This window comes from Setaria italica, chromosome I, assembly GCF_000263155.2.
Source record: "Setaria italica strain Yugu1 chromosome I, Setaria_italica_v2.0, whole genome shotgun sequence".
Classification (NCBI taxonomy): Eukaryota; Viridiplantae; Streptophyta; class Magnoliopsida; order Poales; family Poaceae; genus Setaria; species Setaria italica.
This window is the reverse complement of record NC_028450.1, coordinates 2,033,841-2,104,166: the sequence shown is the minus strand read 5'-3', so window position 1 is coordinate 2,104,166 and position 70,326 is coordinate 2,033,841. Positions and strand designations below refer to the sequence as shown.

At 46.6% G+C, this 70,326-nt stretch overlaps 5 protein-coding genes and 1 pseudogene across 5 annotated transcripts; 3 read left to right on the top strand and 3 right to left on the bottom strand.

The window, feature by feature from the left end:
• Nucleotides 1–25,171: 25,171 nt before the first annotated feature.
• On the top strand, nt 25,172–27,096 carry LOC101760722 (berberine bridge enzyme-like 13). Its single transcript, XM_022827379.1, has one exon. It carries the CDS (start codon nt 25,243–25,245, stop codon nt 26,935–26,937), a length of 1,695 nt encoding a protein of 564 aa, XP_022683114.1. The 5' UTR covers nt 25,172–25,242; the 3' UTR covers nt 26,938–27,096.
• A 184-nt stretch (nt 27,097–27,280) lies between these two features.
• On the top strand, nt 27,281–31,830 carry LOC101760319 (aspartate aminotransferase, mitochondrial). The gene is made up of 10 exons (XM_004951294.4): nt 27,281–27,728; nt 27,841–27,926; nt 28,289–28,495; nt 28,733–28,838; nt 29,175–29,279; nt 29,362–29,534; nt 29,923–30,082; nt 30,193–30,288; nt 31,105–31,199; nt 31,310–31,830. The coding sequence occupies exons 1-10, from the start codon at nt 27,543–27,545 to the stop codon at nt 31,380–31,382; spliced, it is 1,287 nt and encodes a 428-aa protein (XP_004951351.1). The 5' UTR covers nt 27,281–27,542; the 3' UTR covers nt 31,383–31,830.
• Nucleotides 31,831–32,134: 304 nt separating this feature from the next.
• Nucleotides 32,135–37,196, bottom strand: LOC101759899 (probable LRR receptor-like serine/threonine-protein kinase At5g45780). The gene is made up of 11 exons (XM_004951293.4): nt 36,899–37,196; nt 36,637–36,769; nt 36,417–36,488; nt 34,903–35,046; nt 34,756–34,827; nt 34,613–34,672; nt 34,075–34,148; nt 33,846–33,995; nt 33,436–33,771; nt 32,848–33,239; nt 32,135–32,762 (listed from the first exon to the last, which is right to left on the bottom strand). Exons 1-11 carry the CDS (start codon nt 37,038–37,040, stop codon nt 32,445–32,447), a joined length of 1,893 nt encoding a protein of 630 aa, XP_004951350.1. The 5' UTR covers nt 37,041–37,196; the 3' UTR covers nt 32,135–32,444.
• A 2,576-nt stretch (nt 37,197–39,772) lies between these two features.
• LOC101759495 (shaggy-related protein kinase eta) lies at nt 39,773–44,381 on the bottom strand. The gene is made up of 12 exons (XM_004951292.3): nt 44,080–44,381; nt 43,260–43,349; nt 43,101–43,160; nt 42,743–43,015; nt 42,565–42,639; nt 42,424–42,480; nt 41,851–41,991; nt 41,695–41,745; nt 41,502–41,597; nt 41,132–41,215; nt 40,488–40,589; nt 39,773–40,283 (listed from the first exon to the last, which is right to left on the bottom strand). The coding sequence occupies exons 1-12, from the start codon at nt 44,197–44,199 to the stop codon at nt 40,188–40,190; spliced, it is 1,245 nt and encodes a 414-aa protein (XP_004951349.1). The 5' UTR covers nt 44,200–44,381; the 3' UTR covers nt 39,773–40,187.
• A 462-nt stretch (nt 44,382–44,843) lies between these two features.
• Nucleotides 44,844–49,019, top strand: LOC101759087 (annotated as a pseudogene).
• A 15,670-nt stretch (nt 49,020–64,689) lies between these two features.
• Nucleotides 64,690–66,918, bottom strand: LOC101758680 (peroxidase P7). Its single transcript, XM_004951291.2, has 3 exons — nt 66,540–66,918; nt 66,207–66,398; nt 64,690–65,685 (listed from the first exon to the last, which is right to left on the bottom strand). Exons 1-3 carry the CDS (start codon nt 66,762–66,764, stop codon nt 65,125–65,127), a joined length of 978 nt encoding a protein of 325 aa, XP_004951348.1. The 5' UTR covers nt 66,765–66,918; the 3' UTR covers nt 64,690–65,124.
• Nucleotides 66,919–70,326: the final 3,408 nt, after the last annotated feature.

Genomic DNA, 70,326 nt, shown 5'->3' with positions numbered 1-70,326 from the left:
CAGGTGGCCGGCGAGGGTGGAGGCGGGTAGGAGGCTGACGGGGGTAGGGGTAACGGTGGCCAGGAGGACGAGCGGGGGCGACCGGTGCAGAGAAGTATCTAATCTGACTCGATGAAGAACATGATTGATCCAATCCCCACAAGGTATGCGTACATGTATAAGCAAGGGCAGATTGGTCCTTTCCCATGCATGTAAATGGAAAAGTAAATAAAAAAATGAATAAAAAGAGAGCAAATGATAAGGAAAAAGGGGTTGTCAACGATTTAGGTTGTGATTTTGCGGAGTCTATGTTTACTATGGTAATTTTGCGAAGCTCAATATTTGGGATGGTAAAAATCCACATTTCTCCGTTTGGATAAGAGATAGGTTGAAATGGAACTATAGTCCTTGATATACGTTGAAAAGATTCACTTCATTGCAAATCTATAATCTATAAGAAAACAGGAAGAGATAGAAGAAATAGAGGAAGAAGATGGGAAGGGAGAGGAGGAAGCAGAGAAGAGCCCCCAATGGGCCCCTGTCCGTTTGGTAGGCCTTCAACTAGCTTCGGCTCGTCGTAACACTATAATCTATATAGCAGGAAGTCGGAGCTATTTGAAGCTAGCCTTCTCAAACAGGACAGCCTTTTGACATGTACCAGAGGGCAGTGGGTTACGAACGGCGGGACATTCTCCTTTGGCAGGAAAGGACCGGCGACCAAGCATGGGTCATGCGCGTGCCCTCCGTGCCGGATGAGAACCGCGCTACGATTCTCACCCTGTTCGGAGGCCTCAGGACTGATCACCAAGAAAAAGATCTGAAGACGAAATGTGTCCGAATATGCCTCGGCATATGCCACGTACAAAATCGGAACCGATCCGGGGAAGCTCTCTCTCTCTCTCTCAGCCATTCTTGTGCTGCCCTCGCCGTAGAAATTATTACAAGTTCACTCACGTTTGCATGGTCCTCCGTGTTGTCAGTTGCCATGCCCCACGTTTCGCCATTGCATTGCTTTTTTGGTATAAGAACTTTTCGACATTATTTCCGCTGGATCTTTGTGGAACTGCCACTACTGCTTAGATTATATGGTACTTGTAATTCAAAACAGTTCTGCAGATGGCGCCTCGATCACACCTAAATCTTTTTAGCTTGAAACCTTACACCAGATTGATAGAATGTTAAGGTCAGAGTTAAGCCTGCTGTATGTACTTCCTCTCAAACTTTTTTGATGTATGTTTGTACTGAAAGACCAGTGTTGGTTACGGAGAGATGATACCAATGTCACTCAACCATATCACGTCTATTCGAAAAAACTGGCCGAGATCAAAATTTTACCCTCAAGTCTTAGCCTTTTGACTAGAAATGGGTACAAAACTACAGACCATTCTCTAGAAAGAAATTGAAAATTGAGGCAAAGTTCACGATTAGCACTTTTTATTATACTACCCCATCAACCCGTGCTCCCGCATAGGCTAATATTTTTTAAAAATTATTGTATTTGAAAATTATTTAAAAATTAAACTCTTTGGTAATAATCAAAATTGTTTACCTACTACTCTCTCATTCTTTTCAATACTTCAACATAATACTTATATACATGTGTATTTATCTTTATCCGGTCATGATTTATTTTTAATTAGTAATTACTCTATACACCTTTTCATCCACATTCACACTTTTTTGTTTTGTATCACACCTTCATACATTGTGTTTAGCATAAAAATCAATATTTTTCATCATTTCCACATGTATATGTATAAATGGTCTACATGCTAACACTCATCATGCATATATACTTAGTATTTCTATATTAACAATGACATAAACAGGTAATTTAGAATCATATATTATTTTACTTTTGAACATTTATGTATGATGCATATGAAGATAATTAGATTAAGATTTAGGTGTTTACTTTAAATTATTTTTAATAATGAAATACGTGGAAAACTTAGATTCAAATTTAGAATGATATTTTAAGTTATATTTTATTATGATATGCATAATAAATTGGATGAAAATTATAGGGTTACTTTAGATTATTTTTTATAATGGTAGAGCTCAATAATTTAGATATAGGTGTAGAGTTTATTTTAGAATATTTTCATAATGATAGTGGTGGGTAACTTTTTAGAAAATATAATAGACCAATGATTATGATTATTAGAGTTTACAGGATTGATTTTTAATATTTCTGATTTTTGTGAGGATTTCTAAGATTTATCTTTTTTTTTCCTAGCGTGTCTCATGAGAACTAATGCGAATGAGGCCGCATTGCTAGAAAAATTATTACCTTGAGCTACATCTCATTTGTTAAATATTCGAACATAATACTTATATAGATATATACTTATTATCTTCATCCAATTGTGATAGATTTTAGTTAGTAATTACTCTATAATATTTTCATCCACATATATAATCTTTAACTTTTCACTTTAAATCACACGTATGCACTTGAATTTGTTTAATGGACCCTAAGTTTGAGCTATAATTTTAACATAGAAATATATATTCTCATCATTCCTCTATATCTTTATAAATGGTAACACACATCATGCGTATATACCTTAATTATAATATTATATACCAAAGTGTAAGAAATAGACGATTTAGAATTACACATTAGTGTATATTTTTTAATTAAGGTGATTTGGATTCAAATTTAGGTTACCTCATGTTATTTTTAATAATGGCATATGATTTTTCATTCATATCCTGGGAACATTTCCACCCATAAAAATTAATTTAAGTCGATCCAAAAAGGAAAAGAGGTCTGAATTGTAGGTCGAAGAAGCATTCATGTGACTTGGCAGGAAAGTAGTAGCCGTGTAATTCAGTCACTGGGTAATATAGATGAAAAGTTAAGGAGTTACTTTAAGTTATTTTTTAAGTATTAGTGGTGGAAAATTTAGTTGCAAATTTAGGGGTTATTTTAAATTATTTTTATAATGGTATAAGTGGGTAATTTTGATGAAAATTAGAGGGTTACTTTAATTTATTTTATATAATGGTGGAGGTGGGTAATTTAGATATAGATTTAGGGGGTTACTTTAGGCTATTTTCATAATGGCATAGGTGGGTAATTTTTTAGAAAATATATTAAATCCAATGGCTATGATGATTTGAGTTTACCAATTGTGGCCAGATGTTTTGCTTTTTTGTGAGATTTTCTAGGATTTCTCTTTTTTTTTCTGGAGTAGTGTCCACCTAGGAGTGGCTTCACCTGGAGGCTTCAAAAGAAGCCTCCATCAGTAATAGTAAGATGGCACTTGTAACAACATAATTCTGGTGACAGAGCCTCAATTACACCCAAAATCCTTTTCAAAGCTAATAGCAAAAATCAAAGAAGAGTTCCGAGCTGCTACTTGGTGGGCGCCAGAGATTTGAGGGGTTGTTGCCAGGCGTTGATTTTTAGCAGGAGAGCTTGAGATTGAGTTTTCTTTTCCCTTGGTTTTCTTTGCTTTGGGCCTAGACCCCTTTGGGTTGGTCAGAACTTTGCCCTCTTCTTTATTGTTATTAATATATGAAAGGCAGAACCGCAGAAGTCCTGCTTATTCCTTTTTTTAAAAAAAAACTAAATCCTTGTAGCTTGAACCTTACATCAGGTTAACAGAATGTTCAGGTCAGCGTTAAGCTTGCCGTATGTACTTCCTCTCACAATTGTTTGATGGATGTTTACATTGAGAGACCCCCGTGTTGGTTAACCAGAGATGATATGATATCACTTAGCTATATCACGCCTATTTGGAAAACAGGGCGAGAGCAAATCTTAGCCTTTTGATTTGAAATGGCTACAAAACTAAAAACCATTCTCTAAAAAGAACGTGTGCTTCCCTTGTCTACCAAGTCAATGTTAATGCTAAGGACTAAAAAAGAAAGATAAAAACCTAGTGCCAATGCAAAGCTTCCAGCAGCTAGATTGAGGCAACGCCTCTGAGGATACCTACCAGAGGGCTATGAATGGCAGGGCAATTCTCCTTTGGCAAGGAAGGGCCGGTGGCCTAGCCATGTGGCAGGCTTCTCTGCCTTCGTGCCAGAGGAGAACAGCACTGTGATTCTCACCCTCTTCCCACTCCCCACACAGGGACACGCTTGCTCTTCTGGCCATTCTTTGCTCTGTTTGCTTGCTTCTTCTTCTTCTTTCTAGCTCCCTCACCACCTTGCTTTCCAGGCTCCTACCAAAGCTGCCTGTATATATGCTGCAAATACTACAGGAAAGAGCTGAAGACGAAATCTGGATATGCTCAGCATATGCTACCAAATCGGAACAATTCCGGGTCCGGGGTAAGCTTCTCTTTTCAAATGGTTGTTCTGCGCTACATGCATACATGTGCCATTCTCGCTGCCTCACCTTAGAAAAGTGCATGGTTCTCCTCCTCCCCTGCCTCCCCCTTTTTCCGATGTTTCGCCATGATGGCGCCATCGCACGCCATCCAAACGCCACGGCGATCTTCATAAGTATCTTAATTTCAAAAAAGATCTTCATCAGTATCATCCTCAGCTATAGCTTGTTAATTGTTTATTGTATCTTTGTTCGAACTGCCGCCACTGCTTGCCTTAAGATGTGGTACATGCAATTCAACAGAGAGCAGTACAAATGATGCCGTGATCTGACTGGCCGATCAGAGTTGGTATGGTGAAACATACTAGAGTACGTGAGGCTTCTTAGTTTTGCCTCGAGGGAACAAAGTAAGCAGAGAGCAGAGTAGTACAAGTTGTACTTACAGAGACGGAGCACATCGCATCCTGTGGACCATGCGCGGTGAATCGCATCTCGTCAAAGAAAAGGAAACTTGATTGACTCGTGCCTCTCTTCTTTCTTTTTCCAAGTGTGACATTGTGGCTTTGTCCAAGGACATTCGCATGGATCTTCCTCCAGTTTCTCCTTCTCGAAGAACCTTGGAAAGGGCGACGAATTGGCATTGCCAATCCCGTCAGAAGGGTCTGTTGGGTCTCCCAAGGGCCGCCTGATCAGCGCATGCAGCTGAACTACAAAAGACTGAAACAGACAAAATGCTGAAACTCACAAACTCTGTGCAACTGAAATGAGGCTGTGTTTCAAGGATCTTAACTAATTTCTGATTTCAAGCTTATTAGGGACATCTGCAACAATCTATAGAGTACTCTGTTAAGCAACAGTCCATTGCCAAGCTGAAACGATTTTCTTTCTGAATTATCGAAGAGCCAAATTCAAGCCTCTACTCTAAGCTATAGCTTGGCAAGTTGGCAATTTGGTATGGTCCGCTCTTTCGCAATTTGCACTTGTTTATGGCCAGGCTGCTCGTCGCTGAGGAAAACGGACAAAGGCAAGATCAGGTGCCCGCAGCGGCCCTTCGTCGCGTAACAGGCAGGATCTATCTCGAATTCTCGATCGGAATAAAGCGATGGATGCTGGGTGCTGGCTCGCTTTTGTTGGCACATCCTTTCTATTCCCTTCTTTCTCCGGCTCATCACCGGCCTTGCTTCGTCGTCGACGCAGCATGTCCTGCCGGATATGCCGTTTCCGGCATGGCAGTATGCCAGTATAAGTAGGCGCCGCCGCCACCGCTCCTCTCGCCAGCTCCCAAAACGGCATGGCTTCCTTCGGTAGCATCTGAACTGAACCTGAAGCAAAACTTAGGTTCAGCAGCACAGTGTGGGTGGGTGAGCTGGGGAAAAAAGAAAGAGGTTGTGAAATCCTACAGCACAATTTGATAGGAATACTTGAGACGTGTGATTGTGGAGGTCCATTGCAGGGCAACACTCCGTTGGCAGGTACCCTGCCGCCGGCCACCTGCCAAAGGAGATTTGCCCGGCGATGCGCCTGCACTAGCTGCTGCGGGGGCTCCATTGCATCTTCTGCAAGATGGAAGCCATGGAATCTCACAGCCCATCACGGCCCAATTACAAGCAGACAGCAAGGTAGCACACCAGCCGAGTAGCATGCAGGCATAGACACAGTCACACAGCCATGCAACAGCGCGCAGCAGCCAGCAGGTCAGGTTAGTGCTAGTTAAGCTTTTTTTTGTTTCGTTTTTTCAGTCTCTGTCAATGTTTCTTGATTCTTTATGTTTTCTACATATTTATGAACTAGCGTGGTTCAAAATATTAGACCAATATAGTCAACATTTTAATCTATTAAGAGTCAACATTTATGAAAAATCTAGTTCAACCATTCTAATAAACTGGTTCAACATTTGATATTAAATGCTGAATTAGTATATTTAAATAGTTGAACGTACATATTCAAAATGTTGAACTGATATACTCCGAATGTTGATTTTTTTAAAAATATTGAAAAGTAAAAATCTATTCTCATATTGAATCTTGTTTGTTGTTTTTTTGTATAAATTGTAAATAACACGGTAGTTCAAACGGAATCCAAAACACGTTCACCGTCCGAGAGAAAATTGAAACGAAAGTTTCAAAATCCAAAAGAAGGCGATAGGTAGAGCGCGGCGACGTCGATGACCGCGAACGGGCGAGCACCGGCGGCGCAGGGCGGGACCGAGCTGTAGGAGAGGCCCTCATAGTCGTGGTTGCCATTGCGGGCATGGACATTGATCCTGTGGCGCCGGCAGCAGGCGATGCAGGCCTGCGTCTCGGCGACAGTCGCCGGCGAGGCGAAGCGGAGGTTCTGGATTGTGGAGTTGTGGAGAGGAGGGTATGTAGGATGCCTCAGACGGATCGTGGACGACTCGGGACGGGTCGGTGATGGCCGGCGAGAGGCTCGAGACGCAATGGAGAGGAAGCTCTCGTGGAGGGCGCCGGCGCCAACGTGTTCTTGCTCCTGCGGGGAACATGGCACGGCTAGGAGGAAAGCAAAGAGGATGAGAGAGGTGCACGAATCTTGGCTCCTCTGTTCTGAGGCAATTAGTAAGGCTAGCTCCAGCGTTAGCTAAAATCGAACAGAACATATAGTGTGGTTCGACACTTTATATGTCAAATCGCACTCTGCATAGAGGTCGAACTCTGGTGAATAAAAAATCCAACAGCTGCATGTGTTGCTGTTCTGTGTACTGTTTCACACAGACAGAAGGACCAAAATTCTGCTTTACTTTTACCTTTTTCTATTCAACTATAGGCCTTACCAATCGGCTACTATCACTCCAGCAATTGAACCAAACATGCGAATTGTAAAGTCCACTAAATCGAACTGGACACTGGAGAAGCAAGAATGGATTTGTTTTTTTATAAGAAAGCAAGAATTGATTAGTTAGCCGTGGAGCACGTTGACACGGACTTTGGTTGACACGGATTAGTTAGCAGGAAGCAAGAATTGATTAGTTGCTCTTGCACAGCCGCCGTTGCGCCGTCGCTTTCAGGTGCTGCCACTACCACAGAATGGAGATTTCGTGAGGGAGGATTTTCGTGAGAGGTATGAATAAACCCTCATGAAAATTATCTTTTTCACGAAGGCTGCACACGTAACAGCCATAAAAACATACGATAGAAAGGGATTGGGGAATACTCAATGCATTACTGTGATTGATTGTCATACGTATATGTAGGCTTGTGTACAGGCACACTTGCCATATTACGTTCCAACACTTGCCATATTACATTCCAACACTCCCCCGCAGTCTAAACTGGGAGCACCGCGAACATTGAGACTGGACCTAAACTCCGTGAAGACAGACGTCGGCAGACCTTTGGTGAAGATGTCGGCGTACTGGGACGTGGTGGGAACGTGCAGGACGCGGACTTCACCGTGGGCGACTCGCTCTCTAACGAAGTGCAAATCGATCTCAATATGTTTGGTTCGCTGATGCTGAACCGGGTTGGTGGAGAGGTAAACGGCGCTGACATTATCACAGTAGACCACTGTAGTGCGACGGAGAGGGCAGCGAAGCTCTGTCAGGAGCTGGTGCAACCAGCAGGTTTCGGTGACACCGTTCGCAACAGCTCGATATTCCGCCTCTGCACTGGACCGTGACACTATAGGCTGACGCTTAGACGACCAAGAGATGAGATTGTCGCCGAGAAACACCGCATAACCCGAGGTGGATTTGCGTGTGTCGGGACAACCCGCCCAATCTGCATCGGTGTAGACGGTAAGATCAGCTGGAGAGGTCCGGTGTAAGTGCAATCCAAGATCCAGGGTACCCTGAAGGTATCGAAGAATGCGATTCAGAGCACTGAGGTGGGGCTCCCGGGGATCATGCATATATAAGCAGACCTGCTGAACAGCATAGGCAATGTCCGGCCTGGTGAAGGTGAGATACTGAAGAGCCCCAGCAAGACTGCGGTACTGACTAGGATCAGAGACAGAGACACCATCAGCAGGAAGCTTGGAGTGAGTGTCCACAGGAGTGCTGCTCGGCTTGCAGTGACTCATACTAGCTCGCTCCAGAATATCTAGCATGTACTGCCGCTGAGAGAGAAATAAGCTATCATCTCGGCGCTGAACGCTGACACCCAGAAAGTGGTGAAGGGGCCCCATGTCAGTCATCGAGAAAGCCCGACGAAGTGCTGCGATGATCCGGTGAAGGAGGCTCGGAGAAGATGCAGTCAACACAATATCATCAACATACAGTAAGAGAAAAGCCATATCAGCACCTCTGCAGTAGATGAACAACGACGTGTCGGATTTGGCCTCAACAAACCCAAGTGAGGTGATGTGGGAGGCGAAGCGACTGTGCCAGGCGCGAGGAGCTTGCTTCAATCCATAGAGTGACTTGTTCAGGCGGCAGACATGGTTGGGCTTGGAGGAATCAACAAACCTAGTCGGCTGGATGCAGTAGACAGTCTCACTCAGGGTGCCATGGAGAAATGCATTCTTCACATCGAGCTGGTGAATCGGCCAAGAGCGAGACAGTGCCAGAGTGAGGACAACCCTGATGGTAGCTGGTTTGACAATTGGACTGAAAGTCTCATCATAATCAATGCCCGGTCGCTGGGTGAAACCGCGAAGCACCCACCGTGCTTTATAGCGATCAAGAGAGCCATCAGACTTGAACTTATGACGAAAAACCCACTTGCCGGTGACGAGGTTGACGCCAGGGGGACGAGGCACCAACGTCCAGGTGTCGTTGCTCTGGAGAGCGTCGAACTCGGCCTGCATAGCGAGGCGCCATGCCAGGTCCGAGAGAGCAGTACGGACGGACGGCGGCACTGGAGAGGTAGCGGCAACCGTCGTGTGGAGGTTGAGGCGATCCACAGGTTGCCGAAAACCGTCCTTGCCATGGGTGCGCATGCTATGCGCATTGGTGACGGGGACGATTGCCTCTGGAGCCGTCGTGGTGGTGCGGCCGGTGGTCCGTCCGGCGCCGCTGGCAGTAACCTGGGACACCGAGTCCGCAGGGGCAGCAGCACCGTCAGGACCAGTGGACAGCGAGCTGCCGTCGTGGCCGCCGTGGCCAGCCTGATTGCCGGCATGGCCAGCTGCGCGGCTGCTGTGGCCAGCTGCGCTGCTGCTGTGACCAGCAGTGTGCCCGCTGGGGCCGGCGACGCCACTGCCATGGTCGGCAGGGCCGGCTGCGCCACTCCCGTGGCCGGCGGGGTGGCCAAGGGCCCCGGGGGCAGTGTCCATGCTGCCGGGAAGACGAGTACCTGCAGTCACAGCTCTTGGCCAAATTGGCGAAGAGGAATCATCAGCATCATCCAAAAAGTCAAGTGTGAGGGGGTCCTGAGGGGTGGATGACATCTCGGAGAACGGAAACAATGTCTCATCAAACACAACGTGACGAGAGACAATGATCCGATTGGAGTGGAGGTCGAGACATCGATACCCTTTGTGATCAGATGAGTACCCTAGGAAGACACACAAGGTGGAGCGAGGTGATAATTTGTGGGGAGCTGTGGATGTGAGGTTAGGATAGCAGGCACACCCAAAGACTCGAAGGTGAGCGTAGGAGGGCTGTGTGCCTTGGAGAGCGAAAAAGGGGGTGCGGCCGTCTAGTGTTTTAGTTGGGTGACGATTAAGGAGATAAGTGGCGGTGTGGAGTGAGTCAGCCCAATAAACATGAGGAAGACTGGCCTGGAACAGAAGGGACCGCACAATGTTGTTTACGGTGCGAAGAGTGCGTTCAGCACGTCCGTTCTGTTGGGAGGTGTATGGGCACGACATCCGAAAGACGACTCCATGGGTGAGGAAGAACGTGCGGGCCGAGGAGTGGTCAAACTCGCGGCCATTGTCGCACTGAACTGCCTTGATGGTGGAGTCGAACTGCGTGCGGACATATGAAAAGAAGTTAGAAATGACGCCAAAAGTTTCAGATTTGAGGCGTAATGGAAACGTCCAGGTGTAATGAGTGCAATCATCAAGAATGACTAAATAATATTTATAGCCAGACACACTAACAACCGGAGACGTCCAAAGATCACAATGTATTAAATCGAAAGGATGAATAGCACGTGAGTTTGACACACTAAATGGTAGGCGCACGTGGCGACCTAGCTGACAGGCATGACAAACATGATCGGTGTTGTGCTTATTACAGGAAATAACATTGGAACTAATAAGCTGGGATAAAGCCGCGTGTCCGAGATGACCGAGACGACGGTGCCAGAGGGAGGTGGATGACGTGGCAGTGGTGAGGGCAGCAGTGGTGCTGGATGGTGCCGGGAAGAACGGGTAGAGGTCACCCGTGCTATTGCACCTGGCGATCACGCTCCGTGTCTGAAGGTCCTTCACAGAGAGGCCAAATGGGTCAAACTCAATGGAACAATTATTATCAGTAGTGAAACGATGTACGGAAATCAAATTCTTAATAATGTTAGGTGATACTAAAACATTAGAAAGAACAAGAGGACGTCGTGTGGTAGGAAAAGAGTGTGACCCAATAGAAGTAACGGGAAGCGAAGCTCCGTTACCAACGATGATAGATGAAGGACTGGATGACAATGGAGGATGAAGGCTGGAAAGTATACCAGCGTTGTTGACCATATGAGCTCCGGCACCGGAGTCAGCATACCATTCGCCTGACGGAGGAGGTGTCAGCGTCATGCTGTTGAAGTTGCTGAGGAGGGTGGACGGATCCCAGGACATGCCCTGCATGGGCATCCAGGGATGCTGCTGCAGCTGCTGTGGTGGCGGCGGTCCTCCGTAGCTGAACCCTGGAGGAGGCCCAAGGGTGTACGGCTGCTGCACGTACTGCTGCTGGGTGGTGAAGGCGGCCGGCGGAGGACGAAACGGCGTCCCGGAGGCATTTGGCGGGCATGGCCAGAACTGAACGTGGCCCGCCCACGGATTGTAGTACGGCACCTGGTGTTGCGGAGCGCTGATGTTGCCAGTCGGCTGCTGCTGCTGCTGGTTGCGGCCGCGTCCACCACGACGGCAGCCGGTCCACTACTGGCCGGGGCCGGCAGTGCCGCCCTGCCCCTGGCCGTAGTAGCCTCCCTGGCCGGAGGCGTGCCTGCCCTGGCCGTGACCCGCCTGGTTGCCCTGGCCGTGTCCGCCGTGAGGACGGCCAGCAGGAGGGTGTGGAGCGGCGACGAGGGCGGTCGACGTGGAGGAGGCCAGCGGATCGGAGGTCCCAGCAGCCTCGCCGGCGGCGATGTCATCGATGTCGATCTCCTCAAGCAGAAGAAGTGTGCGGGCCTCCTCGAAGGTGGGGAAGGGCTGCCGCATCTTGAGGTTGGAGACCATGGGCCGGAACTTGCCGTTGAGGCCGCGGAGGAGGGTGAGGACTAGGGTCCGATCCCCGATCGGATCGCCAAAGTCGCTGAGGGTCGCTACCATCGTCTCGAGGCGGCGGCAGAAGGCAGTGATCAAGGACGAACCTTGTTTCGCCGTGCGAAACTCCGCCGAGAGCAGCAGGGCGCGCGATTCGCGCTGGCCGAGAAACTCGTTCTCGAGGTAGAGCCACGCGCCGCGCGCGTTCGGCTTGCGGTTCATCGTCGACTGCTGGAGGTCGGCGTGGATCGTGCAGTAGATCCAGGTGAGCACCGTGCAGTCCATCTGCACCCACGCTGGGCGATCGGCGTTGATGACGTCGGAGAGGACGTGGTCGGTGAGGGCGTACTTGCCCAGGACGGTGAGGAACATGGTGCGCCACCGGTTGTAGTTGTCGGCGGCGCGATCCAAAACCGAGGGCACGAGGACCTTGATGTTGAGGATGGCGATGGCGGCGGCATGGACGGCGGCATACTTGGCTTCATACGTGTCGAGGGCCGCGACGCGATCGGCCTCCGCCTGGCGGAGGCGGACCTCCTCGGCGTCGCGTTCGCGCTGCTCGCGCGCCTCGCGGGCCTGGCGCTCGGCGTCGGTTTCGGCCATCGGATCACGCGATCCCGAGGGCAGCCGGGCGTCGTACAGGAAGCAGCGATGTAGATGTACGTGACTGGATGCTGATCACATGGTGTAGACGTACGTGACCTGATCTGGCCTGGCGTCCGATCCTTCACGGCCGCCGCGGTACGTCACGATGGAGGAGCGCGTCGCGCAGGCGCCGTGGGCGCGCGCGGTCGCGGGATGACGCCGGCGATCGAGATCGTAGTGGCGGCAGCGCGGCGCTCGTGAAGAGCAGCGGCGCGGCGCTAATTGCGGAAGCGAGAGGAACGAGGATCGTTACCGTCTCGTGATACCATGATAGAAAGTGATTGGGGAATACTCAATGCATTACTGTGATTGATTGTCATACGTATATGTAGGCTTGTGTACAGGCACACTTGCCATATTACGTTCTAACACTTGCTATATTACATTCCAACAACATATATTCGTGGGAGGTACGAACATACCCTTATGAAAATCCATTATTTTCATGAACGCTGCACACAAACTGCCATGAAAACTTGTAATTAACGTGAAGGTTATTCGCACTCTCATGAAAATTGATATCCCGCCACAAAAATAATGCTACGAACCACGGTCATTTAGCGGTGGTGCCAATTTTTTCAGGTTCGCGTGTCCCTTCTGTATCTTGCGTTTTTTTTCCAAGTCCTTCATCCAAAAGCCACACGCTTCTTTTTCAGGCTCGGCCCACCTCAGCGCCTCTAGCAAAATCCTAACACCCTCTCCCGCCCTCCCCATCCCCAGACCCGCCCGCCACCCCCAGCCCCCTCGTGCCGCACCCTCACCTCCTGCGCGGCGCCTACACCCGATGCCGCGCCTCCACCCCCCGACGTTGCACCCCCCCCTCCACCTGACGCCGCGCCTCCACCCTCGTGGGGTGTAGTAGTCACGAAAATGAAGGTTCCTGGTAGCTTCTGTGCTATTTTCATGAATTTTCATGAGAGTTGTTCGTCACCAGGAAATATTTTCATGCAACAGGAAAATGAATTTTTGTGAGAGCTGTTCACCGCCAGGAAATATTTTCGTGAGAGTTGCTCACCTCCAGGAAAAGGTTTCGTGCAACAGGAAAATGAATTTTCGTGAGAGTTGTTCACCATCACGAACTATTTTTGTGAGAGTTGTCCACCACCACGAATTATTTTCGTGTAGCGTTTCTCTGACGATGAACTGCCATGAATACAAGTTTGAAACCTGATGACGACGGAATTTTCATGGGAGTGACCGTCACAGTTTACTGCCACGAAAATAATTCCCATCGGTTCACCCTCATGAAAATGATATTTCCGTGATGTTTGATTCATGAAGGTTATTTCGTGGCGGTACACCACCACGAATCGTTTTCATGGCGGTAATTGTATTTTTCGTGAGGGTTTTTAACCCTCACAAAATCTCCATTCTGTGGTAGTGTGCTAGCTTTCAAAGGTAGCTCAACTTAGCCGTGGAGCATGTGACACGAACTTTGGCTGATGCCGTTTCTATACCCAGAAAGCGGATTTCCACGCCCCAAATGTTACCAATACTTTTTTTTTAAAAAGAATACAATAATGAACTAATGAGTATAAAAGTACTGTACCTATATAGTGAGATAAACAGGTTACAGGTGTGACTTTGATGAAAATTGCACAAACATAGAAAACGGTGATTTTTTATTTTAGAAAATACAAAATGATTTTTTATAAAAAATGAAACTTTGCACAAGTGTAAATGCATCCATATGCTATGTGCACACAAAATTTTAGATCCAAATTCGTTATCATTAGCGAATTAAGCATAGCTTAGCTGGTTAGGTAACTTGCGGTGGAACCTGCCCACCAGTGTTTGAGTCCTCGATTCGGCACTTGTGCTCGTATTTTTCTGAATTTATTCTAGGATTTAACCGGCGCTATTCTGCCAGTGGTATTTGAGCGTCTGCATTTGTACCGTGTGATTAAAAAAATTGTTATCATTAAAATATTAAAAAATAATATTTTTTTATGCAATAGCACTACATGACAAATTTCTGTGTGTGTATAGAACACGGATGCTTGTACACTACTAGGAACGTCTCAATTCTTCTGAAATCGTTTCATTATTATTGAATTTTCAGTTTTTTTCTTTAGAGTGGATTTGGATAATGGAAAGGGTACGGTACTCGTTGATAGCTCTATTGAGTAAGTTTTTTTTCCTCGAAACATGGATTCGTTAACAACACTGGTATAGGTATTACACTATAGTTAATACTACTGATACGAAGACTATTCCCAAATGCATAGTACTATACTCCAATATCTAAGGTTGCCGCGAACGATGAAGAGTACAAATTCTTAGTTTTTTTTATATATATGATATATGATATAATAGAAATATATTGATTAACTTTAATATAATACTCACTCCGTCCCAAATTATGAGTCATTTTAGCTTTTTTAGATTCATATTTTTTACTATACATCTAGACATTATATATATATATATATATATATATATAAATATATATAAATATAAGTGCATAGCAAAATCTATCAATTTAGAAAAGCTAAAAAGACTTATAATTTAGGATAGAGGGAGTATGAGATAAAATAGATACATATAGCATAGGTTACTGGCTAACTTTGCTGGTTCCCATACTTTTTACCAAATGTGGTCAACCAAGTCATTTCTACGTTGGATACGAGTCGAGTGATCTTTGGACTTTTTCTCAAGTACTTGTTGAAATTAATGACTTGGGTATCATCATGAATGATTTCTGGTGGTTGAACAACGCGATGTGCTTGTACTCTCATTCAAACCAAGATCATCATCAGCATCATCTTTCTCATCTTCAACTACCATGTTATGAAGTATTCTCTCCGTTCCAAAATATAGTTTGTTTTGTCTCTTCTAGATTCATAGATATTATTATATGCATCTAGACATAGAGTAATCTAAGTGCATAACAAAAATCTAAATAAGTCAAAACGACCTATAATTTAGGATGGAGTGAGTATGACGCAAGCCATCATAAACTTAAGCTCCTACAGATGTGCTGGTCGACGAAATACACCAAATGTCTGTTCAATGTCTTTCCTTGCAGATTCTTGCTTTTGTGCATTGTGCAATCAACATGTCCTTGCTAATTGGCATAGATATTTGTAACATGGGATTTTTTTCATGTTTTATCAACACAAAAAAAGCTGGTTATAGGCCCCACTTGTCATTGAGTGACTTGCTAACTTGGAACTTGATTGGCCATACGTACATGTGTTTACAAATCCCAGCTTGATCTTGCCGGCAGCGAAGGGCAGCGACAAGATCGGAAGCACACTAGACCACAAAAGATTTATGGTGGTGATTAAAAGGGTTATGTGCTAGCGGGTTGAGCACCTGCCAGCAAATTTGAGCCAGCACAAATAGCGTCAGTGCTGGCGGGTGTCTGTGCTGGCGGGTGATGTTAGCCACCCGCTAACACAGAAACTTTCTGTGCTGGCGCGTGGTATAACCACCCATCAGGAATATGTATTTTCCCATCCTACATATATTATTTCCCCCGCTAGTTTTTAGCCATCAAATTTAAATATGTATCTGCAACCACATAACAACAAACTTAAATAATAAATAATTCACATTATTAAAAACTGCATCGTACATAATAGATAATTCACATTATTCAACAAACTTGAATAATAAATAATTCACATAATTCAACATTTGAAATAGAGCTATTCTTTGCCACGCTAATATTAAAACTACTTCGTCTGTCTACGAAGATCTTTGCATTTGTCCGCCATCAACATGCCATTTGGATCAAAGAATGTTCATTCCTCGTGACAAATCTCGCATTGGATGAACCTCGCCATGTCCCTGCACTGAGCTAGCGGGTGCTCCCCCGCCGGCCTGAGGAAGTTTTGTGCTGGCGGGTGCCAATCACGCCCGCCAGCACGCTAATTTGCTTGTACCAATACAAATCGTTTCTGACGTAGTGGCAGAAACGAGAAGGCCACCAGGAATGACATAATTACGGGTTAACGGCGGCAGGGAGTTAGGAGCTAGCGGGGATGATTGTTTCAAGATTTGTGCTGCCGCATAGTATTACGATTTGAAGGGGATCCAGTTCGGTAGAGTCATCATAGGCATCGTGGTCTTGTAGGAATTTTCTTTTCCCGGCAACTTGGAATCCGATTCGGCAAGGGCAAGGAATCCAGATTCCGGCGCCCCCGTGAGGCCTATATAATCGAATGCACGGCGCCGCGGTATTATTCACATTGCCCTTATCAGGCATTCAACCTCGCGATCCATTGATCTAGTATTTCACTGGAAAGATCCACGAGTATAGTAATGGCGGCGGCAGGAGGAGGATGGGGCGGTGAGCCGCCGGTGCAGTACCACATATCGGACGACGAGGAGGACAAGGCCTTTTACGCAAGAGCCGACCGGCCACGATCTCCGACCTCGCCGGTATACAGCTACGAGTCCCACCGTCCCCGACGCTGGGGCAGCTGACGATATGGTGGACGACGACGAAGAAGAAGAAGAAGACATGGTAGACGCTGCTGGGTATTATTCGTCGGAGTCGTACGACGAGGCGTGGCCTGAGCCTGGCTGCGTGTACGAGGACGACCCTCCGGACCCCGCCGGAGCGCAGCGCCAGGCGGAGAGATACGCCGAGAGTACGCGCTGCACCACTACAACGCGGACCCGGGCAACGAGGTCAAGTACGAGCTCGTCGAGGCCACCCACAGCAACTGCATCTTCGTCGGCTACGCCCACGTCAACTTCGTCGCTAGGCCGCGCGGCGGCAGCAAGGAGCGCCTGTTCTTCGCCGAGGTGTGCACCATCAGCTGGAGAGGGACACCATGGTCCCGACCTGCCTCCGGTCCCTCGATTCGGAGGACGACCGCGTCGGCGGCCTCGCCGGCGAGCCGTGGGAAGATCATGCCGGCCCTGATGAGGCCCTCTACTGCTTCGCGTGCCACGATGCCCTCAAGCACCCAAAGGACGGGACTTGCTACAAAGCAGGCCACTAGGATATGCACTGGACTAGAAGATAGTGAGAGCCATTTTTTTTCAGTCGAAAAATCTACCATGCGCACCTTTGAATGTATGTTTACATATGTGTATCCCAGTCAACTAAAAATTATTAAATTATGACATGCGCATCTTTGAATCGTTAAATAGAGATTTGACCACACAAGTCATGCCCAAAGGGAGGAAGCCAGGAAGGAGAGGAAGGGGAAACAAGGAGGATGAGGAGGGGAGGGGAAGACGGGGCGGCAATCATTTGGCACCACTCTTGTAAGTGCTTGTGGATTTTATAACACTTCAAAAACATCTAATGGCAACCATTTCAGCTCTGGTGGATTTTAAGCGACCAGATAACATCCAGATTTTGATGGAAGGAAAAGCTAACTAGGACTGCAATATTCACCACAGTTTCAAACTGAGACCAAAAAGGACAAATAATTAAGCACCCAACGACACTAACTATATTAACAAGCACTGGTATAGTTGTAATTGATAATAAAACTTATAATCTGACAGATGGGATTCGGAAAGGCTAATTGAACAAGACCATAGTTACAACAAATTGGTAAGGTTCCTTATGGACTTGTGGTGGAACCTGTGCACATAGGTTTGAGTCCTCGACTCAACAACAGTTCGTGTATTTTCCTGAATTTATTCCAAGAATTAAATAGTGCTATTCTTTAAAGGTCAATTACTCAAAGTCTCTTCTTGTCCCTATTAACATGGAGAATAATGCTGCTCAAGCTCTGGCTCAAGGTTTTGGCTGTGTAGTAGGAACTCTACCTTTCACTTATCTGGGACTGCCCCTTGGACTGACAAAACCTAAGGTAGTTGATTTCCTACCTCTGGTGATCAAATGTGAGAGAACGAAGATTTGTCAGCACTTCACTTTTCTTATCACAAGCAGGTAGATTACGGATCACCAATTTTATCTTCACCTCTCTACCTATGTTTTACATGTGTACTTTTAAAATGCATAAGACAGTCATAGAGCAAGTGGATAAACTGTGTAAGCATTATCTTTGGCGAGCAGCTATTAATGCAAAGTCTCCACCAAAAGTAGCTTGGGAAATGGTATGTTTACCGAAATCTGAAGGAGGCTTGGGTGTTCTGCAGTTGAAGTCACAAAATGAAGCATTGTTGCTGAAAAACCTTCATCATTTTTCAACAGAGCTGATATCCCTTGGGTGCATTTGATCGGGAAAGAATATTATAGGAATGGAAAATTGCCAAATGAGACTATGAAAGGATACTTTTGGTGGAGGGATAACTTAAGGCTTCTGACTGCTTTTAAGGGTATGGCTACTGTTTCTGTAAAGGATGTGTTGACATGTCATCTATGGACAGATCAGTCACGTGGAATGGTTCCTTATCAAGTTTTCCCGAAGCTCTTTTCTTTTGCTAAAAATCAAAGCATCAATATTCATAATGCCAGAGCTGCAAATGAGATCAGTCAACCGTTTCATCTACCATTGTTTGCAGAAGCTTTTGATCAGTTACAATAGTTAGCCCTATGTCTGGAAAATCTACCACAGGACATTGAACAAGATCAATGGTCATATATTTGGGGATCGTTCTTGTACTCATCTCAGAAAGCATACAACCTGATTGGGAAATCCTCTTGTCAGAATAAGCACAAAGTCTTCTTTTAGTTGTTGATTAAAGATAGAATGAGCACAAGAAACATACTTAGAAGAAGGAGCTACAATCCTATAATTGTGTTCTGTGCTCCTTGTCTTGTGAACAAACTCTTGTCCATATCTTCATGCACTGTGAATTTGCTCAGTCCTGTTGGATGCTTTTGAACCTGTCAATTGACACTGATGAGGAACCATATGATGTGCTCTCCAATTTTAGACAGCAACTTCAACAACCTTTCTTCATGGATATTATCATTCTTATGAGTTGGATCGAAATGATCTGATTTTCAAAGGAATTGCACCCGAAGTTAATCTTTGCCGGAGGAGGTTTAAGAAAGAATTTGCTCCGGTTATTCTTCGAGCAAAAACGAGAGTCAGATTGACAATTCAATTATGGCTAGACTCCCTATTGTAACTTTTCTTATCTTTTTTTTGGTCTCTTTTCATGTTTCTTGAGACCTCTTTATACTTCTTGCCCTTTTAAATTAATACATATAATTAGTAGGGGCTTACCCCTCCTGTTTCAAAAAAAAATAAGAGTGACATGTCATCGAAAGAGGTTTGAGTAGATGAATGAAACAGGGTCTCCCAATGCAGAGTTTCATTTTGTGGTTTCATAGGCTGGACATACCATTTAATTGCGAGGCATGTGACTGAACATAATGAGATGAAATGAGACTCTTTAGTACCCGATGCTAGTTTTATCAAGTTTCATAGTCTTGGAAATAGTGTATACAGAGTTTTATCTTGACAAAACTCATTCCCTCTCTCTCTCTTCATAATTAGCATGCCATGTCATTAAAATTGCTGATGTGTTGCATCATTAAATGAGAATGAAACTTCTATGAAATCTTCACTTGGAATAGCTTTATATGAGGATCTTGGTTTGAATAAGACTCGAAGCACATCGGTTGTTCAACCCCCAGAAATCACTCATGTCATGATCATATCCTAGAGCCATTAATTTCAAAAGTAATTGAGAAAAATTCCAAAGTTCAAGATTCAACTCATCACATCCAACAATATTTCTAGAGAAAAATAACTTACTCCCTAGAGCTGCCATGGGTACCCTTTCCATTCTCCAAATCCACTCTCATGCGTTATCTTTGGTGAAAAATAACACAAATATTGGAAATAGTGAAAATTAAAAAAAAGAAATGATTTCAAAAGAGAATTAAAACGTTCCAGTATACATGCATCCATGTTCTACATACACACAAAAGTTTGTCACGTATTGCATCCAAAAATCTTCATTTTTAATATTTAACGGCAATAAGTTTGAATTTGAGATTTGTGTGTATATAGACCACAGATGCATTTACACTTGGCCAAAGTTTTTTCTTAATTTTTTTGTGAGGAGAAAAATCTTTGATATGCTTTTAAATAATGTTACATTTCCAATGTTTATGCAATTTTCATCAATGGTTCACTATTTATAGCTGTTTTGGTAAGTATTGTTATATTCATTAGAGCAACTCCAGCAATAGCCCGCAAAACAAAGCTCTCAAAGGTTTTTTAGGGGCCACAAAAATATCAACTCCAGCAGTAGCCCCCATAGACCCCATAGAGAGCTCCCTAGAAACCCCAAAGAATGGATTGTGGAGGGGGAAATTTGGAGGCCTCCCAAGAATGGGGAGCCTAGTAGAGGGCCTGCTGGAGTGCATTTTTTAATTACTCCCTTCATCCCAAATTGTAGGTCGCTTTAGTATTTCTACATTCATAGATTTACTATGTATCTTGACATAATATATATCTAGGTGCATAGCAAAAATTATATGAACCTAGAAATGACAAAATAACCTACAATTTGAAAAAGAGGGGTAGTCCGATAAACTTGGAGTAGGAGGCTGTTAAGAGGGTATGTTGGAGTTGCTCTTAGTTGTTGGGGGGGGGGGGGAGAGTATCCTTGTTGTTCCATAAAGGATGGTGATTGTGGCAACGTGGTGTGCGAAGATTAAGCTGTTCCTTGCCGAATTCATGTACAACATTTTATTCTTTTTTTAATTTACTCCCTCTATCTTTTTTTGCGAGTACAGGCGCAGACGCTCACATACATGCATGCATCCTCAACCCTATAAATACTCGCACACAATCCTAACCTATGAACACCTCCAAGAGACTAAGCCAGCACATCCTTGAGATACGAAATCACAGACCGAGCCAGCACATTCTCGAGATTGAGGAAGTCACCGTAGGCGCTCGCTGTTGACAGGCACGTCGCTTCTTGGAATAAATCCAGGAAAATACGAGCACACATGCCGTGTCAAGTACTCGAACCCAGGTTGGCAGGTTCCACCACATGAACCTTACTAGATGATCTATGCTCAGTTCATCCCTTTATTTTATATTGATAAATATATTTCACCTTACTACAATGATCAAGAAAAAGGATCCTACATAGGATCCAATTAATCACATCATTATATACTCCTCATTAGTGAAATGATTTTTCACGAGAGCTCTTTGGTATTTACGTCATCATATGTATGCACCAGTTATTCTCATAGAGGAGCTACTCAGGGGGGAAATAATACACTGTTTGCTTTTTTGGTAACGCGGTTGTGCGGCACAAGAGAACTGAGCACACACTTCGGCCAGGCAAGCATCCTCAACTAATAGCATAAAGAAAGGAAATATAATAACATGAAACCAACTATAGTTCCAAACAAATAATTAGTATATTGTAGCATAAAGAAGGGGCATATAATTATATGAGATCTACTATAGTTCCAAACAATTTTCTCATGACGCTTTTGTTCAAAAAGACATGAGTGGGATTTATGTGATGGAATTAAATATGGTGCAATGCCCATAAAGATCACATGTTAAATTTTCAAAAGCTCTTAATTATTAGATGTACATTGTTGCATAAAATATTATCGAAGACAAGTTTGAACTTAAACACATGTACATGATTAGAAAACCAGAAATATGACTTTTAAAAAATCTGAGCAAACATAGATATACCAAGAGAAAAACAAATCAAAATAAAGTTTTCATACATGTAAGAGTAGACATCATATTTTAATAAGCACTAACTAGAATTCTTAAACTAATCAGCGTTCCTATATAGATCGACCTAATCTAAACTATTATAATACAAGCTATAACTATCACAAAGAGATAGGGCAACCATAAACATCTGGCCAAATTTAATACATGTGTACCAATAGTAGTCTGACTGCTAATAAACTTCTATGCTTGCACATATAGAAGTACTCAGCTTTAATATGACTATATCTGTACCTTATAAGAGCATGGCTAAGAGTATCAAATGATTTCTAGATGCTTTCTTTGTGTTTCTCATGGTATTTCCAATTGAACATGGAATTTTTCTTCGAGCTATATCTTTTTTCTGTGATTCTTCTTTCATCAAGGCACAACATCAATTCACGGTATTAGTATGTGTATTTGATCATAGCCCTTCACTTCACATCAACAATACCATATTCATTATGACAATATAGTATCAGGGTTGTTTGGTTCTGAACCTAACCACCTTGCGTGTTCTAGGGTTGGAACGAGTCATCAATCATATTCTCCTGTAGAGACAAGTTAAAGCATTACATTAAAACTTGAAACTAAGAGTAGTGAGACTAGATACTAGACTAATCTTGATGAAAAAAGAGGGACAATATTTTGACTGATGAGCTCTACATAAGGGTTTATTTAATGGACATACATACACACACAAGCAAATACTGATTTACAAAAAGTAGAAACTTGAAACTAAGAGTTCTTTTGAAACTCATGTGGTAGGCCGACATACTACAAGAGATAAAATGACTTGAAGTACTCCAAGTTTCATAACATACAAAAGGTTACACATGAGCAAAGAGAATTAATAAAATATGGATGTTCGGAATTTCTATAGTTTAGTAACTCAATCAATAGTAGAGATGAGTCTAGGTTTGATCTATTTTGGAGTGAGTTTAGATTCATTTAGTTAACATTAAAATAAATTTCTGAAAGAATATGCCTTATTTGTTTGACCTAGATGCTCATATCAATCCTTTGTTGTCATTGCTAACACTATGATGTTCTATATGGTGTTTTTCTTTTTTATTTATTTATTTTATTTTTACTTGAAGGAAAAATTGATTTAGATGCTACTTTCGTGTGCAGAAAAGCTTGTGCACATCCTAAAAAGAAAATACTTATGAGCAAGCTTATGCAAATATATAGTTGAAAGAATGTTAAATTGTATTGCAAGTGTATGTAATTTAATTTAAAACTTTAGATCCTTTGGGTTCTACTTCACAAACTGGGTGGAACTTTGCCAATTTTTTAGTTGAGAAGATGTATTCGTAGCTTGGGGTTTTCAATCAGATGTTTGGGCATTTAGTACCGCTTAGACATGAATATGCTTAGACAGGGAGAATATTGATAAATCATTGAGCACCTATAAAAAAAGTCAATCTCTTAAATGCAAATAGGTGCTTACATAACTTCAGTTACCTATTTTTTAGTCTTTAAACAGCATGTGCAAACTTAAATATCTTATTCTCTTTGGAAGCACCTAGTGTATACCAATAATAAAAGGAGAAAATTCATTCTATGCCATCAAAACTTATACTCATCTCTTACATGCCATCCAAAATATAGTGATCCTTTCCTGCCATTGAATTTTGATTTTTTATCCCTTATACGCCACTAATGTTAGTCTCTGTTAAATTCCACCGTGCATCTGCACGACGTGCCTATTCGATTTGAGTTCAGGCCTCGCGGCCCGCGCCGTGTCCCTTTGTTCTTTTTTTTCTCTTGCAAAATACAGTACAAACACAAACACACACGCACACTCAACTTTTATGAATAAAACACGCAATCCTACCTCTATGAGCATCTCCGAGAGACTGAGCTGGTAGATTCTCGAGATTGACGAAGTAGCCACTGCCGTCTCGCTGTCGACGGGCACGTTGCCTACCACTGAAAGTATATAAGCAATTAGATCCTAAAATAAATCTAGGAAAATACGAGTACACGTGCCAAGTGGAGGATTCAAACACGAGTAGGCAGGTTCACCACATGGAATCTTACCAGTTGAGTTCAAAATCAAAATACAATGGCAATGAAGGAATCGTTATAGTTTGGATGGTACAGAAGGAATGGTTATAAGTTTCATTGGTATATAAGGAATTTTTCAAATAGATTTTTTAGCTAATCACTTAACGCATGGATTGGATGTACCGCGACACGAAGGGGGAGTCGAGAACAACTTCTATGTTACCATCCATTACAGTGTTACCGTGTTACCAAATTCAAAACGCATGTCTATATTGATTGAAAAATTCCAACAAAATATATGAATGGATAGCTCATGTCATCTTCTACCATCATGCAAACTTTGTGATGCAACGGAAACTTGTACAAGATGCAACGGGAAAAAAAAGAAAATTACACATGAACATTGCCGGGTACGAGTCCGTGAAGAATAGTTGCAAGTAGCACTATCCAAGTGCATATTTCACTTTTTTGTTGCATCTTGTACAAGATTCGGTAGCATCTCAAACTTTGCATGGTGGTAAAAGATGACATGAGCTATCCATTCATATTTTTTTGTTGGAATTTTTCAATCAATGCAGACATGCATTTTGAATTTGATAACACTGTAACATCTTAATGGTGTAACATAGGAGTTGTTCTCGGGGTGGGTCAGCAGCGCCCAAACCGTACTAGGCCATGCTATTCATATGGTCGATACTTCGTTCGGTGACATTTGGGGCGTGGAATTCCGCTTTCTTGCTAGAGAAACAGCGTGAACCAAAGTCCGTGCCACGATCAGCTATGGGCTATGCCTGCTCCTCGGCCCCCTGTCGAATCACGGTGAGCTCAGCTGAGCTACCGTTGAAAGCTCGCCGCACCTGAAAGCGACGGCACAACGGCGGCTGAGCTCAGGTAGTAGAAGTGTAGAACTGACCCATCCGGCCATCTCCGTCACCAACTCACCATTTTCCTCGATCGTCCCCACTCCCCATCGTCACTGAACGCAAGCAGGTGTATCGGAAATGGCTCAGCTTTGCAAGAATTTTTTAGCGACATGACAAATTTTGGGTCTGCGTGGCATTGCAACAGATAAAAAGTTCAGCAAGAGATACAAATCAGTCTAGCATGAAGTAAGGCATTTTTCTGCATTAAAAAAAGCCTTATTTTATGTCTACAATGGTACTAGTATGGTACTACACTGCTGCGGAGTACTCGTGTTGCAGCCTTGCAGATCATATAAAACCTTCCTCTGAAGCTATCTGTTTCTCTGTTCTTGTACGTCGTCTTGTTTTCTTTTTTTTTTTCAAAGGCTAAGTTCACATCACCAACATCGTTGAATCCAGTCCCAACTAATCCGTTCTTGCTTAGCCACACCAAGCCCAGTGTCGCTGGAGCCTGGAGGTAGAAGAAGGCAAGGCCAGGATCAAGACGAAGGCGGTGATGCAGCCAAGCTTCGCGCACCTCTGTCTCCTCCTCCTCGTCTTCCTCCTAGTCTGGCCTTGTTCCCCGCAGGAGCAAGAGCACGACGGCGACGGCGCCCTCCACGAGAGCTTCCTCCGCTGCGTCGCGAGCCTCTCGCCGGCCACCACCGACCCGTCCCGGCTCGTCCATGCGCCGTCGGAGGCCTCCTACCCTTCCCTGCTCAACGCCACCATCCAGAACCTCCGCTTCGCCTCGCCGCGTACGCCGCGCCCGGCGCTGCTCCTCACCCCGGCGACCGTCGCCGATGCGCGTGCCTGCGTCGCCTGCTGCCGGCGCCACGGGCTCACGGTCCGCGTCCGAAGCGGCGGCCACGACTACGAGGGCCTCTCCTACCGCTCGGTCCCGCCCCGCGCCGCGGGCGCCCGCCCCTTCGCTGTCGTCGACGTCGCCGCGCTCGGCGGCGTCCGCGTCGATGCGGCGCGGCGCGAGGCGCGTGTCGGCCCGGGCGCCACGCTCGGGGAGCTCTACTACGCCGTGGCGCGCGACAGCGGCGGGTCCCTCGGGTTCCCCGCCGGGATCTGCCCCACGGTCTGCGTCGGGGGACACGTCAGCGGCGGCGGGTTCGGGCCCATGATGCGGAAGCACGGCCTCGCCGCCGACAACGTGGTGGACGCCGAGGTGGTGGACGCCGAGGGTAGGCTCCTGGACCGCGCGGCCATGGGCGAGGGCCTCTTCTGGGCGCTCCGCGGCGGCGGCGGCGGGAGCTTCGGCGTCGTGGTCTCCTGGACGGTGCGGCTCGTCCCCGTGCCGCCCGTCGTGTCCACCTTCAACGTCCGCCGCCTCCTCCGGCGCGGAGACCGGCGGCAAGCCGAATCCACCGTGCGCCTCCTGACCAAATGGCAGCGCGTGGCGCACGCGCTCCCCGACGACCTGTTCGTGAAGGCGGCGATTGAACCCAAGCTCGACGCCCCCGGCGAGCGGCGCCCACTGGTGACCTTCAAGTCGCTGTTCCTCGGCAACTGCAGCAGCATGGTCGCCGAGATGAGCACCCATCTCCCCGAGCTCGGCGTAACGCCCAGCGACTGCCGCGACATGAGCTGGATCCAATCCATGCTCTACTTCTACGGCTACACCGACGGGCAACCCGCCGAGGTGCTCCTCGACCGGACCCTGCAGCCCAAGGAGTACTACAAGGTCAAGCTGGACTACCTGACCTCCCCGATCCCGGCCGCCGGCTTGAGGGGCCTGCTCGCGAGGATCGTCGAGGACGGGGGCGGTTCGATCGACATCGACCCGCAGGGCGGCGCGATGGGCGCGACGCCGGAGTCCGCAACACCGTACGCGCATCGGCGAGGGTACCTGTACAACGTGCAGTACTTCGTCAAGTGGCACGGCGGCGCCGGCGGCGAGGAGGAGGAGGGGCACCTGGGGTGGGTGAGAGGGGTGCACGGGTTCATGGCGCCGTACGTGAGCTCGGGGCCGAGAGCGGCGTACGTGAACTTCAGGGACCTGGACCTGGGAATGAATGTGGAGGGGGAGACGAGCTACGAGAAGGCCAGGGCGTGGGGGGAGGTGTACTTCAGGGGAAACTTCAGGAGGCTGGCCATGGTGAAGGCCGAGGTGGATCCCGAGCAGGTGTTCTGGAGCGAGCAGAGCATCCCTCCCCTGTTTGTGGAGAGGCAGAGTGAGAGTGGGCTTGTTTCGGACACCTGATTGTTCGGATGCATTGAGCTTCTGTTCTTGGATGCTGGATGTACTGTTTTTTAACTAAATACTGTATATAGTGTATTGAATGACATCACATGATGTATCGGCAGGGCAATTTCTGAATTTTGCTCTTTTCCCTCTTGCTTGTTCAGTTATTTCGGATCATTGCTTAGTTTCAGCATTTCAGTGTGGCAATTTCTGTGCAGTGGAGGTTGACAAGGAATGGTGCAGTGGTGCAACAGAGAGTGAGAGACCACCATTTCTGTCACAACAACGAGGAATGTGGGGCAGCCGGACAAGGGGCCAAATGGCTCTCTCGCTTCGAGGTGGCTTTGCCCCGATGGACATGACGTCCTGACCTGTTTGTTTGAGGCAAGTGGCGAGGGGCGGCGGAGCCGAGTGGCCGCCGCCGCAGCGAACCGTCGCAGCATACCAAAGCTGGCTGCGCTTCTTTATTAACCTACTCATTTAGTGCGAAGTAACGGAGCAAAAACCAGCGGCGCAGCGACCACACCCAAAGCCCACAGCTTTCCTCCCCCTCCCCTCCTCCCCGGCGCGGCGGCGCCACCCAGCAAGCCACCAGACTTAGCTCCCACCACCACCGTCCCGGCATGGCGGCGCTGTCCCGCGCGGCCTCCTCCGCGATCCGGCGCCCGCTGCCGAGGCTGCAGCTGCAGGCGAGGGCGATGGCGTCGTCGCTGTTCGGCCACGTCGAGCCGGCGCCCAAGGACCCCATCCTCGGCGTCACCGAGGCCTTCCTCGCCGACCCCTCGCCCGACAAGGTCAACGTCGGCGTCGTAAGTCCTCTCATCCCCTCTCCGCGACCGCGATCGACGAATCTTGCTTTTGCTTGCTTGCTTTGCTTGTCCGAGGTTCCTGATTGAATGGGGCCGGCGCTTTTTGCCGCAGGGCGCCTACCGGGACGACAACGGCCAGCCCGTCGTGCTCGACTGCGTGCGCGAGGCCGAGCGCCGGATCGCCGGCAACCTCAACATGTCAGTGAGATCTCCCCCTCCTCCATCCGCCTGTCTTTCTTCTTGCCTTTTTCCCCCATTTTTTCCGCTATCTCGTGAAAACGACAGTTTTGGAGCTACGCGGCGTGTTTCTTTCCGGACGGACTTTCTCTACGATCCAGCTCATGGCTTAGCATTACCCAGTTTCTTCAAGCTTACTACTAGGACACCGATTTGGCTTTCTCTTAGGAGTTTGGATTCCGGAGCACAACAGTTGCTTCCTTACTACAATCGTGAAATTGATTTGTTCATCCAACACATGTTGCTACCGATTCGTAGCCGAACAGGATGCCATCGGTTCTGATCACTGCCCTGTTATTGATTCAGTTCAATTTTTGAAACAGGGAGTACCTTCCAATGGGAGGTAGTATAAAGATGATCGAAGAATCGCTGAAGCTGGCGTACGGAGAGGACTCTGAGTTCATCAAAGATAAGAGGATCGCTGCAGTGCAGGCGCTTTCGGGCACTGGTGCCTGCCGGCTCTTTGCTGATTTTCAGAAGCGTTTCTTGCCGGATTCGCAGATCTACATACCTACACCAACGTGGTCCAAGTGAGTTGGCATCTTGCTGTGACACCGATTGAAATTTTGTTTACTTCTCAGGAAAAAGGAGTGAAACTGAGCTATGGAGATTAGTGCACTGTATTGCTATTTGTTTGAGAGAGAGTTAGTCTCATTGTAATTCTGGCTGCTGTGGCAGCCATCCTGGATTTTTCACTGAATTACCTTTTGCCTGTCAGTATTATTTATAAATCACTGTAGCTAACTTCAATCTGTGAACTTCTCCAGCCATCACAATATTTGGAGGGATGCTCAAGTGCCACAGAAGACATTCACATACTACCATCCAGAGTCGAGAGGGCTTGATTTTTCAGGATTGATGAATGATATCAAGGTGATTCATTTCTTTAGCATTTTTATATGTTCAATATTGTTTCTTTTGACTCCTTTATTTGCTCCTTCCTTCATCGACCATTTTACAGATTTCATTATTAGATCTCGTGGCTAAGAAGCTACCAACTTAGCTTCTCTTGTTTATTTTGTCGCAGTCTTGCCTCTCTAATTGAGATCTCTTATGTGCATTTATAGTTCTTTTGGCACACAAATACCTAGTCACTTGAAACTTGGAAATTGGAACCCAGAGAGAGAAACTATTTTCTGCCCAGTGGCTCTGGCCTGCTGACAATTTGTCTGAAATTCCATTTGTTTATGTTTTCTCTGTCATATGCAGAATGCTCCAGATGGTTCATTCTTTTTGCTCCATGCATGTGCTCATAACCCTACTGGTGTAGATCCTACAGAGGAACAATGGAGAGAAATATCGCATCAGTTCAAGGTAAGGGGAACGCAAAAGTATCAGACAACAGTATTTCCTGTACTCAGCGACAACTGTCAACTTCAATTTTGTTCCTCTATAGGTGAAGAAACATTTTCCATTCTTTGACATGGCTTACCAAGGGTTTGCCAGCGGTGATCCAGAGAGAGATGCCAAGGCAATCCGAATTTTCCTTGAAGATGGACACCAAATTGGATGTGCTCAGTCATATGCAAAGAACATGGGGCTTTATGGACAGAGAGCAGGATGCCTCAGGTATTCAGTTGACCAATGCCTAGCTATTGTTTTACATATAGCGTTGTCACCTGCATTACTTCGTAGTATTATGACGTGCATGCTTTTGTGAAATGAAGTATGGTCACGGGCCACTTTTGAGAATTTTGTTTTTGAAAGGAAGCTTTTGAGAAAAATAGCTGTTGGTTTTCTCAAGATATAGTGCATTCAGAGAGGGGGGAGGGGGCGTCTGCTTGGATAATATTGAATAAAATTATGTGGTCCATTGTTTAAACTTTTGGTCCAATAGTGACTATAGTCTTATCACTTTTTTTAGACAATGGTAGTATAACTCAGACCTCTGCATCGACTAGGGATGCACGACCAGTTCTGATCAATACAATGATTTGTGTTTGTTAACAATACGCAGTATTTTGTGTGAGGATGAGATGCAAGCAGTTGCTGTCAAGAGCCAGCTGCAACAGATTGCAAGACCAATGTACAGCAACCCACCTGTTCATGGTGCACTGGTTGTTTCTATAATCCTCAATGATCCAGAGCTGAAGAGTTTATGGTTAAAAGAGGTCAAGGTAAACTGTGAAACCTACGCATCTACTTAAGTTCTTGAATGTCTAAATTCTTAAATCTATTGTAAGTAAATAAAGAAAGATTTGCATTAACAAGCAATTTTAATCACCAGGGTATGGCTGATCGTATCATTGGAATGCGGAAGGCACTTAAGGAAAATCTTGAAAACCTAGGTTCACCTTTGTCGTGGGAGCACATTACTAATCAGGTAAATACAATTCTGAATATAGTTGTAGATATTGTTAGAGTAATTCAGTGACAGGTAAAAACAATTCTGAATATAGTTGTAGATATTGTTAGAGTAATTCAGTGACATGTATGCTCTACCAGTTTACGACAGTGACATCTGTATTATTAGAGGTTGTTTGGGTTGTATCTTAATGTTTTTGGAGTACGGTTCAGCACAGGGTTTGGATTAGTAAATCATTTACAAATACTAGGATTGTTGAGCTGGCTCACCTTGGCACAGACAGTTGGGAATGGAGAATGACACAGAACCCCTAACGTTGTGGCTGATATGTTTTTTCCTTTTGCAAAGGCATCAAGTGTCACTAGTTTTGGCTTCTTTTGTAGTTAATTCTTTGAACGTACAGTCTAAAATACACCTTCTCAATCATTGATTTTTTGGTGATATGCTAGCAGGTATTTGTAAGAATCAAATTTCTAGTGACATGCATATTAGTGCTCAAAATTTTATAAATGTTGGGTGCATGCATTCTAGGCAACAAATAAGTAGAATGGAAGGACTGTATCCAAAATTTTGAAGTTGCAAACTAAGAGCCAATGACATCAGCCAATTATAAGTATACAGAGTTACCAACCCAGACCAATCGCCTGTGGTTCTGAATTGCTTATATCGTCAACTGGATAGGAATGCTCAACAACTTAGATCTCTGTCATGTTTTTGTCTGCTACTGCATTTTATTTCAGTGTTGTTTCTTTTGAGGTCAGACTCCACGTGCAATGTTACCTTTAGTTATTTGGTGGATTTGTATGTGGATAAAGGGTATGTATCTTTGTACAGATTGGAATGTTCTGCTACAGTGGGATGACACCTGAACAAGTTGACCGTTTGACAGATGAATATCATATTTATATGACCCGCAATGGGAGGATAAGGTATGACACTTCTCGATTTTTTATAACGTTGATGCAATGCTGTATCTCTTTATACCTTCTGGAGGATGGAGAAAATAAGTTATCTTAATTCATTCGTGTACCTATTTCAGCATGGCTGGTGTGACGACAGGAAATGTTTCGTACTTGGCAAATGCTATTCATGAGGTTACCAAAGCAAATTGAGTATCGTCCTACTACCCTCATCAGCCAACGAAATGAGGCTTCCAAGCAGCTTTTTTGGTTCCTGACATATTAACATTATCATTCTCGAGAATAAGTTGAGCCTGTTGGGGCTGTCCAACGGAGAATTTCACAAGAATGAGAACCATAGAGTTCGATCTGATTTTGTTCATTTCTTTTCCTTTTATCCATCTTCTCATGACAATTCTTAAACTAGCTGCAAATGGCTGTAGCATGATTTAAGGTGTTAATAAAATAAAAGCGGTGGAATTGAGAACTATGGGTTTTCTTTCGTTCAGCTTGATACCATAGGATGGGACCATCCTGTCCCGGTGTTTCAGCTACTTTGGTTGGGGCGTTTCAGCTAGTCAGCTACTTTGGTTGCGAAAGGCTTGCCCTAAGCATTTTTGTAATTTGTATTCTACTCGTAATTGCTATACTAATCAGCTGGTAAATTATATTCTAGCCGATGTTGTGGTGACTTCTGAGCGAGGATTTTGACCCCACCAATTTGATCCATTACAAGTGGTGCTTTTCGTTGCCCTTTTGTGAAAGGGAAAGGTTAATGGCTCGCCCAGAAAGTCTGGATCTCTTATTCAGAGAGCTACAGCAAGCAGCTAATGATCCAGCTCTCTTGTTCAGAGAACTAGAAGCTGCTAATGACCAAATTCTTCGGCTAAAACATTTAAATTAGCTTCGGTTAGGTGCGCCAGGCCCGGCCAGCAATACAGTTATCAGTTATCACGGTAAAAGTGTTGAGAGAGATAAGATCTCCATGAATATTTCGAACAAGTCACGGAAAAAATCGGCGACCAGCATTAGGTGCAGCAGAAGGAAAGCAAAACTAGAGGCTAAATATACAGATTTGAACTGGATGGATCATGCGACAAAATGACCATGATGATCTCCCCAGTTCCAAGTTCAAAATGGTCTCTAAGGTGCAGCAGCCCCCAGCAAACTCTTTCCATTTCTTAAGTAGAACTACATCCAGGATATACATGTTTTGTACAATTTTATCAGTCTTGTATCTTCCTTTTTCTCCCACAAGACCTACAGCAATAGCTGTCATCTGGGGCCAGACAGCTCAATTGGCTCTATTATGAAGGACGACGAGTCATGAGGATCCTCGTGCCTTATGGAGAAACTGTAAGTGCCCCCATAAGGAACAGGTTCCCTATGCAACTCAATGCTGCTCTCAGCCAGAGTGACGTTAGCTTCAAGAGCGTGTAGAACTTCGGACATCTTAGGCCGCAGGATAGGATTTGTCTGCGTACATTGGATGATCACGTCGACCGAACACTCTAGCTCAGCAACATCAAATGAATCCTTGAGATCCCTGTCAACCAGCTTATCCAGTTTCTTTTCCTCCTTCAGTTCTCTAACCTGGAGAGGAACATGGGTGTTAAATCTCTCCCACTTGGGAGCAAAATACAGTAAATTGTACCTAAATATGTGAATCGGAGTTTACCCAATCAAGAATCATGCCCTTCTGAGAGTGGGCATGTCCATTGCTCAAGGTTTTAGGACCAGTAATCAGCTCCAACAGGAGAATACCAAACCCATAAACATCAGTCTTTTCTGAGGACTGTCCAGTTGAGAGGTACTCAGGAGCAATATGCCCAATAGTGCCCCGAACTGCAGTAGTAACATGTGATTCTTGTCGGTCAAGAAGTTTTGCCAGTCCAAAATCCCCAACGATTGCTTCAAAACTTTCATCGAGCAATATGTTTGCAGCTTTGACATCCCTGTGAATGATCTTAGGATTGCATTGTTCATGAAGGTAGAGTAATCCCCTGGCAGCCCCAAGAGCAATCCGCATGCGTTTACTCCAATCAAGAGATGGTTTTCCATTACAGTAATCTGAAAATTGTAACTCGATATTAGAGCGAGAAAAGGCTACATAAGCATATAGGATAATATAACCGTGGCAAAGAACCAACCAAAACAAAGATTAAAAGCAAATATTTACAAGGAATGAGAAAGACTTGCACAGAATGAAAATACTAGACAGAAATAACAAACATTGAAATGTCGTCGACAGCCAGTTAAAAGTTACCTCTCAATCGGTCAGCAACACTGCCATTATGCATATATGGATATACAAGTAATCGTTCATTCGAGGTCATGCAAAACCCATACAAGCGCAAGAGATTCCTGTGCACAGCAAGACCAATCAACTCAACTTCTGTTTGAAATTGAACTTCACCGGTAACATCAGGATCTTTTAGTCTCTTCACTGCCACTAAAGTTTCATTTCTCAGACAGCCCTTATAAACAATACCAAAGCCTCCTTGACCTAATATATTCTTCGAATTAAAATTGTTCGTTGCACTTTGCAGGTCATGAAATGAGAAATGCTTCAGATGACCCAATTCAAACTCTAGATCTTGATCTACACAAACAAAAGAAAAAATTCATCAAATCATGCTTTTTCACCAGTAAGAGTGCATGTGGTTAGATAATTACCAGCAGAAGCAAAAGGCAAGCGCCATCTGCAGCAACTTAGCCAATACACGAACAACAAAACTAATATTGTGGAACAAGTGACGCTTAGAGAAATTGCCAGCGCTAATTGATGATGGTTCTTGGCCTTTTGCACCTGTCTAGACACCGTCCCTGCCATTAGCATTTACAGTTAAGTTCTAGCATCTAAGAGTAGAAATGTTAAAGATAGGGCATCTGGTAAAATAACTACCATTAGTCATTGCTGTAAGATCCGAACAACCATGTATAACGGATGAGTTGCAAAGGAATCGATTTCCTGCAAGACTGAGAAGCAAAGGAAAGAGTAACTTTATATGAAGTATCAAAACTATCAGAAAGAAAAGGTGCACGCTCAGTTTGAGCATAACCAATTGGACTATAATAAGAGAACTATAGTGTCAGAAAGAACATCATTGCAGCTGATCAAAGACTTTGGCTGAGCGAATGGAGCAAAATAGTACCCCCATTCATTTCGAAAACATACAGCCTATAGTTTTGTAATCTTCTTTTCACATACAAGGCACATGTGCAAATTTAATGACCTTTTCTCTCTTCTGCCCTCATTTGCCCTCCCTCCCTTCAATATCTTTTAATAAACAACCACAGTAACTATTCTATTTCCTATTCCTGAGAGATTCAAATCATGGATGCCATGGCCTCCTTAATCTAGGTGCTTGATCGAAATACACTTAAAAATATATTTGAGTAAGAGAATAGAAGCTTATTGTGCATATACTCCCAACACTTACCTGTAGTCATGTGCATAGATTTTTGGAACTGGGCCACTTAAATTGTTGAATGATAAGTCACTGAAACATATTTCCTTGTCAGTTTAAAGCCAATAGTTACAGAGGCGCAAAAGGAGAAACAAACAAGTTGGAAAGAAACATACAGGAATGTGAGGCCTGCAAGCTTTGCAACATCTACAGGGATCTGCCCAGACAAGTTATTCCTATCAAGGCGCCTGACAGATTGACAATGCAATAATCAATACAAAATACATGCTGGAAACTGAAGAAGCATTTTGATATCAACTCACAGATAATTTAGTCGAGTCAACTGCCCCAAAGAACTTGGGATATCACCAACAAACTCGTTGCTAGAAAGGTCAAGAGCATTCAGATTGGTCAGCTTCCCTATCTCTGGAGGAATATCACCTGATATTTTGTTGTTTTGTAGTGACCTGAAATAAATCGGCAAAGAAACTGAGATACTGAGCACAGATACTATCTCATTTTCACAAGGATGGGAGGTGAATTGGAAATCAGTGAAACCCTGCAGCAAGTTAGATACAAGTCCATAATCGATATGAGCAAGTACTGTCAGGTGATCATCAAATAGCTATTAGCTAAATGCCTAGCATTTTACGATAGGTGAACAATCTGGCATAATTTTAGAATTGGATGGCCATCCCACTAACCCAATCAGACAGTTCTGCTCTTGCTGTCTCATTCCAGAGATAATCACCAATCTAAGCAAATAGTGCTGCCAGACATTTTTAGAAACAAAACTTGTGAGGCAAAGGTTCTACATCCAACAGACCAACATTAGGCCGTGTTGCACAAGCACAACTATATACTATAAGCCCACGATGTGTGGTTAAATGGCCATAGTTGAAATTGTCACCCGGGTTGGGTTGGGGGGGGGGGGGGGGGGGGTTATTCAAACTGAATGATATCTTAGCATATTTATCATTCAAGCTAAAGGGGAAAAAACAATAAATCAACTTCTATTATGATATATTCAAAGCCAACTGTAATGTATTATGCGAAACTACACTTTGCAATTGCACAAATGAATCGGTCTGGATTAAGAAAAGTACCACACAGATAGGCAACCTTCTATAGAGTTAGGAGCTATAAGCCTATAAGACATAGCAGCGACGTGTTACACAAATGGTAGTGTGTTGAAGTGTTGAAGAATACATAAAAGGTTGAGGGAACCCAGATGAGAACTCTAGCCATCCTAACATTGTCAATGGTTAGAAAGTGGGCTCTATTTTGTTTCATATGATTCCAAAAAGATCTGATTACACGCAGAGCTACCTTATTGACAATAAAAGGGCAAAGGTGTCATCAGGAAAGGTTGTGGTTGTGGTGTCCATCGTCTCTTGTATAGTGAACTACTGTATCATATTTTATAAGTTGTTGTTGTCCTGGCCTCAGAGGGTTGAGGCCTTGAGGGTTCAGGCTTATAGGCAGTACATAAATCCTATTGTAGGATTTTCATCAACTTAATAATAAGCCAATAGGTTTTTTGTAATGTTCCTTGTATCGCCAATTAACAGCTCTGAAACTGACATGAGAGAGTGACACATCAGTTGCTCTGCTGTAGGACTAACTGACAAAGGAGTTGGGGAAACTTGACACTCTCGTTCCCTACTCACTGTTGCTATCCTATTTTCAACCACACCCATGAACCATGCAATTCTCAATCAAGCTCGGCTCGAAAACATGCCAATTTTACTGTGTCGCAAGATAGGCCGTGTTAGAGACGCTAAATGAAACGAAACAAGGAACAAAACGTGGGAGATAAGGTGAAAAACACCCTTACATTGTCTGCAGGTGGCTGAGGTTCCCGATGCTCGGCGACAGCGTCCCGGACAAGCCGTTGTTGGCCATCTGGCTGCAGCTCCATCGCGAGAGCAAAAAAAGAAGACCGTCACTCCTCCGCAACAAACAGAAGCAGCAATCCAACCCGACAGGAGAAACGGCGGGATCGGAGACGGGGTGGTTGGGGGGAGGGTTACTTCGCGGAGAGAGAGGTCACTCACAGCGAGACGACGAACTTGTCGGGGGAGCAGGCGACCATGGACCAGGTGCAGGGGTCGACGGAGTTGATGTCCCACAGCGCCATGACCCCCTTCTCGTCCCGCAGCCGGCTCTTCACCGCCATCAGCGCCGCCACTGCAGCACACAAGCGGAGACGCAGCATCAGGAACCGAGGAACCTCATCCCATCCCATCCCTCCCTCTAAGGTCAAGCAACCAAACCCTAAACCCCCAAAACCCCACCCCCGCACACACGCGCACGCACCTTCGTAGTTGAGCCCCTTGGGAGAGAGCGGCGGGTCCCCGGCGGCCGCCCAACCCGCAGCGGCCAGCAGCACCCACGCCGCCGCCGCCAGGGCCGCGGCGAAGGGAGTGGGGAGCCGGAGCCGCGGCGACGCCGCCGCCATGGCGAGCGCGGGTGGGGCGAGACTGACTGGGAAAGCGCAGCGCGAGCGGGGAAGGCGGCGGCGAGGGCGTGGCTGGCGTGGGTGGCCATGGTATATTACCCGGCCGTGGGCTGGGGGCTTGGGGGTTGGAAGCGTATCGAGCGCGGTGACGGAGTAGATTAGTGTAGGTTAATTAGGGCGGGGTTTAATTAAGGCGCGCGGGTGTGGGGTAGGGGGTGGGGATTTGGGACGTTGTTAATTAAGAGGGCGATTAGTGAGTGGGGGCACTGTCCGAGAGCGAGAGGGGAGTGGAGACGGGTGGCTGCGGAGGGAGGGTGGGGAATTGTGCCCGGTGTTTGGCGTCCGTCCCGGCCGGCCTCGATTCCCCTTCTTTTTTGTCGCCGCGGTTTTGTTTTTCTTGGGGTGTGCCGAGGAGAAGAGACGACTTGGCTGCAGCTGCAAGACAGATCCTCGAGATGGATGGATCATGGAAGGGGTGGCCAGGGAATTGGCGCTTCCGGTCTGCCAATTACGCCACCTGCTGCTCCTCCACCTGTTTGTTTGTTTGTTCATGCTTGTTTTTTTCCTTTTCTCTCCCCTTCTGAGCCCTGACACAGTTGTTGGTGTTTCTTCCAAATGCTGTTTTTTCTTAATAGGGTTTAGGGTTGGCTTTGGCCTCTATGGTCTGTTTTTCGTCCTTCCCCCTGACACAGGGTTGTAATTTATCTAGCACATTTTCTGTGGTCAATGGTTTGTTTTCTCTGGAAAAATCCAAATGTCTTTTCTTTTCCAAATAGCATGTAGCATGACTACCATTATATTGTAGCACGCCCTAAAATTAGCATAGGCACATAAACCATAGGAGCAATAGGTGCATTGGACAACATGAACCATAAGCACCATCCCGCGTTAGCTGGCTTGTACATCATTGTCATTAGGATTTAAAATTAGGGTTATCTGGCAAAAATTTTACAACCTCCGAACAAATTCTGAAAAATCACTGACGTAAGCTTCTCCCCTAACCCAAAGCTTCTTTCATTCTTTGTATTTGAGTTCACATATCTTTGTAGAAGAAACAATATCCTCAAACAACGTATCAATATCCTACACAACTAAGAGGGTGTTTGGCTCAGGGGAGCTAAACTTTAATCCTATCATATCGGATGTTTAGATTACTAATTAGAAGTATTAAATATAGTCTAATTATAAAACTAATTACACAGATGGAGGCTAATTCGTGAGACGAATCTATTAAGCCTAATTAGTCCATGATTTGATAATGTGGTGCTACAGTAACTATTTGCTAATGATGGATTAATTAAGCTTAATAGATTTATCTTGCAAATTAGCCTAGGGATTTTGCAATTAGTTTTATAATTAGCTCATGTTTAGTCCTCCTAATTCGATGTGATAGGGTTAAAGTTTAGCTCCTGGTATCCGGTCCCTAATTGTTTGCATCAGCAAAACTTGGAGTAGTTGTAGCGGATTAATTGCAGCGAGTAAATCGTCTTTAGAAGCTCGTATGCTTGACGTTTTGAATAAGTGAAGCATATGCTATGGTTCTCATGCATGCACATAATCTGTTCGACAAAACGCCAAGGCACCAACTTTACTTTGCTACGTGGTGGCTTTCCCTGCCCCTTCACGCTCAAAAGTACCATACGCCCAGCGACCAGCATCTTGGTGGGTTCCGGGGGATGCATTTTCCAAAAGATTAATAGAAAGGGGAGATTAAAAGTGCTAAGCCTGGTACGAATCCACAAGCCCCAAATAAGCTTCAGGTTATTTGAGCTTCCTAGCAGCTTATCAGCGTAAAAAGTCAGAAGCTCAAACAAACGGTAAATTTCTCGTACAGCTTTCGAAAAGTTAAAAACTCAAAAAAGTCGAGTTTATATGAAAAGATGAAAAACTCAGTTTTCCAAGTTTTTCGTAGCTTTTTGAGTCTAGAAAGCTAAATACATCTTCTAAAAGCTAGTGTTGATTTTTTAGGAAAAAAAATTCAGCAGCACCTTTTTTTTTAAAAAAGCTCAAAAGCAAAAACAGGCCTTACTCAACTGACGGAATCCATAGCTCCACGCCTCCACCTGCTTCACTTGGAAACCTGTCCTGCAGCACTGTTGATTTTTCAATCGCAACATCTCGTCGTGATAATTGACCATGGAAAGAACACTGAAAATTATGCACGGAGACAACGTATCAGATTCAAGTATCGACCAGTGTGAAATCAATAAACCTTCAAAGAGGAAAACAACTGCCTGCCTTTAGCAACTTGTAGGCTGATGACAGGTCAACTCCAAAAGCCGTTGAGACAGAAAACTGAGCAGGTGTATCACGGTGTCGGCGTCAGCGATAAAGCGAACAAGTGGCGGCTTGCTCAACCACGCTAACGAACAGAATCAATCGCCGGTGGACCACGCCCGTAGCCGACAGAACCCATTCGCCCTCACCTGTGCCTTTTATTCCCCCATTATAGCTTTGTTGGCTCTTCTGCTTTGCACTAGACACATGCCTATTTCATGATCTTTCCAAGACAGTTCATCCAGGGTCAGATCATCCATATCCATGTAACATAGAAAGGATTGGAAATTCATATTTAGGATGGCAATATCTTCTGATAAACCCCATTTGCAGGATGCCAGCGGAAATGATAGCAAACAATTGCACAATCCATGCTCAACCAGATTGAAATTGAAAATGAAACAATTTACGTGATTCCTGTAAAACAGGTTATATGCGAGTGGAGTTGGCGAGGCGAAGGATAAATGACATGATAATTACCATAACACAAGATAATTTTCCCATCAATAACATTTACAGAATTACATTGACTGACACCCAGGGATATGGAACACTTACAGGCGCACTACAACATTAACATTGGAGAAAGTAATACGATAGTAGAGATTGAATTCCTTCAAATGGCTTAACAATACACCTCCCCCTCCCCCTCTCCCACTACTTAGGCTAAATTGGATGAAGCATTAAAACAAGCAACAATGGCTGGCTGCGCGAAAGACACCACCTCCCATTATGCAACACATTGGCGCCAGCTCACGTTTGGCTTTCCAATAATGGTCAGATTCTACACCTTAAATGTGAGAACATGCAGGTTGCCCTTCGGCACATAGAAGCATAGGAAGTGCAAGGTAGAACACCGTACAACCTTCCCTATGGTCCAGTTGCGGGCAAGAAAGTGAGCCCAAGATGCCGCCTAGCATGGTCTGGGATCAACCTGTTGATGAGCTCCGGGGAAGCATTTGCTAGCTGCAAATTAACAGAAAAATGTTGGTATCTTCTATATACAGAAAAGCATCTGTTTTTTATTGTCAGCTAGGCAATTTGTCAACTGCACGCTGAAATTATCACTCCATCAAACACAACTACAATGGCACAACTGGTTTGCCTAGTTTCTCAAATAAAAAGCACATGACAAACATAATAAGGTGTATCAATCTTGAAACTACTTACCTCCTGTTTGAAGTTGAACAGTGGAGGAAATGGCCGTCCGTTTGGCAACCTTGCATGTGGTTCTCTCAACTCATCAAAGAATGGATGTGCACACGCTTCAAGCTGCAAGCATTGCAAGAATTAGCAATAAAATCAGCACAGAGGAGCAGCACGAGTGGTTAGGGATCTCAAACTTGATGCATTAAATCATTGTCCATTTGTCCTCTTAAAAAAACTCAGCATACAGATACCTTTTCAAGTTCAATAATTATCATTTTCTAATCGAAGGGGAGGATGTTCACAGCATAGGATTTAACACTTGGCAGTCAATTCCAATAGGTGAAAAACTCACAGAGAAGTCTTTCATTTTGGATGGTATAAAGTGAAACATTGTCTTCCCACTAAGAAGGTCGGTTCCAAAACTCATGAGATAGTATGGAAAAAAAATTATAAAGGTGACATCATATCCAATCATCAGTACTAGCTTTATACACATAAATTGAGATGATCGGAACATTTAACAGCTAATTAGAAAGTGATGGGACGAACATGACCAACCAACTAGGAAGAAACAATTAATGTCATTACTAATGTTGGCAATCATTGATAGGTAGATGGCTCCTTTAGTTGACTAGAATCAGTCAAGAGGGGGGAGGGGAACTCACAGCAGTGCATCGTAGATTTGGTGAATACTGGAGCAGACGTGAAGCAAGATCTATAGCTTCTGGAGGCATCCGCTTGTGGAAAATCTGAAACAGGAAAGGTATTTCAGTTTTAGTTTTCCAATGGCTAGATAATGTTGTATAATACTCCCTCCGTTCTTTTTTATTTGATGTTGCTTAGCTCAAATTTGAGCTAACCTCATATAAATCAGAACAGAGGGAGTATTACCGTTCCCCATCTCTCTCTTTTCTCTCTGTAAGTACCTCTGAACAACCTGTATATATTGCTTTTATATCTTTTAAATTGAAGCGCTGTGGGGAACTCCCCCACATTTTTTCTTCAGAAAAAATTGACAAACAAATTTTCACATACCTTGTGCCATGGATGAGCTTTGATCTGAGGAAATCTAAATTCAGTGTAGTTCGGATTCATGCATCGGATTTCCTCACGTGTTGGAGTACCAAGAACCTGCCATCAAAGCAAATTCATTCGATGCATGGAATTTTTTTATTAAAAAAAACACTACTGAGTACATTTCTTTAGAACTAATAGAACGACAAAGTACCTTTATTATCTCAACAAGCTGATCCACAGCACTTTCACCAGGGAAGAGAGGCTGATAGAATAATTTTAACAGAAAGATGCTTAGTTCTAAGTTTGCTGCTCAGATGGATACATAACAATAGGCAGATCTGTGGGAAAGCTGGGAACAGGAACTAACCTGGCCAAGCAGCAGCTCAGCGAGAACACATCCAGCTGACCAGATATCAATTGATGTTGTGTACTCAGTCGCCCCAAATATGAGCTCTGGAGCACGGTAATAACGTGAGCATATATATGATATGTTTGCTTCACCTTTGACCTGATCAGATTGTGATTTAAAATATGGAAAATGAGTACAGAATATAGTTGCGTGTATATAGAAGCTTGAAAAACTACAAAATGGCTTGCATTAAATCAGCAGTAAAAGACAAGGCGATTCAGGTGTGAGTGTGATGCTGGATTAATCTCTCATCCCTTAATATGCCACTCAAGCACTTGCTTAAGTTTGAGTCCAGACACATCCTCAAAGGCAAGGATTTCATTATCCAGTAGTTTACAAGGAATTTTCTCTAAAACCTAGCATCCTAAGTTTGAGAATCAATAGAAACTTTCAATAACAAAAGGAAGCTACTTTACCACCAAAAGATGCATGCAAATCAAACTGATGAGTAACATCTTTAAAACAATACAGGATAACTCTGATCTAATTAGCTGTAGAAAAGCTACAAGCCTGCATATTGCATTTGCTTACCAACATTTTGGCGCTCCCAAAATCACATATCTTCACTTGGTGAGTCAGAGGATCAACCTATAAAACCAATGAAGTGAATATCATCTTAATTAAGAATTAAGATGCTGTGAGACCAAATTCAAAAGTATGGAAAGGACATACCAAAAGATTCTGAGGTTTCACATCCCTGTGGCAAACACCTGGTACAGTGTGAATATAGGCTAAACCCCGAAATATCTGCATAAAAAGACCAAGGAAAACTAAAATCACATCCAAACTATTGTAGATTTATCAAGAAAGAGCAGTAAACATTCCAAAAGAATATAGGTGACTTTCTTACCTGGTACGTGTATAACTTGACATATATAAGCGGCATCCTCTGGTTCATATTGCTGTAATGCTTCAACACACGATATAGTGACTCGGGAACGAACTCCATCACCAAGTTAAGGAAAAGTTCATCTCTGCTTGTGGTAGAGAAGAAGCAATGCTTCAAGGAGACAACATTGCAGTGATCCATGGATCGCATGATTTGCAGCTCCCTATTCTTGTAACGCTTGTCCTGTAAAACCTTCTTAATTGCAACAGTCTCACCAGTCTCCAGACATTTAGCCTACCATCCATGCAACAAAAAATGCAATCAGGGCAATTACAAACAACTCAGGAAGCGGTATGCACCAAAGCAACCAGCACTATACCTGGAAGACGATTCCGAATGATCCAGTTCCCACAACTCTCTCTGCCATGTAGCTGATAGTCTAAGAAGCACAAAAGCATACAGCCCAAGTTAGGAAAGAGATCATTGTGTGCATAGAGTTCAATAATGCCCTGTGACTTCTGGGTTTGCTAAAAATTACCCTTTTAGGCTCTCCATTCTTGCCTCCAATGGTTGTTGAGATTATGTGACCAGTGACTGGATCGCCCCCTTCAATCATAGAACCAGCATGCTGTAACGAAGTAAAATCCATAAGAAAAGGCATCATATAGCCGAACACCAATGGTCACAAAGCAGTGGAACTGCTGAATCGCAGCCTGGCTGGCCTTGCACAAACTGGGCTTGCTTGAAATGGAAAGTCCACCGTTCATGAAAGCCTTATCCACACAACAAAACTAGAATCCCAACAGGACAAAACATTCAACGTAAGCGTCCTATGTGCTAATCGCGCTACGCCTTTGCCACAAGAGCTAGATTAACTGTTGTAATCATCTAAAAAAAAAAGGGAATTAGCTAGTCTGATTCCCCCGTTTGGAACACCTAAGTCATGATTACCTAGTATACAGCAGTATACAGGAGCAAACACTTGCAAAGGTGGCCCAGGGCGGCATGCCAAGCCAACCGGTCTGGCTGAAGCAGGGGGCTAGAAGCTTGCATAGCGCGCACGCAAAGACCAGACCAAAGGAAGGCAGCGCATCTCCTCCCCTGGCAAGCAACGCTATGCTCCTCCACCTCCAACTACCTGATCCCCAGAGAAATCGCGCGCGGGGGATGTGGGGACGCGACCACCCCTAGCCTCGCGGCGCCCGGCGCAGATCTACGCGCGGATCGAACGCGGGAACAGCCAAACAGCGAGAGGAAAAAAAATGGAACGCAGGCTCAGAGAGATCCGTGGGGGAGGCCGGCGCGACCGCTCCGGGTCGCCGGAACCACGCGCCCTCGGCGGAGGAAAATCGGCTCACCTTGGCGTCAGCGGTGGCGGGCGCTGCCGCTGCTGCGCCGGCGGCGGCGGGGCGCGGCTGGTCCACCTGCATCGGGTCCGCGGCGCCGGCGGCGTGGGCCCCACCCGGCAGAGCGGCCATGTGGAGGGTGGGGCTGCGGGCGGAGACGACGCGGAAATGGACCTCCCCTCTCTCTCTCCTCTGTCCTCTCTCTCTCTCTCTCTCTACCCTCTCTCTCTCCTCGGTGAGGAGGTTGGGGGAGGGAGGGCGGCTTGGCTAGCGAGGCAGCGCCATGAGACCCGCCCCTCGCCTTTTTTTCCCAACATGTTTTTTATTCCCGTCCTCCGCCACCCACTACGCTGCTACGGGAAGGAGGCATTTTTCCGGACAAGGACGGGCACTTTACGTGAATACCGCGCCGGTGTTGACGTCTCTGTGCAACTTTTACAATTGTGTCCCTGGATGGACGTATTTGTGATTCCGAGGACTACGAGGTGGAAGAATGGGGTTTGGTAGTGGGGGGTGGGGGACATGGTCAATGTGTCAGTCTGGCTCTCCCTTGCTCCCCTGTCTCTCTCTCTTGGGCTGGTGGGGCCAAGCCGGTCTTGAAAAAAAAAAGACGGACAGTCCCAACCATGATGTCTGCGGGTGATTTCTAGACGAGAGAGAATAATAAAATATGAACGTAAACACTACCACCTCGTATCTTCCAAGATAAGTAAATTGATTATTTCTTGCATGCTCAACAAATAGATAGGATTAACTGCGGTAACTCTTGCAACACGACAATTCGCTGAACACTCGGATAAACTGTGCGATTTCATTTTTGCTAATAAAAAATGGAATACTGTTATGCCTCCATCCAAACAAACGAGGAAAAAAATTGATGCTACACCCACTTCCTTATCTTCTTATACAGTAAAAGAAAGCAAGCTACACCAGTCCCACCAATGCCTCCTCTGACCTCCTCTTCCTCCTCCAGCAAACATTATTTTTCCTCTTCTCCTCCACCTGCTCTCCATTGACTAGCTCAATCCAGGATGGGAGAAGCTCAATCCTGGACGAAAGGAGATCGATTCGGACAGGGAGAAGCTCGATCCCCCATGGAGCTAAGATCCCATCCTTTTTAGGCCTCTATCTGCAGCGATTAGGAGGTCCATCCTGATAGTAGTGTGGAGATTTGGTAAGCAAGGACTTCTATCCTAGAAGTAGAGCTTAAATTTTGGATTGCAGGATGGTCGATTTGTGCGTCCAGGAGACGAATCAACTGGGGGCGCCGGCCACCGTGCATTGACACCAAGAACTGGAGGATGGACGCCTGGAGGGGAAGCACCACCAGGCCATGTGGCACCACCGACGGCAGGAAGGCCGCCGCCGATTGGAGCACAGGTGGTCGATTTGAGGACGGGCGCAGCAGATCGGGAGGAAGGGGAAAGTGCGTGCGGAAGAAACGAAGGTTCGCCCCCCCACCGAAAAAATTGGGGTGTCTTGTTCCTCGATGTAAAGTTTAATTCGTGTCACATCAAATATATATTTAGAAGTAAATTAGATTGGCTTAATTATAAAACTAATTGTATGGATGGAAGGTAAACAGCGAGACAAATTTATTAAGCATAATTAATTCATCATTAGTAACTATAACAGCGAGATAAATTTATTAAGCTTAATTAATTCATCATTAGTAACTATAGCATCACATTGTTAAATCATGAACTAATTAGGATTAATAGATTCATCTCGTCGTTTAGTCTCCGTCTGTGCATTAGATTTTGTAAATAGTCTATATTTACGGGACTAAATTTTAGGGGTGGAAACACTCGGTCGTTTCGTGCGTCTCGGTGCAAGCGACGACTTGGTTTCGTGCATGAGAGCCATGCCGCATCAGATTTTTACTTTTGGTGGCACCCTAATAAATTTTATGAACACTGGACGACGTGGAGGGTTGAAACTGCCTTACCGTCGCGGCGGGCCTCAACGGCGCTTGAATGGTGACGTGGAGTTGCCTCGCCAGGTGGAGTTGTTTTTTCAAGGGACCTTTGATGTTGTTTAGGATTTATGATCCGTGGGGTCACAAGCACAATGATGGAATTGTTGTGCAAGTATAAGTAAAAAATATTTACTGATTGAGAATATGAAATCAAAAGGATATTACAATCCACCTCATAGGTTAGGTGGTGAAGAATGACTTAATTAGAGCATTGATGAAGTTTCATAATGGTGGCTTAATATTGTTTCTGATAGAGAATTCTAAGGTCGTTTTTAATTCCCTTTGCTTCATTTGACAAATTCTAAGGATAATTTCATATAGTTACATAGTAATATCTATGGTCAAGATATGGTTGGTATTGACTGAACAATCACCATTTTGCGTGAGATTTTAGTATTAGAGCAAGGACTTAGACACAAACACTCATAATTATCTAGCTAAGTCCTAAAAAACTGAAGGGCGCTGCAGCTTTCGGGTTTACCGTTCACAGCCTCAATTGTGCGAAGGTGAGTGTGAAAGGTGATATGGAGGAACTTCGCAGATGGAGTTGTTTTATTTCCAAGGGATCTTTGATATTGTTTAGGATGTATGATGGAGATTTCTAATCTACCTCCGTGGGGGCATAGGTAGAACCAATGGAATTCTTGCGAAAGTACAAGTCAAAACTCTTTGTTGATTGAGAATATGAATGAAAAGGATATTACCACCCACCTCATAGGTTGGGTGATGAAGATTGAAGAACGACTTGGAGTATTAATGTTGTTTCGTGACAACGGATTAATATTGTTTATGGTAGAGAATTCTAGGTTGTTTTAGTTTCCTTAGTATCGTTTGACAAATTCTAAGAAAATTTAATATAGTCACGTGGCATTGTCCACGGACAAGACTGGACGGTCCCCCATTTTGCATGAGATTTCAATATTAGAGCAAGAACTTATCTTAGTTTGATCGGACATGACACTCGTGATAATCTAGCTAGCCACGTCCTATTTTTTTTTTTTTACAAAAATAGACTGAGGACTACTATTTTGGCTCTGTCTGATATGGCGTCATACTACTATGCTACCTTCTCCCATCACATAAAACAATAGTACGTTGAGAATAAAAGGAGCAAGCCTAATTTTAGGCATTAACAACGGAGCAAGAGAAACAAGAAAAGATGAGAGATGTCACTTCCTTTTCCACCAATCTTCTCTCTTGAACAATCAAAATACATCCTTAGCTTAGCACATGGCACCTCCAATATTTTATTACATTAGCAGAGTGTGGTCAAGTTCTCCTGTTCCTTTTTCCCGTTCAGTTCGTCCGTTGAATTCTAGGCAGAGGATCCATAATTATCATATTAGACTACGCATAAGAACTTAAAGAAGTTGTTTAGCGCGCGAGCTTCGTATTTCTTCAGAGGAGAAAACAAATGAGCTGTTCTTTTTGATAGGAAAAAAAGAGATGATGAGCATGGTGTTAAAAAAGGCTGCTGATGCTGCGCGTTTATCAATTATCATGCAGGCCTCCATATATATTGTCGAGGAGGAGTCCTGACATGGCCCACCCGAATGAAGCGATGCAGGCCTAATCCAGGCAGAAGGGCCGAACAGCAAAAGCCCAGCGCGAAACAAATGCCAGCCAGTCAAGTGTCCAAGTCCGGATCATCAACGAGCCCAACAAACAAATGGGAAAGCTACAGTATCCGGGCGGAGCCGGAGCCAGCAAAGGGGGCTGCTGCTGGTGCCTGGTGGCACGTATGTAGTAATGTATGGTCGGTGTCCATCCAGCTGCAGACCGCGTCGGCCTGCAGCTCCGCAGACCAGTCCAGCACGCATCAGCCGTCTTCCTCAGCCGCTCCGCGCGGCGCCGCGGGAGCTAGCCGCCCTGCTGCTCTGCGCCGCCGTCGCCGCGACCATCGCCGCCCGCGCCACGGTCGCGGCGGCGTCCGCGGGCGGCGAGGACGTGGACGCCTACAGCTTCCCGGCCTTCGACGCCGCCACGACGGACGCGCTCGTGGTGGCCACCAACTCGTCGGTGCTCGCGCCGGCCTCCCTCCTCTTCCGCCCCGAGCGGCTCTACCCGGAGCTCAACAGCTCCGAGGGCTTCCTGCTCCTCTCTTAAACCGTCTACGTCTGGCGCGCCGGCGCCGGAGCCGGAGCCGCCGCGCCACCGACCGCGGTGGACCGCCGCGAGGCGTCCTTCAACACCAGCTTCACGCTCCGCGGCGCCGCCCCCGTCGCGTTCGCCGTCCTCCTCGACCGCTTCCCGACCATCAACGCCGCGACCGGCCTCCGCGGCGACGCCAGCGGCTCCGCCGCCGCGCCCAACGCCTCCAGCGGCCTCGCGGCCGTCGAGGTGGCCGCGGTGAGGTCGTACGGCCCCGACGACCCGAACGTCGGGCTCAACGTCACCGTCACGCCCGCCGGCGCGGCGCCAGCCCGCGCCGTGCGGATCGAGTACGACACCGCCGCGCACCGCCTGTCCGTGCGCGTCGCCGGCGCCGGCGAGGCCAGGCCTCCCGGTGCCCTCCTCGACGTGCCGCTCAGCCTCGTCGGCAGAGGCACCACCCAGACCGCGTTCGTCGGCTTCTTCGCCGCATCGGTCAGCGATATCTTCGTCGGCGTCAGTGGGTGGGACCTGACGGTGGACAGGTTCCCGCGCGGCGGGAAGAAGGGCACGTCGTGGCTGGTGATACTGCTCGCGGTGCTGGGGTCGGTGGCCGCCGCGGCCGCCATTGTCTCCGCCGTGGTTTGGTACTTCTTGTCGAGGCGACGGAAGCTCAACATGGAGCCCAAGATATAGCTTGGCATCCATTGCCACGTAGTTTGGTTCTTCATCCGTATATATTCGATCTGAAAGTTGGTATAGGGGTTCTTTCTTCTAAATCAGTGACAAAGGTTTGTATAGTGGCGCGGGTTTAACTTAAATTTTACAGTTAAGCTCATAAGATTTGTTTTGCGCAAAGATTTGTGGTCGCCAATATTTGCAAGTGTCTGCTGTAGTTTAAGAACACACGTACTCGCCCTGCCAATATTTGCAAGGGAGCAAGGGGAATCGAGGTGACGAACAGCAATTGGGATTGGAGAGGAACTAAAATCGAAGGAGCTCAGAATTGTGTCACAAGTTTCTTGTGAGACTGTCTCTCTTGTCCTATTGCCATTCTCTCCTTGTGCGCGCACGGCACAGGCAGACTCACGCCACAACGCGCTATCCTTTTACATTGGCTCAGTCCATTCCGGCACATAAACGCTGACATTATTGGGCCTTCTGCTTCTGGCGCTCCGATGCGGCCCAACTTGACCAGGCACTTGCTTCGCTCCGGTCCTTTTCAAATTGCATGTTGTTTTATCATTTTTAAATTTATAATTTTTATTGTATATCTATTTTAAATATAGTATATATCTAGATGAATAATAAAATATATGTATCTAGAAATACTAAATAAAATCTACAATTTCAAAGGAAGGAAGGAGCAAACAACAAAATAAGAGTAGCGGCGAGGACCATCGGCTGGTGCTGCAAACCAACACCGACACGTCCGCTTCCGTTGAGCAAACCGCTCGGCTCAATCAACTCCGATCTGACCACGCAACGCAACGTTCGGCAACTAGCAGTTATACAGCCGGGCAGCCCGCCATGCAAATCGATCACATCGGCGGCGTGACGAGAGCCGTCCCCTAATCACATTTTGCCGCGCTTGCGTTCGATCTTGCGATGATCGCGCAACCAAACAACCGTGCGAGTGTGACACGATGGATGGGCATGGCCATTGGCCGCCACATTTTGGCTCATCATCGTGACCCAGAACTGTCATTGTCACATCAACACCAGACGCCCTAGGTAACAGTACTACTGAAAAACTGAACATTCGTTCAACACATTAGTAATACGCCTTTCATCACTAAAGCGCGGCATTAGTACTGGTCGTCACGTACAGTACCATCGGAGCCCTGTAGTACCGGCTTGGAGCCTCTAACGGTACTAAATGGCGGCATGGGGACCGGGTGGTCAATGGCTAGATTTCCATGGAAGCCATTTAGTACCGGCTGGTAGCTTCAACTGGTACTAAATGATGTTCATGCACGTGTGTACCGGTTGTTAGCTTCAGCCGGTACTAAATGTCACAATTTAGTACCGGTTAGAGCCACCAATCGATACTGACGTACAAACTATAAAATAACCTTCTTCTTCCTCCCCGAGTCCGAGTTCAACTATTTGACCGAGAGCTTGGGCTTCTTCACTCCCATGGCGACCTAGGGGAGGTGCTACCCTTTTTCCCACAATTTGGGAAGATTTCATTCTTCCAACTATTCTAAATGTTAGGAACTTCATCCTCCGTCCTCTCATAATTAGTATTCTATGTTTTATGCTTTGTAACTAGAGAATTTTGTACTTTTTAGAGCAAGGATGAATGGAGAGTTTTTTAGTTTATACATGCATGTAGAATGTAGAATTTTTACTCATGAAAGTCTGTTCGATATTGAGAAATTCGTATTGGATGTTGACAAATATGTGTTGTGTTAATTACTTATGTTGCTTTACATAAATAACATAAGTACAATGTTGAAACAAAAATAATTATCGGATTTAGTGATCGGCAGTCATCAGGAGGTTACCCAGGTGGTAGATTTGTATGTGGGGGAGATCGCAAGACCAAGAGCTCGAATGGTTACACAAGGGCGCAAGGTTTAGATAGGTTCGTGTAACGACCGATCCCTAAGCCTTTCCAGTTAGTCTTGATCGCAGCCCTTAATCCTAGTCATCTGTCTTGCTTGACCGCGCCTGAGTGCTCAGCTATCCGCCTGGTCCCGACCCCTGAGATCCGACCCCTTCCCGCTTCGCTCCTCTCCCGACCCCGGCGAGCTCAGCCCACCGTCGAATTCCGCTAATCTTCCTCACCCGTCCGATCTATCCACCGGTGAAACCGCAAGATCTTTTCCAGATTCCCCGCGACGGCCGCACTCGAGTTGCATGGCTGCCTCAGAGTCTTCCTGCCGCGCGGCTCGTTTTCTCCGACGCCCGCCGCTCAAGTTTTGTCTCTGGCCAGCGACCGAGTGGGTTCCCGCGCCCCCTTTCCCCAATGGCAGCGGAAGCCCTCTGCACCCCTTTCTGCAGAGCCTCGCCTCCCGCGCTCATCATCACGCCGCCAGATCCCGGCCCTAGAGCCCGAGGTCGCCCGTCTTTTCCGTCCTTTCAGCCACAGTCGCGCCACCTGGTCGCCGCTACACGACGATTCCTCCACCGCCAACCCCGACCGCGGCCGCGACAGCTCCTTTCCCCCGCCTTGTCAGAAGCCGCCCGACAATCTGTTGTTCCGCGCTCTCGCCCGCGCCCGCAAGCTGCCTGTCTTCTCACCTGTGCGCCCTCGATTCTAGCGCCGTTAAACCGGTCGCTTCTATCAAATCTTCCGCACGACGACGCACGCTTTCCGCCAAATCCCAACCACCAGTCTACCCGCTCCTACGCCGCCCTGCCGGCAGAACGCAATGATCGCTAGTGTCACCCCCGGAGTTCTGCACCACCACCCTCTTCGCTCAATCGCCGCCCCGGCAGAGCACTCCATTGCCTCTCCCCGGCCTTCGCGCCGCTCCCCTTCTCTCTCTCCGCGCCGTTTCCTTTTCCTCTGCTCCAGCAGCTATAAAAAGAATGCCCCCGTCGCCGGAGTTCCCTCCGCCCTTGTTGCCTTCAGCCTTCTCTCGCTCTCTGCTCAAGCTCATAGCGCCACCCACCCCGATCTTGAGGAGTTCTTCTCTCAGTTCTCTCTCAGTTTTCTCCAAGTCACCCAGCAGCTTGCTCCTCCGTGCTACGTAAAAGCTCTCTTGAGATCCGCAAGGAGCAGCGCTGCCGCCGGAGCATTGCCGGTCTTAGCTTCTGTTCAAACCTTAGTCCCTCCGCCCGAAGTCCGCTTCTTTCCGACCCCAAGCTTTCCTTTCAGGAAGAAGGTGAGTTGCCGACCCCAGTCCGCCTCGCCCAACCCCTCCTATCCGCCCGACCCCGGTTCCGTCTCGCCCGACCCTATCTGTTCCGCCGACCCTTGTCCGCCTCGCCCGAGGGCTTGGCTGTGATCTTTTTCTTCAACTCGAGGGTGTATGTGTAAAACTTGGGAACCCTTCAGCGCTTGCATCTAAGGACCCCCAGTTTATCACATCCTCTAGTTCAAGGATCAGACCACTAGTTCTTTTCCTACCCTTACCTCTTGATCATCATCAGCTCTCTCGAACCACCATAACCTCCTGCTCTTTGTCGCAAGTTTCTGGGCTCAGGCGAGCCAGTGTTGCTGTTGAAATAACTATCTAAGCTAACCCTTGCATTGCATTCGTATAGAGCTGCACCTCGCCGACGGTTTCTACGAGCTCCACCCGGCGCCAGAAGAAGAAGCTGTAGCCGAGTTCCTACCCGCAGAAGTCGAAGTCGCCCCTGAAGTCGAGCAGTTCCCGCCCTCCTTGCTTGAAGGAAAGCCCCGGTTGCATGAAAACCCTACGTGTTTTGCCAGACTTGCGCATGTCTTCTGTAACATGCTTGTGCATTTACGTATAGGAGTTGTGTGAAACCCTAGATGCATGACTTAGTTATCCCAGTGATCTGAGCACTAGCTGTTGGACCGAGTAGCTGCATTGCTTAACTAGGAAGCGGTAAAAGTCGAGTGATTTCCTGTCACTCGCGAGTTGTAGGAGTTGCATGATTACTCTCCTGTTATAACTATAAGGACGATGGACGGGGCAGGGTCTTGGTAACTTTTTGGTTGTCGGATGGTTGCCCCGTCTGTCTATGAAATCTTGCTAAGGCCCGACAGTGGTGGTGTTCGTGATCAAGTGTTTGAAAGTACTAGCCTCATACTTAGTATGGGATGAGGAAGCCTAGTACCGGATTGAACCTAGACGTGAGCGGTCGCCCCATTGTTCTTGGAACGGAGTTTCCCCTGCTAGTTGTCGCACGTGGTGGCAAGCGTGGTCACAGAACGGCAGAGGCCGGGCCTGTGGAACCTTGCACCAAAGGAAATGGGCCCGACACGGGTTAGGGGATTGATGGGGAAGGCCGACTCAGGAAGCGACCTCCGGGTGCGCGGACGTCGTGAGGCTAGGTTCACCATGCATGGTTAAAGAACTCGAATCGATTCGTCGGCCTCTCACAGTTGAGATTGCTTGATCGCTATGTCACCCTGAGTAAATGAGGAATCTGATGATGGAAATGTTTGTTGTTATATCTACATATCTTGTTTGGTTCTATGAATGCTGAGAATAAGTGGCACAACCTAGACTGGTAAATGAACCTAGAACCGGAGCTAAAACTTGAAAATAGGGATACTTAGTGCTTTTGGCAAACAAACCCCTCAGCCAAACAGCATGCATGTCTAGAAGGAGGGGTAATCCTTACTCCTATCGGTTAAGTCTTGTTGAGCTTAGTAGCTCAGCCTTGTTGTGGCTCCTGTTTTTCAGGTGTTGTTGCTGCTTCCGACCCCTCTCTGGTTGGTGCTTGGCCGCCCCAGCTCCCGGCAGGCTGGACGGTCGAGTGGGATCTTTCCTCGGACGGCGAGGAGAGGAGCCAGTGATGTCCCGGTTGGCCTCACCAGGGATGTCCGACCCCGACGAAGTCTTCCGCTAGTGTTTTCCTCTGTTGTTTCTTGAAAACTTGTAAAACTCCGATGATGGATTTCATGGGTAAAAACTTGTTCAACTCAGTGGACTTGTTGTATTCTCTGTAACCGCTCACCTTCGTGTGGGTTTGATAAACTCGATCCTGTTTGAGTGGTTAAATCGGATGAAATCCGATGGCACTTCGTATTAACTCGGTTTAGGCAGGAGTGTCGCATGTTAGGCGGCTTAACTCTGCTTAATCAAGCTAATCCGAGGTGGTTCCACCACAGTTCGGAACTTCGGAAAGTAATACCCTACATCCTATGTTCTGATGGATTGTATTGCTGGTATGGGATGTGAAGAGTTGATGTGTGTTACCCTCGGGGGGGCGTCCCAGGCCGCCTTATATAGGCTGACGACCTAGAGTTACAATCGGATAGGATCTAATCCTAGTCAGTTATTAAATGGAAAACAATCTGAGTCGACTACAACGTATATCCCGCAATATCTAGGTGGATTCTGGTCGCCTAATATCCTGACCTGTGCTCCATGTGTCCTTCATGCCTTGCCCCGCACGCCATGGTCGGGCGGGGTCTACTTGTCAGACCGGCCAATATTATGGTCGGTGGGCATCCGTGGGCACCCTTATTCCTCAAGCTCCCGAGCAATGTGGAGTCGAACAGGAGCCTAACGGATGTGTAATGAAGCTTGTAATGTACTCGGCTAAAGTTGCGGAGTCATCATAGTGATGGAGAGGTTGCGCAGTGCTCAAAAAATGAAAAAAAATTGAAGCTTCCATAGGCGTGTGACTGAATGCGCATGGCTATGCGACTGCCGAGCTTCGAGATGTCTGACATCCTGTAGATCGAAGGGAAGCACATGGAGGGTGTCGCAAGACACACTCCATATGGTGTAGCTCCCGAGCACTGAAGCGATTAAAATAATCGGTCCAATGGTTAAGAAAATGATGTATTGTTTCTGTAGAAAAAAAGAATCTAAATATAGCGTCCAACCCCCGAGCGTGAGGACCGGCAGAGTCGTGGAGGCACGCCGGACTGAAATAGCCAAAATAGGGCCCAGCCCCCGAGTGCGAGGACTGGCGGAGCCACGGAGGCATGCCGACCCGAGATAGGCGCCCAGCCCCCGAGAGCGAGGACTGGTGAAGCCACGGAGGCACGCAGACCCAAGATAGGCACCCAGCCCCCGAGCGCGAGGACTGGTGGAGCCACGGAGCCACGTTGACCCGAGATAGGCGCCCAGCCCCCGAGCGCAAGGACTAGTGGAGCCACGGAGGCACGCCGACCTGAGGTAGGCACCCAGCCCCCGAGCGCGAGGACTGGCGGAACCACGTCGTGAGACTTAACAGAAATCCTATGGATTCTGTCTATCACGTGCGCCGTAATGGGGGACTTGTGGATTCCATTTTTAGGTTTACACCATCAACTTCTTCAAAAGTTGAAGGGGCGTGGTTCCATTTTCATTTCCAACACCATCGCCGCCGTGTCTGATAGCCCTAGGTCATGCCGTCGCGTCCGCAAATTGACTCGCTCGCCTTCTCCGTCGTAACCCAGATCCACTACCGCCGCACCGCCATATGCGAACAAAGAGGTCCACCTTCATCAGATCTAAGTCCTAGGGGATAGAAACCAAAAAGATGGCGGCGGAGCAGGCATCGGATCCATCCACATACTAGGTGAAGTCTGTGATGATGGAGGAGAAGATCCAAGCCCTCATTGATCGGGGCTTACTCGGTCCCAAGTCTCTCCTGGAATGGAAGGCGACCACAGGCCAAGAGTTCCCACCGAAGATAGGACCAAGGCAGTCATCTTCGCAGCCTTCTTCGAGCGCGGATTCGGAATCCCCACAGGAGATTTCTTCCGTGGACTGCTCAACTGTTACAAGATCGAGTTGGTACATCTCAACCCCAACTCCATCTTGGATGTCACAGCTTTTATCCACTTTTGTGAAGCTTTCCTCAACATTCCTCCCCATTTCGATCTCTAGCGGTATCTGTACCAACTCAAGATCGTGGCGACAAAGGGGAAGTACTGAGAGTCATCGGTGGGTGTGGATTCTCACTGCGGCCAAAGAGGGTCCAAGAGTATTTTGATCTGAAGCTCAAGAACTCAAACAAGGTGTGGCACAAGAAATGGTTCCTTATTGCCAATTAGAAGCCCGAGCTGCCCGTCCGCCTCCGGTATGCACCCGTGACAACGCCGGAGTGGTCGAACCAGCCGACCTCCATGGAAATGGTCCAGGTAAAGCAGTTGTTGAAAGAGATTGCCGACCTAAAAGTTTATGGGCTCACAACCGAGGCTGTGAGCATCAACTTTTGCCAGAGGCTGATGCAGCCCATCAAGGACAGGGTCTACCCCACGTATGAGTACTCGGGGCCATTGGATCCAACCCGGGAGGCATGGCAGAAAGTTACCCAGGAAGAGGTTGCCGGTCGGGTTATTGAGTTCTTCTGCAGGGTCATCAAGAACAAGCAATGCCCAAAGGCATATTCCCTCATTAGGACGGCTTATCTGGTAAGTTCTTGATTTCATCGTTTGGCTTGATTGCTTCGCTTTTGCGTCTATTTATGCTTGATTCTATTTTACTTTTCAGAGCCAAGAGTATGAGTTTTTCTGTCCGTCACCGCTTCCTGGAGGGGCCGAGCAGTAGTGACCCAAGATTCGCCCAACCAGCCACCTGCCGCCTTGGACTGGGAGTCGGAATCCTCCTTTAGTGACTCCAACGATGACGTACTGATCCAGGGCCGCGGGACAGAGGCTGGGGGCACGGCTCGTACTGGGCGGCGGACGTGCCAGGCTATTCGCAAGGTGGTGGAGTCCAAGGCGCCGAAGGCGGAGAAGAAGAAGTGCAAGAAGAGGGGTGCCATGAAGCCGAAGGCACCCGTTGTGGTGCGGCATCCCCTGCGGAGACCTCATCCAGGGTGCCAAGCGACGACTTCGAATCACCCAGCCCGGCCACCAAGAAGAAGAAGGCCGAGCTCATTGAGATGACCGCAACCGACGCGGAGTGGCTCAAGAAGCGGCTAAAGATGGAGATCTGCAGGGGAAAGCAGAATAAGACGATCCTGTCGCCGCCAGCCCCTCTTCGCCTAAAGTTTCGAGCGAAGAAGAGCACATTGTGAGTATGGTCATGGCATCGTATATTGTTGGAAGTTTTGTTTGTACATTGCTTCACTTTATCTCTATGTCTCATCGTCTGAGCATGAAGGCAGTGGTGGAGGATGAGTTGTGCCTGTAGGACGCTGGTGTCGGGACCCATGCAGAAGGTCAGACTCCTGATGCAACCATAGGGGCTGCATCTACGATGTCTATCTAGGTCAGGAGCGAGAGTGGCCTGGTGATGGGACCTAAGGGGCCCGAGCCAAGGTCTTCGCCGCGCCAGGATGTCACTGAGGACGCTGCTGTATTCGCACTTTGGGCCACAGATGCCAATGTCGAGGTGTAGATGGAGGAGACCCTAGGGAAGTGCCGACTGACGCAGAGGCGGCGGGCTATGACGCCGACGTCGATGCCCATGAGGATGATTCCACCCCCCTGGACTTCTCCAGGATGGACCTGGCGCAGGATGCTGCCGCCAACATGAAAGATCTTGCCGTCCTGAAGGAAGCCGTGGCCAAAGTCAGAGAGGTGTTATACGTAAGTTGGCCGACCAATCTTGCTATTCACTTCTACCCCTATCTTCCGTCTTTGAATTGTTGGAGTAACTTTTGTACAGAATCTTGCCGAGCGTGCGCACAAGAGGGCGGACTCCATCCACCGTGCCGAAGAGTATTGCCTCAAGGCTGAGCACTTGAAGATCGACCTCAAGAAGGGCAAGGAGGATGCCGCGGAGCAAATCCGACAAAAGGACCGAGATATTGAAGAGTAGAAGAAGATCACTAGGGAGGTCTAGGGCAACCTTAGCACTTTGCTGACTGGTATAGCTTCGTTCCTTATGGAAGATCTACCTTGGGTAGATGAGGCCGGTATCTTTTCTTGAGTTCCTTTATTTTGCAGATGCACAGAGGAAAGAGGAGAGGCTTAAGAGAGACCTTAAAGAGTGCTCGATCAGTTCCTTGGGCACAGTTGGCATGTCAGCCGGTTTCCACGTGAAAATGTCTCGGTTTGCCCGAAGGAAACCGACGAGCGCGCTTTCCTCTTCTTGAGGTCAATAGTTTTGAAATCCTTATCATTTGCTGGATTGACTTTAATGGCTCCCGACTTGTTTTCTGGAATTTCGAGTTCTGCCGGGGTGAGCTTCTTTGACGCGGTGAAGACTTGTTGCATGGAGCTGGGTACTTGAGTAGTTGCGGCTATCTCAACAGCTTCCGTGTCACATTCATAGGATCGTGTGCATGAAGCACAAGTTCATCATGATGCTAGTCCTTATCCAAGGCCCGAAACAACCTCGCAACGATATTGACGTGTACCTAAGACCGTTGGTTGATGAACTTTTACTGCTCTGGAAGGAAGAAGGTGTACCTGTGTGGGATGAGGACAAACAGGGGACTTTCATTCTCATAGCATTGCTTTTTGTAACCATTAATGATTGGCCTGCACGTAGTAACCTATCGGGACAGACGAACAAGGGATATCGGGTGTGCACCCACTGTCTAGATGAAACCGATAGCATGTATTTGAAACACTGTCGAAAGATGGTGTATATGGGCCATCGTCGATTTCTTCCTGCGAATCACCCTTTAAGAAAGAAAGGAAAGCATTTTAAAGGGGAGCACAACACTCGTGCTAAGTCTTTGCACCGTAACAGAAAGCGTGTAGTTTCTATGATAAATGATGTGAAGGTAGTCTTTGGTAAGGGTTCCGGTAGCCAACCTGTTCTGAACGACGATAACGGACATGCAGCCATGTGGAAGAAGAAGTTTATATTCTGGGAGCTACCTTGTTGGGAAGTTCTAGAGGTCCGCATCACAATTGACGTGACGCACCTGACGAAGAATCTTTGTGTACACCTGCTAGGCTTCCTTGGTGTTTATGGGGCGCCAAAGGATACATTGGAAGCAAGGCAGGACTTGAAATGTACGGAACAATGAGAGGACCTACATCCGAAAAAGAGAGAGAATAGACAACACTACTTACGTCTTGCCAGCTACACTCTCAGCAAAAAGGAGAAAGAAAGCATGTTTGTTTGCTTGAATAGTATGAAGGTCTCGTCCGCATACTCCTCTAATATACAAGAAATAATAAATGTGAAAGACAAGAAATTCACAAATCTAAAGTCACATGACTGCCACGTCCTGATGACATAGTTGCTTCCAGTTGCACTGAGGGGTATTCTACCAGAGAATGTGAGGTAGGCAATCGTAAAGCTATGTGCGCTCCTCAATGAAATTTCGCAGAAGGCAATCGATCCAAACAATCTAATAAAGCTACAAAATGACATGGTCCAATGTCTTGTCAGCTTTGAGATGGTCTTTTCACCTTCCTTCTTTAATATTATGACTCATCTCTTGGTTCACCTTGTTAAAGAGATAACCATTCTAGGTCTAGTATACCTGCACAATATGTGGCCTTCCGAGAGGTTCATGTCGGTCCTAAAGAAGTAGGATCGCAATCATGCTCGTCTAGAAGGAAGCATCACTAAGGGATATGGAACAGAGTAGGTCATTGAGTTTTGTGTTGACTTTATTGGTGGACTTAGTTCGATAGGGGTCCCCGTGTCATGACATGAGGGCCACATGAAGGGAAAGGGCACACTCAGGAAGAAAGCTAATATGAACATACATGAGACTGAAATCCACAAAGCAAACTTCATAGTGATGTAGAATTCATTCTTGGTGGCTCCATATATGGAAGAGTACCACGATATTTTACGGTCCAAAAATCCAGGGAAGTCTGAGGCATGGATTACACGGCATCATATAGATACTTTCGCAACATGGATCCGACGACACCTCATGGGTAATGAGACGATTGATGAACAACTTCAATGGTTGGTTAGGGGACCATCTGTCTTGATATTGCAATACCAAAGGTACAAGATAAATGGGTATAGATTTTATAAGAGAGCCCAAGATCAAAGGAGTACCAACCAAAATAGTGGTATCCGTGTAGTTGCAATAAACAATAATGGGAATAAGGAAAATTACTATGGTGTCATAGAGGAGATTTGGGAACTTGATTATGGACCTTTGAAGATCCTTCTGTTTCACTGCCAATGGGTTGCTGGAGGAGGCGTAACAAAAGACCGTTATGGGATGATAGTAGTGGATCTCAACAAGGTTGGATATAGAGACGAATCATTCGCCCTAGCCAAGGATGTGAGTTAGGTTTTCTATGTGAAGGACATATCAAGCAAACCCAAGATGAAGGTCGGTAAAAAGTCAGAAAATGAGCCAAAATGCCATATAGTTCTGCTAGTGAAAAGGAAAATCGTTAGAGTTTAGGACATTTCGGACAAGTCAGAAGGTTTTGATCAGTTTGATGACCTTCCTCCATTCTTAGTTCAGGTTGACCCCAGCATCTTATTATCCAAAAAAGACACTCCGTACTTACGCCATGATCATGAGCAAGGGATGTTTGTCAAGAAGATTATCAATGTTCCATTGAATAATCATGAGTCGCTTTAGAACTTTAATATTATCTGGTATTATGTGGTCATGTGATGAACTATGTAATGTATTTTGTGCAATTCGAACAATTTTGTGGTATTTCTCTCGATTAATGATACTATTTTGGCTCATCAAAAGTCTGGAAACATTAAATTAGAGGCAATTATACAAGTACATTTTATACCGATGGCATAATTGTCAAATTTAATATAGCTAATATTTCTTAATATTTTTGCATGTTCAAAATAGTAACCTTTTCCTTTTTATGCATTACCAGCAGTATGGAAACATTTCGTATCCTATTAGTAATTAAAAACTTCTAATTTCACTACATAAATTAATTGTTGTATGGTGTAGAGATAATCAACAGTAAGATATGAAATGTTTTTCAATTATTTTTCCTAACTTTACTCCATTTATTAAGCATAAAACTAATATAATAGTAATTTTAGAAATAAGAAAAGAAAATAGAGTGCTGGCGAGAAACAAAACATTGGGGGAAGATTAGTAATGGGTGGAGGATTTGCCCGGTACGAAATTTCCCCAATTTCGCCTCCCGCCTTTTTTGACCAAATTAGTATCGGGCAGTGGCTTTGCCCAGTACTAAAAGCCATTTTGACAAGACAAGGTCTCCGCTCGGTACTAATTTGGCCTAACCTACAAAATCCCCCCCTCTCGTCTTCTCCAACACTTAGCCGCTCACTCGTTCCTCTCCCGATCCCGATGCCACTTCGCTACCCCTGCCATCATCGTTCACCATCGCCCACCGTCCCGGTTCCTCCTCGACGTCCGGTCACGCCCGGCGCTCCACGGCATCAAGGCGCACTCCGTCTCGCTGCACGGAGCGTTCCTCCTCGACGTCCGTGCCGTCCACCGCCCCGGCCAACGACCCCCCTTCACTGCCAGCCGCCGTCCCGTCTCCTCCTCGACTTCCTCAAAGTCCGGTCGCACCCGACGCTCCCCAGCAGTGCGACACACTCTACCACGCCGCACCCCATGCTCCTACTTGACATCCACACTGCCTACTACCCCGACCAACTAGCCCCCTTCCTCGCCGGCCATGGATCCGGCTCCTTCTCGACATCCCCGACGTCCGGCCACACCCGGAGCTCCCCCGGCACCGTGGCATACTCCGCCCCGCAGGATTCCAGGCTTCCCGCCGCCGGCCGCCGCCGCGCTCTGGTAGGCCGCCCCCATGCTCGCCGTGCTCCACCGTATTTCGCCTCTATCCTCGCTGTGAGTTGGCCGCCCCCGGCCCGATCGTCTCTGCCCTCATCGCGAACTTTGCGCTCCGACCTCTGCCACCGCCGGCCGCCGCCAGGACCCCGTGCTTTGGCCTCCGCCCCCGCCGCCGCACCCTCGGCCCTTTGTTTGCGTACGTAAGCCCCCAACCCCCACCCCGATCAATGACATCATCAAGCCCCATGATGATGTCAGCATCTGGAAATTAGAAAATAAATAATGAATTGGTAGAAATCATTGAAATTATTGGAAAATGGCATGGAAAATGCCTAGAATTATTTCTTTTATTGAATTTAGTTTCATTCAATTTACAATTACTTTCTTAATTATTTCTTTTAGTAATGTTTGGAATTACTTGTTAATATGGAAGATAAAAATATAGGAAACTATTACAAAATATAGGAAATTGGTAGAAATCATTGAGATTACCGGAAAATGGCATGGAAACTTACTTACATGATGCCTATAATTATTTCTTTTGTTGAATTTAGTTTCATTCTATTTACAGTTACTTTCTTAATTATTTCTTTTAGTAATGGTTAGAATTACTTGTTAATATGGGAGATAACAATATAGAAAACTATTACAAAATATAGGAAATTGGTAGAAATCATTGATTTAGAATTACTTTCTAAATACCTTATTTTTTTTCTTGTACTAGTTAAAATGGGAGACAGGGACGAAGAGGAGTTTATTCAAAATATTATTAATGAAGGCAGCAACTACAACGTAGAAATAGATGATGCTTCAGGCGAAGAGGATGATGGCAGCCAACACCTAAATATGACCGGTGATGGCGGTGATGATGCTCCAGTTGAAGAGGAGGATGAAATTGCCGAGGTATATGAATCACTATATACATGTACATGATTTCAATTCTCTACCTATCAACAATGGTTAACTCACCCAGGTGCTGGTAAATGGGAGTTTAAGTTGGGGCAACCTCTTGTGCGGCCACAGTTGGTGCCTCACCTACCAACGAAAATGTATGCATTTCATAAATGGTATATGGAGGCAGCTGCAGATGGACGGATCATTTTCGCTACTCGGATTCAAGATCATGATTACTTTCGAGGGCCAGATGACATATGGATTGAGTTTGAAAGTCTATGGTACTTGTACCATCGAGACGCCCTTGACAAGTTCCTCATTAGTGCATGGGTTCTGTAAGTGTTTGCTCTGATATCTACATCCTAGCTCTTACATTAATTATGCACCGCCTCATCCCCTCTTTTATTTTGTATCATGCAGAATGGAGATTCAATATTGCCGGAGAAAACAATACTATCATGTTGGCTTCATGGACCCACATGTTATAAACGAGGAATGCTTAATGGAATGGCCAAATTGGACCTTGAAGACTATTTTCAACTTCCTGGATAAACATCATAACATGCAATACATACTTTTGCCGTACAACTTTAAGTGAGTCATTCATCCCTTTTTTCATCATCCGTTCAAGTTAATAATAAGTGTATCTAACATTATGTGTGTATATGTATATGAACAGGTTCCACTGGATACAAATTGTTATCGAGATTGATCGAAGTCACATCACAGTGCTGGACTCGAAGAGGAAACCAAAAGCAGAGTACCAAAGCCTCGTAAACGCACTTAATAGGGTATGGGCTCGTTTCATAAAAAAACACCCAGGATCATTCAAGGAACAACTTACTATCAGGGATAACTTTCCGGTATGATTTCAATTTGGACATCTAGTGCATGTCATTTCTTAAGAACCACGACTGCTTGAATATTTCATAACTCCTTTTTCCATATTTAGTGTTTGAGGCAGGAGGATGGAAAAAACTTATGTGGATACTACTGTTGTGAGTTCATCCACAGCATTGTCGGTCCCAAGCAAGGCAAGGACCGTCAACATCATGTATGTAAACACAATTCATATCAATTCATTTTTTTTCAATCTGCACATATATTGGTTTAAAATGATGATGTCAATTTGCACGTGACAGATTGCTGAAATGAGAGAATATCTCATCGCCCCCGAATGACTCAGGGCAATTCAAGAACAACTATGTGGATTCCTTTTGGAAGAGGTCGTAAATCCAAAGAGAGAATTCTATTACGATGGAACAAGTGTGGGTCAACTTCATCCAATCAGGGACTCGGATGACGATGCGTAGTGCATATTCGGAAAACTTATAATATTTGAAGTGTATATAAATTTTATAAATATAATATATGTAACTTTTACTATATGCTAGATCAATATATATATTAGTGTAATATTACTACTATACGCAAACAAATAGTATACTAATACGAATACTAACCAACCCACAAATTAAAAAGAAAGAAAACAAAAAAGGAATAATCATTTAGTATCGGTTGGTAAAACCACCAATACTAAACTGTCGTCCGTAACAGCGCAACGTGGCTCGCAATTTAGTACCGGTTGGTACTACCGACCGGTACTAAATGACCCATTTAGTACCAGCTATTTTAGCCGGTACTAAATGCTGTGGCATTTAGTACCGAACAAGTGGTACCGGTTAGACATCCGGTACTAAAGGGAGTTAGTGACCGGTACGAAAGGTCAACCGTCCAGCCGTGATGGTAAGTCGAATGCACAGGAAGCAGCTACGTACCATCATGCTGCTAGTACTAGCTAGTGCCTAATCCTGTTGTCAATTACGGTCGTCGTGTGCGCAACTACTATGCTAGTGCATGCTAGCTCATTGACACCCCTCCTCGCAAAACAGTGGTCAATTCTACCCATACGTATTCTCTCCGTTCCAAATTGTAGTCCCAAATTGTAGGTCGTTTTGGAATTTCTAAATTCATAACTTTTACTATGTATCTAGATATAAGTGTATATCTAGGTGCATAGCAAATTCTATGAATTTAGAAATGCTAAAATGAGGGAGTACAACCTTAATTACGGGCTAATTAAAATCGTCATCATCATATGGTACAAAGAAAGAATGCCCCTTTGTCGGTGTGGCAATTGGCCGCGACAGGCACGTAAGCACGTTGCTCATCAGACATTACTACCTCTCACATCAACAAACACCACTAGCGCGACGCCGGCCAGTCGACGGTGCATGTCCGGCCCGTCGCATGCCGTGGGGGCAACTCGCAACTCATCATGGTACTAGTTGCACGTACTTGTTCCCTGCCTAATTCTGTTGTGTGCAACTACTCTTCTGCTACTAGGCCATTGACATACACTTCCCGGTTTTGACCAATTGCAAGGAAAACATCTACTAGTATAGTAGTATCTCGCATGCACACATCAACACGACGCCATTTGTGAATTTGTTGGGGGAAAACAAAAACACATTCCATCTGTTCGATCTTATTCGTGTCCTCCGTGAAAAATAATAGTATGAATCGGCCACGTACGTACAAACTTACATGCTCAAATCGCCGTCACCTCATATGGTACAAATCAAAGAAAGAATGGAACCAAATTAAAAAGCAGCAAGCAGTGGCCATGCAGCTAGTGTGTGATCGATGTGTCACGGCACGCCGGGCCCCACCTCGTCTCCCACCTCTTGACAGCGCCGCTCCACCCACCAAATCCCCCGCTCAATCATCGTCGTCTCCCCCCTCCGCCGCTCCCTTCCAACGCACTCCACACTTTTCCCACGCACAAAGCCACACTCCTCTTAGCTGGCCATGTCGACCCACCCCCACCGTCCGTCCTTCCTTTCCCTCAGCACGAATCTCAAGGACGGCCGGCCGGCCACCTAGTTGGGCTTCCGGCAGTTGGCGCGGATCTCGCCGCTGGACCCGGTGAGCGGGCTGATGTTTCCCATCTTGATCATGGCGGTGATGAAGTCCCGCGCGAACGCCGCGCCGTTGCGCGCGTACTGCGTCGTGATGCCGTCGACGGGGCCGCCGGCGCCGAAGAGCTCCTGGTCGGAGTGGAGGAGGCCGAACTGGCCGACGACGTTGCGGAAGTAGCCGTTGTCGAAGCGGACGGGGCTGAGCGCGTCGAGCGGGGCGAGGTTCCCGTCGGTGCCGCCGCTCTGGGCCGCGCAGATCTGCCGCCGCTTCGCCGCGAACCCGGAGTTGATGTTGGTGTCGTTGTACACGCGCGACCGGAAGCTCGAGCACCGCGCGGAACCCACGGTGTGCGCGCCGGAGAGCGCCACCAGGTCGCGCGAGTCCAGGCCCTTGGACGCGAACGCCGAGACGAGGGTGGCCGCGGAAGAGGACGGGGATGGGAGGTTGCTGTTCGCCGACGCCTGGCTCGCCGTCCGCGTGTCGCGACGGCCCAGCGGCACCGCCCACGTCGGACCGCTCAGCTGCACCATTTATTCAGTATATCAGAGTGAAACCAAATTCAAACGAACTGACTAAATTATGCTCTCTTGCACAACAACTACTACTCTATTGTTGTTGTTTTTTCATTGGCATTTGCCATGCATTGGATCCTCGAGTGCCATGGACTGCAAGTTGTTGCTACTGTGACTGGGGCGCAGGACGAACAGTGGGCACATGCTCAGTGGGCATTGGCGACAAAACGGGCTCGCTCAGATCAGGAAGCATCCGTCGTGCCTAGTAGGCGGTTGGTGAAGGCTGGCTCTGCCTGGCCCCCACGTCACCCGGAGCATGTTTGACGGGACCATTCGAGCTAGCCGAGTCGAGTGCATGCATGGTGAACGAGATCGATGAACTTTGATGGGCGTGCATGGTGATTGCCTGATTGGTGGCAGCATGTGGTATGGGTGTCGGCAGGTGGTGTACGAGACCACTGCTATACTCCAGTAGAGGCATGGGAGAAGGAGAATGAAGAGGGAAGGTAACACTACTACTGAGTACTGACCAGGTTGACGCCGTCGCGGGCGGCGAGGGCGAGGATGTCGGCGCAGGAGACGGTGCCGGGGCAGGCGGCCTCGACCTGGGACTTGATGGAGTCGATGACCTCGTAGCCGCGGAGGGAGTTGGCGTTGGGCGCCGCGTTCTTCTCCCCCGTCAGCGTCGGCGAGTCGTCAAGCAGCACCGACGCGTCGCAACCCTGCACGCGCCGCGCCGGCAAGCATCGACGTCAGCGTCACTCCAGCTAGCGGCCGCGCGCGCATTCAAATGTTGATGCCGAGGGAGGCGCGGCAGCTAGCTGCGTGCAACCGTGCGAATTGAATGGGAGCTAGGTGCGTACCTGGACGAAGCAGTCGTGGAAGAAGAGGCGGAGGATGGAGGCCCCCATCCGGGGCTCCTGCTGCACGGCGGCGGCCATCGCGGAGCGCACGATGGACTGCAGGTTCGGGCAGCTCCCGTCGTAGAACGTCGGCGACAGCTGCGCCGCGGCGCCGAGCGCCAGTGCCAGCACGCACGCCACGGCCGCCGCCACCGCCCGCCTCGAGGATAGCAACGCCGCCGCCATGGATAAATAGCTAGCAAGCTCTCTCCTCTGCCCTCCCTCCTCTGTGCGTATCTACTTGCTCGACTCCGGAAGGAGAATGATGGGAGTAGAGCTAGCTGATAGGTGATAGCTACGGCCAGTACACTGCCGCCTCCGAGCTGCTGCGGAGCCAGCACGGCGCGCCCTGGGCTATATAGTGGGCGGTCGCGCGCGGTGGTTGCAAGCGTGGGCCGACACAGAACAGAGCAGCAGGCGTGCGCCGAGTTCCAGTCCGTGAACCCCCAGGATGACCAAATTGCTCAGTTATTAAACACTTCCACTGCTGGAGCCGTCCTCGACACTCTAGCAACAAGCTGATGATCGAATAACCTAACTGCTCTTCTATTTATATATATACATATATATATATACATCTATCTTGCCTTTAGAACGTAAGTACCGGATGGCGTCGCCAAAACTATGTATTGGGAGTCTTCCAAAAATTTTTTTCCCAAAAACATATCAATCCACAGTAGATCGCTAATAAATAGCCCACAATATTTTAAAACAGGTCATGTCATCGTATTGGGCCTATCGGAAGGGACGCGCGAGTGTGCGGGAATCAGGATTGGGAGAGGAATGCCAACGCTAAAATATACGCGGTGGTAGGCTGTTTTTTGGCGTTGCTAAAAAATTAGGGAAGGTTTGGGTAGACTGTTGGAGTTCGTTTTTTCTCTTTTATCCCAAGAAAAAGTATTAGGAGTAAGATTAACAGCCTCTTGGAGTTGCTTTGTACAACGTGAATGTGTTACAGAGGTGCTTGGTAGGGTAACTCGGATGATGCATATGCTGGTACATGGAGTACATGGTAGGTAGGTAGGTAGGCGAGGGCCGGCTCTACGACGGCGTACCGAGCTGGGAACACCTAGCACAGCGGAAGTGGGCATTGCATTGCGCTTGTTGCGCCCTGTGCGCGCGCGCGCGCGACTGTCGTCAACCTTTTGGGACACGGGCACGTCGCCATCAGCCAGCAAATGCCAAATATCTCGTCCGATCGATGCTATACACGAGGCACGTATGTACGCGTACCTTGGGCATATGTGCGCACGCGTATGATGCGCCGTGATAGCTCTTAGACCGCTTGTTTAATTTTGTCAAGATGTTTGTGTGGTTCCAGGGGTGAACAACTGAACATATACAGCGGCGAGAAAGGCGCGGGTAAAGGACGTATAGAGGGCAACCCATACGGCCATACCCTCTATGGCAGCAAGATAACAGGTGGTGTTCCTAAGCGAAAAGTTTTTCAAGTAACGATACTACCTCTGATTCAGAGACGGATCCAGCGTGGGGCAGTGGTTCCCTACCCCGTGAAGTCACCCCTTACAAATTTTAGCCATAGATGAAGAGGAGGAAAAAGGAAAAAGAGAAGAAGGAGAAAGAAGAGGAGGAAAAGGAGCACACCTACCCTTGAACCTTGATTTCGCTCCTGCTCCGATCGTTGCATTAGATAGTGGGAGGTATTCCTACAATTTGAAAAATTGTAGCAATTTATCGTTATAGCGTGGTCATACGTGCAACTTCAAATGCAAGAGTTCTTTTTTTTCTTTTAGGCCCGCGTCCGTTGCAAGAGGTTGTGCACCACCATTGGTTTCGTCATAGCTTCATGTCTTGTTTGAGATTCATGGTGGAATAGACCCTGTCCTATCATTTCCTTTCAATATGATCCGACAAAAAAAAAACTTCTTTTTTTTAGGAACTACGCACACGTGCAAAACTGCATCAATTAAGCTTTGATGGGTCCTACCTACACAGAACTGAAAGCTAAGGCTATCATGTCAGCTTTTCAATAAAATAAAATTATCACTCTCAGTGCAAAGTTTCATTGCACAGTTGCAGACTCCAGCATTTAATTCTTCAATAATGTTATGATCAAATATGTCATCGGATGAAATGAAAAGGGTCTTTGACGGTGGCCGAGCACTGAGAATGGGGATTCTATGGGACCCCCTTTTAGAGATTCGGCCTGGGGGTTAGTTCGTGTAAAGAGATTCGAGAGGTGTTGAGGGGAGTTTTTTCGACGATAGCACTCAAAGGGTTTTCAAACAGATTCAGACCGCTCGGAAGCGTAATGCCCTACATTCTGTGTGTTGTGTTACTTAGAATTGCCCTTTTCTTTGTACAAAGGTCGACCTTTTATAGGCCAGGCTCAAGGAGGGCTGATCGGGGGAAACCTTGTGCCCCAATCTTCCCCTCTACTTTACGTGTGAATGCAGCGGCCCAATGACCGCCTCCTTGCTACAGTTCTGACACTCCTCGCCTTGGCGCGCACGGCGCTAAGGCATCATGACCAGGTCATTTGTGTGTTAATCTCATTTTTTTACCATCTCACCCTGGTAATCCTTGCTCTTCTTAGCCCAGACCCACTGTCCTGAGGTAGAGTCCGTTGAATCCGGCTTCCGGGGTCCTTCCCGGGAGGCCTTTGCCGCTTCCTGGGACAGTGGTGTGGGTCCGCTCCTCTGGCAGGGGCCACTCGGGAGCTAGGCGGATGCTCTTGACATGAGGGCGGTGCCTGCCGCCTGTTGGACAGGACGGGTGAGCCCATGAGTTCCCGAAGTGCCCAGGCACGTCCCATCAACCGTAATGAAACTGTAATGATAGTGTTTGTACGAGGACAGGATGCCTGCTGAGAGCCTGCCTCGACTACCGTGCCATTCCTCACCTGGATGCGCTACCACTTGCTTCGCCCCGAAACGAGCCTTCCGGGGGCCTTCCCGAGGGCCCACTAAGCGTATCTTGCTCACGCTGTACGGACCCTCCGTGGGTTCCACCACACGCGCGATATTTCTCTTGTCGTACTAAGGCCTCGGATTTCTAGGCCCACCTCTTTATTTGGGCTTTCATGGGGAGGAAAAACCCCTGTTCTCCAGGTAGGCCCATTTGTAAGTGCCTCCTCGAGGGTGTGTGGCGGAACACCTCGGATTAACTTAGCTAAAACACATTTATGTCGCCTAACATGCGATCATATGTTTTAATCAAGTTAACTCGATGATCCGTCGGATTTCATTCGATAAAACCACTTATACAGGACCGAGTTAGCATAGCTCACACGAAGGTGAGCGGTTCCAGAGAATACAACAGATCATCCAAGATAAACAAGTTCAACACTTTATTTCAACACTGGTTCGAAAATCAGAGTTTTACAAGTTCATGTGTAGCGAAAAAGGTAAAACAGAACGACGGAAGCTAGCGTTGGGTCGGATGTCCCTGACGAGGCCGATCAGAACATCAATGGTCCCTCTCCTCGCCGTTCGAGGAGGGATCCCACTCAACCGTCCAACCAGGAGGAAGCTGGGGCGGCCAAGTGCCAACAGCAGCACACTCAGAAGCTTCAACTTCACCTGAAAGAGATGCCACAAACAAGGTTGAGCTACTAATCTCAACAAGACTTAACCGACCAGTGGAAAACTACTCCACCAACTTCTAGACATGCAAGGCTCTCTAGCTGAGGGGTTTGTTTTTCCAAAAGCAACTACAATGGGTCCTTACTTTCAATATTTTAGCTCCGGTTCTAAGTTCATTAACCAGTCTATATTTGCAACTTATG

Bases quoted from the DNA above. Each gene is read 5' to 3' on its own strand.
- LOC101760722 (XM_022827379.1), top strand. From the start codon at position 25,243: ATGCAGCCAAGCTTCGCGCACCTCTGTCTCCTCCTCCTCGTCTTCCTC.
- LOC101760319 (XM_004951294.4), top strand. From the start codon at position 27,543: ATGGCGGCGCTGTCCCGCGCGGCCTCCTCCGCGATCCGGCGCCCGCTG. The intron at 28,496-28,732 runs GTGAGTTGGCAT...GAACTTCTCCAG, and splicing joins CCTACACCAACGTGGTCCAA to CCATCACAATATTTGGAGGG. The intron at 30,083-30,192 runs GTAAACTGTGAA...TTTAATCACCAG, and splicing joins TATGGTTAAAAGAGGTCAAG to GGTATGGCTGATCGTATCAT.
- LOC101759899 (XM_004951293.4), bottom strand. From the start codon at position 37,040: ATGGCGGCGGCGTCGCCGCGGCTCCGGCTCCCCACTCCCTTCGCCGCG. The intron at 36,770-36,898 runs GTGCGTGCGCGT...TGTGTGCTGCAG, and splicing joins CAAGGGGCTCAACTACGAAG to TGGCGGCGCTGATGGCGGTG. The intron at 34,673-34,755 runs GTATGTTTCTTT...AATATGTTTCAG, and splicing joins CTTGCAGGCCTCACATTCCT to TGACTTATCATTCAACAATT.
- LOC101759495 (XM_004951292.3), bottom strand. From the start codon at position 44,199: ATGGCCGCTCTGCCGGGTGGGGCCCACGCCGCCGGCGCCGCGGACCCG. The intron at 43,161-43,259 runs GTAATTTTTAGC...TGTGCTTCTTAG, and splicing joins AGAATGGAGAGCCTAAAAGG to ACTATCAGCTACATGGCAGA. The intron at 41,598-41,694 runs GTACTTTGTCGT...CTTTGATGGCAG, and splicing joins AGCTTGTTGAGATAATAAAG to GTTCTTGGTACTCCAACACG.
- LOC101758680 (XM_004951291.2), bottom strand. From the start codon at position 66,764: ATGGCGGCGGCGTTGCTATCCTCGAGGCGGGCGGTGGCGGCGGCCGTG. The intron at 66,399-66,539 runs GTACGCACCTAG...CGGCGCGTGCAG, and splicing joins TCCACGACTGCTTCGTCCAG to GGTTGCGACGCGTCGGTGCT. The intron at 65,686-66,206 runs GTCAGTACTCAG...TAAATGGTGCAG, and splicing joins CCCGCGACGGCGTCAACCTG to CTGAGCGGTCCGACGTGGGC.